Below are 62,714 nucleotides of genomic sequence, written 5' to 3'. Positions count from 1 at the left end.
GGATCCCGTCCGGGCGCGTTTGAATGTCTCCAGAGAAGGAGACTCCACACCCGCTCTGGGCAGCCTGGTCCAGGCTCTGGCACCTCGAAGTAAAGAAGTTTCTTCTCATGTTTAGATGGAACCTCCTGTGCCTCAGTCTGTGTCTCATCCGGCTGTTGGGCACCGCTGAAAAGAGTCTGGTCCATCCTCTTGACACCCACCCATGAGATGTTTATCAGCATAAACGAGATAAAGAACCTAAAAGTGTGTGCTGCAGTAAGTCTCTGTATATAAAGGTAATTTTAAACAGTTCCAGATAGGGATGTCTGTATTACAATTACCCACATTGAGATAGTCGAGCCCTAGCTGGTGCATCTTTCCTGACTTGCTGCCCATTTTACTCAGACCTTTCTCAGACTTTAGAGTAGTGGAGATAATGTGTATGAGGTAAATGTCACAAATTACCTTTAAAGGGTAGAAATCATAACAACTGAAGCACAACAAAAGAAACAGTTCATTTAGCTGCCCATACAGAGCTTCAGTCTGCAGAATGCAGTTGGCATAGCCACAGCTGTAGGACGCCAATGCCTGATGGCATCTTTTTTTACATCTTGGTGAGGTGGAACAGTGTGTTACCGATGGCAATGAGGCAGTCATAAGCTGTGGCTGCTGTGAGGAAGTACTCTCTGGTGACAAAGAGAGGAAACAACATCAGCTGGGCTAAACAACTGCCAGAGGAAATGACCTGCCTGTCAGCAAAGAAACAGTCCAAGGAATGACAGTGGCAGAGGGGTGACAGAGGTCCCAGATGGAAATGTTCTTGAGGAAGTATTAATAATACGCTGTTGTTTGGTAATAGATGAGTGTTTATGTGAGTGGTAACAGACATGGCATTCTTTCCCAAGAGCCTGGTGACATACAACAATAGGAAGGCCATGAAAGAAAGATCTGCAGTTCCAGCTGATTTTGAATCCCATCAGTGTGGCCTCAGTCACCATGCACCAATTTTCCATGACAGGTGCCTGATGAGGAACAAAAGTGAAAAGAATAAAGTTGAGTTCATGTTGGAGTTCTGCTTTCTATCTCAAATGAGAGGTAAAACTGATGTGAGATTACGTTTGTTAACTTAGAAAACTAGGTGATAATTTGACTCCCCACTTAAACATACTGAATGTTTCAAACAGAAAGCTGAATGAATCAAAGATCTTCAGTAGAGCCACAGTCTCAGACACTGATGTTGTACACCCAGAGAGTAGTTAAAGAGTGGCAAATATACAAGTGCAGAAAGATCCTTGCATTAGTTCTGAAATTATCAATAAACCCCAAAAGTTATTGTTCCACCCTTGGAAAAACAAAGCAGTGGAATATTTGTGTGCTGTCATGTAGAGAAATGGTAGATACAGCCACCCTCAAAAAAACCCACCTGTTGCTTGTAGCTGTTGTTGATTTGTCTTTCCATGAAAACAACTGAAGTTCAGCTGTTTTCTCTTCTGCTCACCTCCCTTTTTGTCTGTCTTCTCCTGCACCCACAGCCACCATATTAGGTGCCATAAAAGAGGTATGGAGGGATGTAGCAGAAGTTGCCCCCTTCTCCCATGTTTCCACACTGAATGAACTGACAGAAACTGTAGCCTTATGTCTCTTTAGGCTCCAACCTTCCCAAAATCATCTGTTCATGACAAAGTATCAACAACCTTTTAATTGTACTGAAATGTGTAGTAGTGGCTAAACTTACTTTAGTTTCAGGACTCAATTCAAGAAAACATGTAGCATTATTTGCACACTTAATTTTGAGGAATATATGCTTGAAATTACAAGGAAAATTTTCAAAAAGATCAACAGAGAATTTGAGTTTTGATAATAAAAATCCATTGGGACTTTGTTTTGTTCCTCTTTGCTTCTGGCTTCTTCTGAAAATGCTTACTTTGAGAGTATGTGAATTAATAGGTGTAATTCCTCAGAATTTCCTTTCTAGTGTTTTCTTCAGAAAATACCTTCACGTTTTATTCCTCAGGCTAGACATTATGGGTTTTAACATGAAGATGAAAAGACAGTACAACATGGACACTAATTTGACATGGTCTGGTAAAGAGCAGTCAGAAGGAATGGCATATATTTTGAATGTTTTGCCAAAATACAGTACTACTGCCATAAAGTGGGAAGCACAGGTACCGAAGGCTTTTCTTCTGCCTGTATGAGAAGTGATCCTCAGGACGGCAGAGATAATACTGCAGTAGAACACTAGGATCGCACAGCATATAGTGATAATAAAGGAAGAGGAGAAGGAGAAGAGCACAATCTTGTTGACATTTCACTGCAGGAGAGCTATAAGAATGGTAGGAACTCACAAAAGTATCGATCAATCTGACTGGACCCATAGAAGTTCAGCTGAAAGATTAAACTGCTGTGTTTAAAGAGCCAGAAAGGTAGGAAACCAGAATCAGTGGGTAACACTCCCTGAGCTGTGGTAGTCTGGTAGAGCAGAGGATTGCAGATGGAGGTGCAGCCGTCTTAAGACATTGTCGCAAGAAGAAAGCATTCAGTAGAAACAAAGAGTCCTCCAAAGAAAAACTGACTTGCACATCCATTATAGGAAATGCCTTTGTGCTCTCACCAGGACTTTGGGGGCAACACTGCTGGCATAACAGACATCTATGAAGGCAGTATTACCAAAAAAGTAGTACATAAGTGCAGTGTGGAGTTGTGAACTGATTGTAATCAGTCCCATATTCCCCACTCAGCTGCAGTATAGATTACCGAGATTTAAAAAAAAAAAAAAAAGGGAGAGAGAGAAGAGTGAGAACTTACATGCAGAGGTGATCCCAGGAGTACAAATTTGTCTGAGGAAGTATGATTGTCCACAGTGAGCTGAAATTATGGAGAAGTGAAAGTGTTACAGGCTGAAGGTGACGTGCAACTGTTCCAAATCCAATATGAGCCAGGGTGCAGAAACAAAAATAGATATGGAAAGCTGATTTGGTGGTCCTCCTCAGATATGGCCCTATACATCTGTATTTCTTGGAAAGGAGGACTTCTGGAAGTGCTTGCCAAGAAAAGCCTTAGGTCAGCAAGGCATTACACTACCTTTAAACCAAAGAGAAAAAAAGATTCCTTAGCTGTGGTGCATCTTCCTCTCAAGAAGAGAGTATAGCAATATCTGCTTCTCTTTTGATCAAATCATACTGTGGTTGGTGGTGGTGGGTTTTTTTGGGAGGGTGTTTGTTTGTTTTTTGAACAGAATGCACTGTATTCTTCCATTTACCTCCCTTTACATCAAAGAAGGGATTGCCTATGCCCAACCATTTTAGTTATCTTGATGACCTAAGACAAGAAACAAACACCTCCAGAATGTATTGAGGTTGGATTGGATCATCTCTAGAGATCCCTTCCAACTTCAATTTAAAGAGGGACATTGGAGAGATGGAAAAATAATTTGTAGAATCCCATTTGAAAACACCCACTTTCCCTTCTTAAATAGCAGAGGGAAGCAGTGTGCTAGACCCTTTACTAATGCAAGATGATTTTTGCTGCTAAAAATGGACATCACAATTCCCTTTGTCCCCCTGGACAGTTCAAGATCCTTCACCATGTTGTTATAGGGAAGAAATTACAGTAAAACTGGTACAAACAGAGCCTGGGGGGAAATGGCTCTTGCCATGAATGCAGGTGTCTAAGAACAGGTTAAAAATTTATCACCCTAAACAAAATATGGCAATGGCCTTAAAGAAGATGTTTGGAAGAGTCAAATTCTCTCATAGTACAATTTTCTATTTGATTCTAAGTTTAGACAGACAGACCAACAAAGAGAAAGATAGCTATCTAGTTAGAGAACTGGCTGGACTGTAGGCATGAATGTGTGAGGGAGAGATGTAGAAGACTAAATTTTAAACATAGAGAGATGATCCAGGATTATATCGTTACTGCAGTAAAAGCTAATCTAAGGTGTTCTTGAAGTGGAGGTTGCACATTAAGCGACACAGTATAACTAACTTGCCAGAATGAGTGAATGTCAACTTCCTGGAAGTTCCTTTGAGAACACAAATCCCTGGTTCAGTGTCACTCAAGAACATGCTGAATAATTACCTGCAAAGTTGAATCAAAGCAGTGTTAAAGATCCAGGGATGTTCTGGGGTGGAGGATGAAGACGTGGGGACTTTAGAGCTGATGTCTATCAGAATGTTATTTTCAACAGATTGATCTACCTTCTTCGCAGGAGAGAAGCAGGTACACTACTGAGCATGAATTATCTGACCTTTTGTAGAAGCCATTGTAGAATCAAATGAATGACCCTCAAATGCTGCCCATTTCTTATTCTAGATAACAAAACAAGATCTCAGTCTCAGCTGAGGATGTTCACATTGCAAACCACTGAGACTGGTGAGTCCCCCCACTAACCCCATGTCAATACGTATCTCAAATGCATGACAAGTGAACCAAATGATTATTTAGTCCATATGCTCCCACCTACAGAGTTTTTCTTTCCCTTCCACTCTTCCTTTGTCTTCTGTCCCTTAGCATCTTATTTCTCAATAATCTGAACAGTTACTGGATTGTTTCTTTTTGTATATTGTTTTGCTTGCTGGGTGAAGGGAACACTTCCACTTAGAAAGGAATAAACTAAAACAAATAAATATTTCTTGAAATGCTGTTTCTATATTTCCCAGGGATACAATTTTCAGGAAAGTCTTGGTGAATTCTGTCTCTGCTTTTAACTGAAAAGGACTCCCCTAAGTGCCCAGTTGTTAAAGACCCTACTAAGATAGGATAATAATAACAACAAATAAATATAATAAATAGTAAGCAGAGGCAGCACTCATACACCATACCAACATACACCAGAGAAACTGAGCAGGATACATGGAAAATGCCTTACGCAGTTGACTGCAGAGGCTTGTCATCCATCCCTTCACTGGGCACACTTATGTGAGAGGAAGGAAAAGGGTATATCTTGACCCTGGGAGACTAAGGCAAGACAGGATTCTTACTGAGCAGGTACTAGAAGAAAGAGGCATTGCCTAAGGACACCTCTTTCTTTGGAAATAAAAAATATTTTTCTATCTGTGTAACTATCATTGCTGGCGTACTTGAAAAGCTCTGGTCCCTACACCTTTCCCCCTGTAGCAAAAAGTGTTGGTTCTACTGCCTCTGTTTGCACCTTGGAGAAATTGACAAGTTGCCTCTGGAGGAGAAAACACACTTGTTACTTAAAGGTGTTCTCTCAGGGATGTACCTTCACAGGGAATACATGATCATGGTGTTTGCAGAGGCTCGCGTCGAAATGCAGGAAATTAAGAATGAGTTCAGGCTGGAGGGCTGAGACTGTATCAAAGCTTAGTCATTCCTACAGCAGTGTAGGCTCTGCCTACCACAACTTACTTTCACTGGGATGGAAACCATGAGCATCCTTATGTGACATCCAGAAGGTTGTCACAGGTTAAATCCTTCACAAGGATGTGGCTATCTCCTGAGGGCTGCAGCTGCAGAGACATCCTAGCTGTGGACTCAGAATTGGGTGTAAGCGGATGGGAGAAGGGAATTACATTGACCTAACTGACTTATAGAGACATTTGACAGTAAGGCACCTAACTTAACAAATCTGAGGATGGGACTTGCTCCAGTTACCTAAGCATAGGTTCTCAGTGATCTTTGAAGTACCTTGGATATCCTAGCAGGTCTCCATCTGTCATTGCGGAAAGGTACAAGACTCTATCAGTTCTGTTTCACATCCAGCAATGCCATCTTGATGTCCCACATTTCATAAGGCCTGCCAAAGTGAATGTGGCATCTATGTATGGAAGCTGTTCTGAGTACCTATCCTGTCACATCTAGTCTGTACGGTCATTTTAATTCAAGGTGAGCTGAATATTTATTTCATTGGGATAAATTGGATCCCTATTATTTGAAATGGCTCTCTTGATATTTATATAGCATGTAGATAAGTACATTTCTTTTTCTTAATTCAGTTATCTTAATCTTACACAAATTTATTCTCCGTCTTTTTAAATGTTAGTTTTCTAGTCTAAACTCATAATTGAGCTTCTTTTAATAGGCAATGAAAAAGGCAATGATCAAAGATATTGAGAATGTGCCCCCTGAGGAAATACTGAAGGAGTTATATCTTTTCTTCCTGGAGAAGAGAAGGCTCAGGGAGGACCTCATCACAGTATTTCAAAGGTTACAAAAAGGATGGAGACTCTGTCTTCACGAGCAGATCAGGGGCAGTGGGCACAAGTTGCACTGAGAGAGGTTTAATCTTGGCATTAGAAAGAAATTTTTTACAGTAAGGACAATTGTTTACTGGAATAACCTCCCCAGAGATGTGGTAGCGTCCCTATTGTTGGAGGTTTTCAAGATGCAATTGGACAGGATGCTAAATAACCTAATTTGGGCTCCCTTTCCCCTGAAAAGCTGGACCAGATCTTTTGAAGTGCCTTCCAACTTAGGCTGTTCTACTATTCTACAAGTACCTTCACAGGAGAATTCAACTCCTCAGAAAAGCTAACTGTTTAAATTGTGTGTTACTGTTGTAGTTTAACTCCAGCTAGCCACTCGCTCGCCTCCAACACCAAGTGGGATGGGAGAGAAAATTGGAAAGGAAAAAAACTAATGGGCTGAGACCAGAACAGTTTAACAGGGCAGCAAAGGAAGAGATGACGATGATGATGATGATAATAATAAAGATAATATAGAAAACAAATGATACACAATGCAGTTGCTCACCACCTGCAACCTAGTAGCCCATTCACTCCTGAGCAGTGGTGTTTGCCCCTCAGCCAACTCCAGTTTATACAGTGAGCACAATGTCATATGGTATAAAGAATATCCCTTTGGCCAGCTTTAGAGTTTGGGTCAGGTGTCCTGACTTTGCTCTCTCCTAGCTTCTTGTGTACCTGGCTAAGCATGAGAAGCTGAAAAGTCCTTGACTATCTGGCAACAACTAAAACATCAGTGTGTTTTCAACATTCTTCTCATACTATATCCAAAACACATCTGCTAGAAAGAGAATTAACTCTATCCCAGTCAAAACCAGGACAGTATCCACTCCTTATTTCACCCTTATTCCATACCATTTATGTCATGTTCAGGTCTTACACTACCCAATTACACTACGTCATTACCCACCAGTACCCTTCACATCCTTTGATATAATACACAGCTATCATTCCCTTGGTCTATGGACTATACCCATGAAATGTCTATAAAATGTCCACAAATGCCCACAAAATGTCCGTTGAGTTAATTTAGTCCATGACTTTGGCTCCATCTGGTATGGTGTTTACTCAGGACATGAGAGGTGGCATCTTACTGGGCACCAAAGCCAGCTCAGGCCAGGTCATTGCTGCATCCGAAGTTGGTAGCTGGTGTGTCCGGTGTGGTCCATGTGCACGGTCTGTGGATTGAAGATGTCGATCTCAAGGAAGTTGCCGGACGCTAGTTGCTGAAGCCAGTTCTAGTTCCATCATTACTGCACTTTGCTTGGTTTTGTCAAAGATCATTCTTCATTAATCTGGATGGTTCTTACTATAATACTGTTGATATGGCATATGCCCTGTTTCCCCAAAAGCAAGACAGGTTCTTATGTTAATTTTTGCTCCAAAATATGCCTTTTTTTACATGTGTAGCTGCCTGGACACTATTTAAATTGACTTTTTAAACGAACTGTAACAAGGGCCTATTTTTGGAGTAGGACTTATATTTCAAGCATCCTCAAAAATCCTGAAAATCATGGTAGTGCTTATTTTCAGGGTAGGTCTTATTTTTGGGGAAACAGAGTAGCAACCATAGTAGTGATGACATACAGTATCATATAACAGTTAACATAATATAATTCAAATTATTGGCTATTCTCACCCCAAATCAAATCCCCTTGAGTTCCACATCAGACTTCCCCATCCTTCTGCATTACTCACCAAGTGCACTCAGGTCCTTGAGCAAGACCAGTCCCGCAGGTGGGTTTGCCTTTGCCCAAGGCAGGAGTAACCCAGAATTCCTTCCCTAACATATTCTTCATGTGCACTACAGGGACTATATCTCCTTCTACAATTATGTGGAAACTTTAATTAGGCAGGGCCAACTCAATTGGAAGATCCCTTAGTGTTGACTAGCCAGATAGCTTTTGTAAAATGTGTATCCCAATATTTGAATGTCGCACCACCCGTTGCTCTCAGTTTAGTTTTCAACACTCCGTTGCTCAATTGTCCTGGAAGCTGGTGCATGATAAAAGATGTTATATACTCACTCAGTTCCATGCTCTTTGAAATAAGTGACAATGAGTTTTTTTCAGAAATTAGTCCCATTGTCTGGCTCAGTTTTTTCTGAGGTGCCATGTCAGCATAGGACTTGATTTTCAAGGCCCGGGGTAGTATTCCAGGTGGTCGTGTGGGGCACGGGATATGTTTCAAGCCTTGGCTGCCCAGTAACAACCAAAACATCAGTGTGTTATCAACATTCTTCTCATACTAAATCCAAAACACAGCACTATACCTGCTATTAGAAAGAAAATTCATATATCATTTAGATAACTACAGCTAGAAGAGCTGTTTCATGACTACATAGGAGGAACCTGACTTTGCCAAGCAGACTTCTGATAGATCAACAGGTGAAGGCCTTCTGAGTCTTAGTGGCATAATCCATGAAGTTTCTTTGATATATGACTCCCTTTTAGAGAAATCTCCCTGGTGCGTATAATTGTAATATGCATCAGGTTAAACTCCATCATTTAGGTGCACAAAGCCCCCTTAAGAGTTTTAACTGCCCTTTTCTTCTGACATTTCAATATATATATTTCCCAGCTAATAGCCTACATCCTCATCAGCATCCTTCTCCTTCACAGCACTATGATTTGAAATGGATTAGATACTGTTAAACACTGTTCAGTGTGATGGCCATAGTATGCACCTTGTTATGCCTTAAACAATCGGTTTTGCAGCTTCTGGCAGAGAGGAAGAGATAAGTGCTGTGGAGGCAGGACAGTATCTCTTCCTTGAGGTCTCCCTACTGTTTGCAAAACAAAGGCACCAACCTTTGAGATAAAGGCATTAACCATTTTTGCACAAAAGCAGGGTCATTCATTGATCACGACTAGCAAGGGGAATTGTGAATCACCAGCTACCCCTAGACTAACTTCTGGAACAATTTCCTTAATCAGCATGAGGAGCAAACAGAGGGAGGAGATGAGTCACCCTCTCCTATGTTGCATGCAAATGAACTAAAAAAACCAAACCAAACCAAACCAAAACCAAACAAAAATCAACTTCCCACTTGGGACACTAGTTGCTCGTGTTGTGTGGCCTCTTCCTGCCACCCTGGGAACTACAGAGAGCCTCACTGGATCGACCGACCTTCAGAGTAGTAAAATCTTACTTCTCTTCTGATGTCAATCTCTCTTTTTTTTCTCTCTCTCTCTATTTCTGACTTTATTCTGGGCTCAAAAGGGTGAGTTGCTGAGTTTTGCTGTTGAAATCTTGTTAAGTTTTATGATATAGCTTTTGCCAAGTCACTATTCACTGTAGTTCCACTGAGTTTTAAGTAAATTCATGATTTAATTGAACCTCTTGAGTAATTGTTTTTACTCGCAGTTACTGCACAGAGTATTTAAAAGTTAACCTTGCCCTCATCCTGCTTAGTGGGACGGGACATTCAGTTTAGACCAAACACCTTAGTATTTGGCTGAGGATCAGCCAAAAATTTCTGAAAATACCAGCCTCATACTTTTGACTAAAGTGGCATTTAAGATTTGTGTCTACAGGCTCTATCTGTGTTACTAAATTAGCGTCAGGAGTGTTTCTGGTGCCTGGGTCAAATAGCATAAAATGTGCATACCACTTAATGTTTTTTAACTACCTAATGTAGTGGTAACTAGAAAGGACCTCTGGATGAGGCTTGTCTATAGCAGGGTGAGCCAAATAGCTTGCTAGAAAATACTAACCTTCAGATGCAGAGACCACCATTGTACCTGAACATAGATATCTGAAAGTGGAGCTGCATTCCATCCCAATGTCTTTAAATAGACAGTTTACATATGTTTTCTACTAGTTTAGATCCTTTGGAAGACTAGTGGGCACTGAAGTTATGATAGTGCCCAGTAGAAAATGTTCATAGAAATACCTATGGTACATGGTCTACACAGAGGGATATTCCTCTGGTATTTTCCCCATCAGTTTAGGATGGTTCTGTATGCATGGGAATATTGGTATCTGCATTTGAGTTTATAGTATAGATTCCTTTTATATCAGAACAGAGAAAGACGTAACTATGGTTCATTTTATTCTTTCATTTATTTTAAAGAGATCTTACTTCTTTTGAGTAGGAAGTGAACAAATACTACATTTGAAGAACTACTTTATCAGAAAGGTAATTTTTGATTTCTAATCAGCCCTATCATTTATCTTATGTTGCAACATAATGAGAACGGAGCAGTCTTCTGGTAGGATAGTGCTTACATGGTGATTCTTCATACTATGTCAGATTGTGTTTTTACAGGCTTATCTATCACAGAGAAATAACTCCTGTCCTGTTACAAACTACAAACGCTCATGCAATCATGCGCATGTAATATATTACTTATATTAGGTTTTTTGGTGTTTTTGTTTTTTGAGTTGGTTGGTTGGTTTGTTTGTTTCTTCCCAGGGATCACTTCAGACACAAGATTTCAATTGCCTATCGTTTGATGATTGGAACCTGAATTTCAGTGGTTCCATTAGTTTCTAATAGAAATGATTAAACACAAAGTAGAGAAAAAGTAGCTTAAAAAAGGAGGTGGCACAGTCAAATAAATCATTCAGTTCACTCTTGATTGACCTAATTTATCTTTGGATGTTTACAGTGAGAATGTCTCCACCTGAACTGGCTGTGTTCCAAAGCATAGAAATAAGGCACTGCCAGAGTCTAAGTTTTATGTTGTATTTAAGATGTCTAATACACACTTTGGATTAATTATGGCTTTAAAATTCTTGTACCTTTTGAATGGCTATAAAAGGACTGTGTATTACATCTCGGGCAGATTGTAAATGTCTAATATGAATCCATACCTTCCTCTGGTCTAATTGTCTTAGATTTCTTTTATACCTCCCGCTTTCATCCAGGACACTGACCATCAATAATCACAAAAGACTCTCAAAAGTAAGCCCTGATGTCCCTTGATGTCCCTTGTTTTACATTCTAAACACCCATCTGTAGCTAATTGGACACTGTGGTCATTCTCATCCTTAGAAAAGGTACTAAAAAAACCCTTTCCTTTTTAACTTCTTTTTCAGAGACTCTTTTACCTCCTTGTTTCGGAGAGTGTAGATAAAAGGGTTTAGCATAGGAATAACAATAGTATAGAGGATAGAGATGGTTTTGCTTTTGTTAGGTGAAGATGTAGACCCAGGCTGAGCATACATGAAGAAAACAGTCCCAAAGAACAAGCAGACGGACAGCATGTGAGAAGAGCAAGTAGAGAATGCTTTGAGCCTGCTCTCAGCTGAAGGCATTTGAACAATAGTAATGATTATATAACCATAGGAGATAAAAACCACCAAGGCAGTGCCCACAATAATTGATCCACATAGAGCCAGCATTACTATTTCATTGACAAGTGTGTCTGAACAGGATGTATGCATCACTGCAGGAACATCACAGAAGAAGTGGTTTATTTCTTTGGACCCACAAAAGGACAAACTGAATGTAAAGCCTGTCTGGATGGTGCAATTGATGCAGCCTGACAGATAAGAGCCCACCACCATGAAAACACAAAGTCTTTTATTCATAATGATTTTGTACAGTAGTGGATTGCAGACAGCAGTGAAGCGATCATAAGCCATCACAGCAAAGAAGAAGGCTTCTGTTGTGCCAAAGAGAGAGAAGAAGAACATTTGAGATGCACAATCATTGTAGGAAATTATTCTTCTGCCCAGTGAGAATGTCAGTGCTGCTTTGGGAGTGATGACAGAGGAATAGCAGATGTCCAAGATGGACAAGTTCTCTAGGAAAAAGTACATGGGAGTGTGTAGCTTGGAGTCCGTTCTAATGATAAAGATCATGCAGGCATTTCCTACCACAGTGACAGCATACATTGTTGAGAAGAGAACAGAGAGAAGGAGTTGTGATCCTGGATGAGATTGGAACCCAACCAAAATGAACTCATTTACCTTGGTCTGGTTTTCCATGTTTCCTTTAAGATGATGTTCAAGTAAGTAATTAGGATGCAGTGGAATTCAGACACTTTGCCTGGAGAAACAATTAGATGAATAAGACAAACAATAAGATATATGAAATGTAAGAAATATGAAAAATAGAGAGACAGATGGAAAACAATGGAAAATGGATTTACCTATCATATCTGAAGATTTTTCTAATATATTAATTTACAGATGAACCAATTACCCTATTACACTCTCTTCAGTGTAAAGAAATATTCTGCAAGCAGCACATCCAATCTAGTTTTAAGGTCTACTTTACAAACAATCAAGAAAAAGCATTTCATTCTAAAGTTAGTCTAAACAACTATTTCTGATGTAACTGGGCAGAAAAATCTCACCCTAAGATTGCATCTAATGCAAAAAGGTTTCAATCCCCTCAGCAACAGAATAAATGAATATGCTTCTTCTGCTGATGCAAAACAATTTAAAAAATGTGAGCCAAGAAATGCATTAAAAAAGTGTGGATAATTTTTTTTAAAAAAGAAAAAAAATATTATTAAGAAAAAAGGAAACACTTCTTTATGTAAGAAAGTTACTTCTTTTTCTTTTCTTAAAATACTTGTAACAAAACCTTCAAAAGTTGAGATTTCTTAAATATCTTTTCTATTACAATGTTTACTTCACACAGAATATTCAAAATAATATTGATTAACAGAATATTTCAAGTGACTCCTAATTATGTTTAGTCATTTTGTTTTCATAAATTAGGTATCATTTCAGTTAGTCTTGGATATATACAGTGAGTTAATGCCTGCATTAGAATTAATACTTAGGTTACCTTTAAATTCAGTGGATAGAAATAAACACTCCCACTTTAGAATATTTACCTCAGAAGGTACGAATTATGTACTAGGATTTCATGTTTCTCTCCATTGACTTAAAGGGAAGTCCTGCTCAGTCATACCTATCTATTCTGTATGTATAAAGATGTATATAGATGTATAAACTTGCATGATATTAATACCCATCCAATTACTGGTACTTTCTTTGCTCTGTTGTCATTTGCATCAGATGCATTATCATAACCCTCATGTACCTGATCTTTTTGAAACACTGAATTAATTTTTGGTACATTACATCAGCCATGTCTTTATAATCCTTGAAATATACCCTCAGTTCTGGGTACCCTCAGAAGCCCTATTTACTTCTTTGTCCTTTTTTTGTTCATGTTTCTTAGAAAAGGAAATAACTTCGGAGAAATATCTTCTCTTTGCATAACCTTGCTCATCAAATATTTTGTCTAGTTTCCTTTGGGATTTTTGTGTACTGAGAACCTAAGTTTAGACAGTCAAAATTAAGCACCCAGTCTATGTTAGAGAATAGACTGCCTTAGCTTATTGAATTATTTGGTATACTACTTCTTGTAGAACTTGATTAGAAACTGCTAATATAAAATTCACTTAGCATAATTAAGTTTGTTTAGTATAACCTCTGCAAGCTGTGAAGCCTTGAATCTTTCTACTTTGTAATGTACAAAAGGCCACAGAGTCTACAAGTTATAGAAGATAATGGAAGCTGTGTCCTTGGAGATAAGTAAAGGGACAGAACAGCACCTAACAGAAGACAAAACAGAAGAATGTTTTGGCTGTTGTCAAGACTTCTTTTCTCCAGCTGTGAGTGCAAAATAGCAAATGAAAGTCAAGACTTTTCATTGGCAGCCCACCTGAAGAAAGTGGAGAGATCCAATAAAGAATGGGGAGACCCCAGACCCTAATTTTGCAGTTTGCCTGGAATGATGCACAGGGAGTGGGGGCTTGGATTGCAGGGGTATAATTGTCCAATTTTTTTTCTGCTGGGAGTTCCTCTTCAGGAGGCACCCATCTTGAGCTGCTCTATGCTATACCGTGCAAATAAATTCTTTATTTTAGAAGAATTTCTGGAATCCATGCCTGAGTCTCTGCTACAGAAAACCTAGGGAGAAGGAACTTCTGTAACACTATAGCTTCTTCTATTGCCAAAGTTTCTTCTATTGTTAAAAGAGAGAAATAGCTACATCTGCAGTGTGATTCTTCTTGTCCTAACATACCTCTTTAAAATACAGGGGAAAAACAGTGCCTTAGAAGCATATTTCTTCATTAGGAAAGGAATCAAGCTAGCAAGAAAATTAGAAGAGATGCCTTTATCTGTAACAATATAAAGGAAAATGTCAAAATTGTCTGTTAGTATGGTCAACCATTTCATGGATATGTAGTGTTGTCTGTCCTAATTGTCCTTATTTTTAAATATTTATATTTATTCTGGTTTTATGTGTAACCATCAATGATTTAAATGTAACAGATACAAACTTATGAAAAAATTTGATACTAGTAAAACATCTTTTCAATTGAAAGATATCCTATATTCTATTTTTTTAAAATAATAGTTATTACTGCTTTTAGTAGACGTGTCTTTTTAAACAGGCTATGAGAAATCTAAGCTAAGAATGAAAATGCTGGAGATGCTTTTATAGCCAGTGAGAGGGGCACTTCAGGAAGAGTTTTGATTCACCTGAGATCCCAAGAAAACTCTGGAATTGTCTGTCTCTTTATTGATCAAACAGAAAGTCTAGGATGACTAATGCAGACCCATCAAATACTGGCTTCTTGCTGATGGACTTACTTTCCAGAAGAAATAATTGCATTCATAAGCCCTGTTTACTGTAAGTGCTATGGAATCAGAATAAAAACACAACTTTTTTTTTAATCCAGTTCTGTCACTAAACTTAGCAAAGCAAAGCTCAGACTTCACAAACCACAACACACATACCTTGTGATATCGAGATTAAAGCCAGGTGTGTTTTTTGGAATTCAGATTTCTTGAAGACACTGCTAAAAACATTGAGTATTTTTTCTACTCAGTTGATTGTTCAATAGTCTCTTGGCAATCAGCAGTTCACTGGCCTTTCATCTTGCTGGTTGTGAGGGCATTCCCCTTAGCATGTTGCTCATGTATACTTGAATAGGTGTGCATAAATACACTAGGGAATCAGCTTCTAGAGCCTTAGATCTTCACAGCAGACATCTAAATCTCCAAAGAGATATTTTTCCCTTGTGCCATTTGTCTTTGCCTGGAAAAGAAGAGAAACCAAGAAGAAAACCCAAACAATAAAGTATAATGCTGCCTCTGTGTGTCTTTTATCTGTACTTTTTTCGCTTATGCTCCTTTTAGATTTATTTCCAATAAGAAAAACACTGTGAACCTAAACAAACCCTGCTAGCCATTAGAATCTGCTTCCTTCCAGAATACCAAACCAGAACAGACACCAGTGCATTTTTCCCAACCAGTGTGCTTCCGTTCCCTAAACAAAAACAAGTCTTCCCTGACTGGCAGGGAGAGAGTGCTCGCCTCCTAAAACTTAGACATGATTCAGATGGCTGAAACTGAGGCTAAGCCTCAACGGGAAACTGACCTGGATTCCAGCAACCTCTCCAGGAAGAAAAAAGCATCTCACAACTTCTCTGTGGGTATCTCAGACATACTAGGACATGCTGTTATTTTTCAGCAAGCAAACTTGCCTTCTTTTCAGCATAGGAGCATTGCATTAAGTTACAGTAGACTACATTATCTATGTTTTGGAGAGTGTTTTAAAATAAATCTACATGAAATAGTTGTTTCTCCTCTTCTCTTCTCTTCTTCTCTTCTCTTCCCCAATTTTATGACTCATGATAGATCTACACCTTCTACAGCCATAGTATTTTACTTTTGCATATATTCTCACCAGCTCCCAAAGGTAGATGATAAGACTAAGAGAGATAGTAAGGTTCTCAAGAGCTAAGATTGGACTCACAGTCTTACCAACATTACTTGTGGGAGGCGATTTATTTACAATACTTTAAAGGCACCGAACCTTCAATATGCAAAAGTGTTCATTATGAATACTTCCAGAAATAAACTTTTAGATGCAAGAGAGAATTTGCATACTCACAAGGTTTATGTTTGTATAATACTTGTTTGTGTTCTCTCCTGCCCAAAGAACACTTAGGGACTCCTGTAGAATAGGTAATCAATTATTTGTTTCTGGTTATCTAACTACATCTTTAAAAAACACATAACAATTGGACAATAATCTTCTTCACAGTATATTTGAAGGATTTTCTTCACATAATTTCATAGCAATCATCTTCAGATCAATACTTTAAAACTAGTCAATGTGTGTAGCCAAATCATGGTATCAGAGGAGCCACACACCTTTAAAATTTAATATTTCAATGGAAATCTCACTAAGGAGTACTGAAACTTTATATATGAAAAACTGAAATAAGGGGAGAAACAGATTAGATGATCATTGGTGTATAAATGCTTTAATTTACTGTAATCAGAATAAAAGTGGGCTTGACGCTATACTGATTTTGTCTGCAACAGAGTTCAATTTTGTATTCCAGCTTTTGTGGGGCCATGTTTTGGATTTGTGCTGAAACAGTGTTGATAACACAGGAACGTTTTGATTATTGCTGAACAGTACTTGCACAGCATCAAAGCCTTTTCTTCTTTTCACACCACCTCACCAGTGACTGCCAAAGGGATATTTCATACCATAAGGTGCCATGCTCAGCAATAAAAGCTGGGGGAAAGAAGGAGGGAAGGGGGATACTTGGAGTGATGTTTGCCTTCCCAAGTAATCATTATGCATGATGGAACCCTGTTTTCTTGGAGATGGCTGAACACCTGCCTGCTGATGGGAAGTACTGAATGAATTCCTTGTGTTGCTTTGCTTGCACGCAGCTTTTGCTTTACCTATTAAACTGTCTTTATCTCAAGCCATGAATTTTATCACTTTTACCTTCCTGATTCTCGCCTCTATTCCAACTGAGAGGGGAGTGAGCAAGTGGGTATTTGGGGCTTAGCTGCCTGCTGGGGTTAAACCACAAGTGACACACAAGTCTGATGTAGGCATTACAAGCTGTCTTTCAAATCTATGAGAGAAATAGACACCTTTCGAGAATGATTCATAACATCTTTACATTAAAGGCATATGTTAAAGATAAATAGAATAAATATCCTCTGGGGGGTGATAAGACATGTCCATGAATAGTAAAGGAGCCTAGGTTAGTTAGCTTAGATGTCTAATTAGGCATTAGATTTAGATATCTATTTCTTAGGTAGCTTTGGAGGAATCCCTGCTTATATATCTAACTATCTCTGTGGCTCTTGATCTGCTGGATTTATTTTGTTAGTTTGTTTGGCTCCTTTCCCACACTATGGTTCATACTGTATTTTATTTTTACAATGCATTGATTACTTTTTTTTTCTCATAGCAGATTTTCTGTGAATATCTGGAAAATACAGTCAGCACCTTACATTTCTGGTGAGTTTCCCAGTATGGTTAACTTGAAGCTGTTCTTGACACCTCTCCCTAAAACTGTGCTCAAGTCTTCAGAAAGTCTTGTTTGAATCGGTTGTATCCATGGCAACAGAATGCACAGAATAAGTTATTCCAGCAAGTGTCTTAAGGTTTCCTCCCTGGAAAACTAGATGCTTCATCAACTGCAAAGTCTGAAAAGGCAGCCTGCTAGTACAGAGCATAGAATGTCAAAAACTGTGGTCTTAATTATAAACTCAAACTCACATTTAACATGATCACGTAGTTATGCACTCAGCTGACAGTTTTTAATATTTTTTTTATTTGTTTTTTACAGAGTATTACACATTTTGAATCACTGTGATATTCTGAGCATGGAGTAAATTTCTTAGAGACTTCTAACTGATAATCAGATTTTTCTCACAGATAATCAGTATTTAACTCAGATGTATCAGATCTGTCTCCAGACTCCTCCATATTCAATGGGAAGACGTAGAATCATAGAATGTCCTGAGTTGGAAGGGACACACAAGCATCATCGAGTCCACCTCCTGTCCCTGCACAGGGCAACCCCACAGTTCACACCATGTGTCTGAGGGTGTTGTCCAGTCTTTTCTTGAACACTGTCGGGCTTGAGGACTCTGACTGTAGTCTGTGAGTCAGAGCTTAAGGTCATGACTCCTGCTGGAATACTGCTGGATCCAAGGCTCATGCAGCCTGAAGGAAACATTTAAGTGTTCTATTGTCGCAGGGGAGTAATTTAAGGTTCTGCTTACTGCAGAATAATGTTTAGATTTCTTAAAGAGAAGTGTGACTTAAAAGAGTTCTGTGGCGTGTTCACTCTGTTATTTACTGCATGGGGGAAATATGCCAAGCCAAATGCTGCTGACCTTCTCTCCAGGAGCCTATACCTGTTCACAAAGCAAACGTTCAGGCGTCTTCCCTCCCTGATAACTGTTCACTCTGGAGTCTGTGCCTAGGAGCTCTGGAGGCAAACTTTCAGGCGAGGCCTGTATCTGTCATGGTGCAAACTTTCTGGATCCTTCTCTCCCTGATAACCGTTCACTCTGGAGTCTGTATTTTAAAGCTCCGAAGGCAAACTTCCAGGGGAAGCCTGTACCTGTTCGCAAAAGGCATTCCCTCCCTGATAACTGTCCACTCTGGAGTTTATGTTTAAAACTCCAGCAGCAAACTTTCAGGTGAGGCCTGATAATCATATGCAGAGCAGACTTTCAGGAAACAAATTTCTCAGGGGAAAAAAAAAAATAATAATGGAGTAGACTAGCAGGAGGGCTGACTTGAGCTGGTACCTGCGCAGAGGTCCAGCCTGAGCATAGGAGACCATAGACTTTTATATCTTTACAGACTATTCATACCATGATTCAGTCCAATAACAATATTTCACTTTGGATCTTCTTGCTTCTCACTGAATCTTTTCCGCCAATTCCACGTGGGCCTTTGTTTTGTTCAGCTGTAGACATCGTTTATGGTCCATAGCCTGGCAGGTACTGTTTTGTCTAAATAAATCCTTCCTTCTCAGCGAAGTGCAAAATAGGCCCCGTTTTTCAGATGTCTGTGATGTCTCCATGTTAGCCTTTGATCGTTATTTTTCCCACTCAGTTCTGTTTTTCTCAGCAAAGTGCAAACTAGATCTTATCTTGCAAGTGTTCGGTGTAGTTTGCAGTTGCTTTTGGTAAATATGAGCAGAACTTTACAGCTTAAAATTTTAGCAAATCCAGCTTACCAAGTAACATGAAGCAAATAGCATATTAAAAATCATACAACCTTATATCTCTAAATAATTCATTATATTTAGTGTGCATCTCCTTAAGCTAAATGATTAATATTGAACTTGAATTGGGCTCATCCACTGACCTCTGAGTAGTAAAACCATTGCCATACAGCTCACTTATTTAGCAGGGAGAGCTCAAAGTGGCTCATCCAGGCTGTTGTATTTATAAAATGAAGTGGCTGACTTGTAGTCGAACTGCACACAGTAGGAAAAGTCTGCACGAGACTCCCTGTGCCCACAAGCCACCGGTGTTCAGTTGCCGTTCTGCTTCCCTGTGGGTCTCCTGGAAGGAGTTCTTGGCTTGGCTGCAGCTCAGGCCCTTCCCTCCTCTGGAGCCTGGACCAAACTGCTTTGGGTTTGGCTGGGGGGGTGGGCTGGCGCGGTCGAGTGTATCCGCCACATCTATTCTGTCAGTTGTGTCTGAATTTCTTCTTGAAGTGATTTATTTCAAATGCCCTGGGTACAATAAGGTTATTCAGGTTACCAGGGAGCTGGTGTGAACCAGATGCTGAATCCAAGTGACACTGTAGCTATGCCACAGCATGAGCTACTCACATTATACTCCCTCTGTTGCTATACTAAAAAAGTTTTCTCCTTCAGAGGATGTTTCATTTTATCTTAAACCAGGTATTTAAGAAAGTTAAGATTACTCATCCTTTTCTACTGCGTCTTTTTTCGAGGGACAATAACAGAATCTCAGGGTAAAAAAAATGAGATGTAGATATCTGCATTTTACATGCCTATTACAATCCCACAAAATGTTTTCTGGACCTAGTAAACTATCTAGGGCAAACAAAATCTGACGTTCAGTTTCTAGCATTGCCAAACCTATTTAAAACTGGAGCAGTCATTCAGCTAAGACCTCTAGGAGAGGTAGGCAGAATAGAATCATAGCGGGTAACAAACAAGCAAAAAACCTCCCAACCCCAAATCATATTATGTATATAGATCAAACTTAGGTTTATGAAAGTCTAGTTCAATAAATATGGTTACTGGGTGCATGGATAGGAGTGTTTCAGTTTAGCATGGTTTAAGGTCTGGACCTCGTGATTTTAGTTCATCAGCGCTGCCAGGCGATCTTCATGAGCAAAACCCCTTCTCCAGATGTTTTTAGTTGATTTCTTAGGTATATCTTGTGCAAGTAAAAGTCTTCCTCAGGGCAAACCTGACTTCTTTGTTTCTAAGACAATATATGAGAGGATTCAGAAGCGGCACAACTACCGTGTACAAGACCGATACCAACTTGTTAGCACTGTAGGTATACATGACCTTAGGGTGGGCATAAGTGAAAAGAGTGGTGGAATAGAACAATATCACTACAGTCAAATGGGAGCTGCAGGTGGAAAAGGCCTTTTGCCTCCCCTGAGAAGAAGGGATCTTCAGCATGGTGAATATGATGCAAATATAGGAGGTAACCACAGTACACAGAGGCACCATGATGACAATCAGAGCCAAGATGAAGTCCACTAGCTCAGCCAAAGAGGAATCACTGCAGGAGATATTCAGTAGGGGTGAAATATCACAGAAATAGTGATTGATTTGGTCTACACCACAGAACGAGAACTGGGCTATAAAGCTCAGCTTGATGGAAGAAGTGACCAAACCACACATCCAACAGGCAGCTGTCAGCTGAGCACAGAACTGATGGTTCATGATGAGAGAATATTGGAGAGGTTTGCATATAGCCAAGAAACGGTCATAGGCCATAACAGCTAACAGAATATACTCAGTACAAACAAAAGTAACAAAGAAATATAACTGTGTCATGCACCCATGGAATGAGATATTTTTTTCCTGAGAGAGGAAATCTATCAGCATCTTTGGCTCAATGACAGAAACATACCAGATCTCTAAGAAAGACAGATTTCCTAGGAAGAAATACATGGGTTTTTGCAGACTGTGGTTAGTTCGGATTATGAGAATGATAACGAAGTTTTCCAACACAGTTAATAAATAAGCCAGAAGTACAGCAGAGAAGAGGAGCACCTGCAGTTCAGCAGTGGTGGGAAAACCCAGGAGAATGAAATACATGACACTGGTTTCATTTCTCCCACCCATTCTGCAGGGGAAAGATGAACCTTATCCACCTGTAATAAATTAATACAATGAAACCTAAGCAGACAGGCTTAAATTCATAACAGTATGTTATGCCACCACCCAAAACACTGTAAAGTTTGAATATTTTGTTGCTGGATTTCTAGAAATTAGTTGTGTGAAATTCATCTACTCAATCCAGAATTATTCATTGTAAAAATGTAAGCATGTTTTTTACTTTATACTTCATGGAAATAAACAGGCACTACCAGTCCTATCTCATCTAAGACATGGGTCTAAAATAATGCAGATGAATCATGCTATCATGGTGTCCATCCAGTATAAAAAAATGTTAGGTTATGAGCTTATAGATAGACATTTACATTGTCAAATTTTTAATTCATTCATCTATACATTTCTGAAGTTATACCATGTCTGAACTGTGAGGGAAAGGTGAAGTACCACAAGGACGTATACAACCTGATTTAAAAACCAGAAGGACCCCATTACAAGTTTCTATTGCTAGCTGTTTCTATTGCTATTGCTAACTGTTTCTATTGCTAGCTATTGCTAGCTACATAAACCTTATTGAGATACAAAGGTACACATAACATCCCAGATACAGCATAATGGCAAGATAATTGTAGTTCCGGGTCTGTTTCATTTGCAGCTAAGTCAGATCATTTCTTCAAAAAGAAGAATACCTCAGCCTGTGCTATTAAAACAAAACTGTTCTCAACCTTCTGTAATGGGAATTCAGAGTGGAATACACCACCTCAGTTGCTCCTGAAGAATAGTATCAGTAGGGAACAGATGTAGTGTAGACTGTTGTGTCAGTTGCATGATTTATACCAACACAGATAAATCGACCACTTTATTTACCTTCAGTGCCTCATGAGATTTGACCTAGAAATTACAGATAACCTCCCAATGGAAGCAATCAGAGAAAGAGGAGAGATGCTATTGTTTCCCCTGTGATTCTATACAGGGTGGAATTAAAAAACTCTGAAAATGTCTAAGATTTTGTCTGAGACACTGAACAATGAAATACCACAAGCTGATATCTACTGATTTTTATAGGGCAGAGGAAGAAAATCCCACCCAAAAAACAAAAGCAAAAAGCCCTGAAGCAGAGGATATGGCATCATGGATACCTTCCTCACATGGTTTTGATTTACCAGCAATTTGAAATGATTTCTCATAGCAATTAATCAGTAGCTGATTCATGAAGTGATTTAAAGCAATTTGATGGGATTTGTTATAATTAAAACAGCAACTTAATTACAGAACTGAGAATGACAAGGGTCACACTATATTACAAAGAGATAAATCAGATCACATAGACGTAATCATGCACACAGATATATAGACAAAAACTCAGACACACATGAGTATTAATTCATGTATACTAAAATATATGTGGATACACATACACTCATCAGTGAAAATCAGACAAAATTTCCCTCTTGAGTTTAGCAAATTACTTACTTTCAATGCACCAGCGTTCTCAACAGGTGATTGTTGAGCCTCAAGAAATCTATCTTCGCCCACAGCTTTGCAGCATCCATTTGTCATGAGGTGACACTGAGAAGGCGCCTCCCCTCAGAGCGAGATGTGAAGTTGCAGCCCATGGTGACCCTGGAGAGCTCAACAGGTCACACTTTGAATTCGCTTTTTATAGGGTCATAAGATTATAGGCTTTAGTCAGTAGTTTTCCACCCTAGCAACACATAGGGCCAGGTAATATTCTGGTGTTTTCCACCATTTGTCTATGTTCAGAACTTTTCAGATCATATAGTTTTTGTACCATCTTGCTTGGGCTACAGTTGAGGTAGCAGGGGAGCCACATGTGCACTAGGCTGTCAGAATTGATTGACCATTGCTACCTTTCCTAGGCAGAAGGGGTATCTTTTCCTACATGACAGGAGCCCCAAGGCTGTGGAGGGAGTGCCTCAGTGCTCTGGCTCACTGTCCCTGGCAGCCAAGAGGGACCCGTGTCCTGGTGCATCCAGCACAGCACGGTCCAGGGAGGGGATTGCCCCACTCCGCCCTGTGCGGGGGCAGCCTCACCTGGAGCGTTCACTGTGTGCAGGGCTGGGCACCACAAGATAAAAAGGGTATAAAGCTACTGGAGAGTATCCAGAGGAGGCCATGAAGTTGGTGAAGGGTTTAGAGGGGAAGCTATATGAGGAGTGGCTAAAGTCACTTGGTTTGTTCAGCTTGGAGAAGAAGAGACTCAGGGTAGAGCTCATAGTGGCTACAGCTTCCTCACAAGGGAAGGAGGAAGGGTAGGTACTGATCTCTTCTCTCTGTTGACCAATGATATGACCCACAGGAACGGCAGGAAGATGTGCCAGGGGAGGGTCAGGTTGGACATTAGGAAAAGGTTCTTCACCCAGAGGATGGTGGAGCACTGGAACAGGCTCCCCAGGGAGGCAGTCACAGCTCCAAGCCTGACAGTGTTCAAGAAGCATTTGAACAATGCCCCCACATACATGGTATGAATGCTGGGGTTGTCGTATGCAGGGACAGCATTTGGATTCGATGATCCTTGTGGGTTCTTTCCAGCTCAGGACATTCTGTAATTCTATGATTCTACTTTTACAACCTTCAGGTCTATAAATAGCCATGCTATATATTTTCTGAATAGCACAGTACAATAAAAATATTATGTTGAAATTATTCCTCCAATAGTGTGAAATACCTCTATTAGATAGACTGGACCAGTTTCTCAAGCTGCCAGATCTATCTATCTATCTATCTATGTACAACTGTTCAGTACCTGTATGCCTCATTTAAGTAGTCACAGTCATGTACAATAATTACCAGCTGAAACCTCAGCTTCAAAATGGAGTTTTATACAGATATTTACATTTAGGTTTATATTAGATATAAGATTCATTGATCTTGATTTAAACAACTAATATATAAATGTTTAAGACTGAGTTCATCTCCCTAAACACATCAGTCTAGTGTCGTTGGGGATGTTCTCAGTTCTTACTGGCTTTCACTTTAGAGTCCCAAACAGTAGAGGCAAAGGACTCCATAAAGCAATTTTGGTAGGCTGTTCATTTCTTTGCTCAGCTGAATAGCTATTTGGACACTCTTCAATGTACTGAGTTGGACTGTACTCATGCAACAGCAACCAAAACCCTCAGCACACACAGAAACATGCTCATTACCTGTATCTGTATCTACACTGTAGACCCCTCAAATTATGTTAAACTAATCCTGCTCTTAGCATCTAAGGTACAGTGAAAGCCCTGGATCAGTATATGTTGCTGTCTGTTGGCATTCTGGATGCCCTGTTATATGCAAATCACTCCTAATGGTCCAGCAAATACTCTTCAAGACCTACAGAATACCAATGCCTTTTTGGAGCAGCAGCTGGAAATGAAAAATAATGCTATACAGCATGTAGCAGATATGCAGGACTGGGGCAAAGGAAACCTTGTGGGTTAAAACAGCTGTAGAACAGCTACAAGGGAGGTGAGATTAAGATTAGAAAACAAATGAACAACCTTAGCAGTGGAAATATCTGAGTGCGGTCTTCCCAGGGAGTTACTGAATTATAATACCCAATGTCTGTTGATTTCACTCATAATTTAGTGCCTAACTGCTCTCTTGAAAATCCTTGACAAACGTACTCATTCAGAAGGAATTAACCTCCAGCTGGCATCATGGATCTTGAACAGCTCGATGTTGCCTGCTGACTGATTCCATCTGGTGAAAGACACTTGGCAAAAAGCTTCATTAATAAAAAATCATGATAGTACTGAGAAGATACTGCTTTTTGAAAAACTTGTGAGAGTTTTGTATAAATACGCATGTGACTGCTATCATCCTACAGAAGGAATGAGACCAGATCACAGTATGTTTGCATTTTGAATTTCAAATCCCACCAGGAAGTGTCTTCACTTCTTAAGATTTCAATCAGAAATTTGACATATGATCCAGAGACTAAAAGGGGACATGAAACAGACAGTCTCTAATTCTAATCACAACTCTAGTGTGGGCTCCATTGATGGACTTCTGTGTACATTACAGCCCTCATAGTTTTCTCACCTCGGACTGATCCGATGGCTAGTATTTACAGATTTCTTTGATCTGGAAATATAGGATGAAATAAGAAATTACTTCCATGTGAAAAATTATGGTTACTGATAAAATCTGTGCTTTTCAGAGGAGTCTTAGGATGACTGATTCAAAGAGCCTAATGACAGTTTAAATATTCTATGCATTTCAAAGCTCTGCACAGGACTGAAGGATCTGGTACAGGACTTCAGGGATTTCCTTCTTAAATTTTATCTGGAGGCCAGGTGAGATAGCCTGCAACACCCAAAATAACAAAATAACATTACTTGCCAACATACCTGAATGCTACTCAAATATGACAAAACATGCCCTGGAAATTATAGCATTAACAGAAAATACGGGGAGAGAAAGGATAAATGTAGCACCGAGAAGCCACATTTACAATGCCCAGTAGAAATGGAGACTGTGATACTCTGCTGTATATAATCTGTTACTCCCCATAATGCAAGAAAAACATGTCGGAGTGGATCCTCAGGACGATCCTCGTTGGACGGAAAGAATCGGCCAGAGTAACGACAGCATCCCAATGTGGGTTAAATCGTTCTCCTTTATTATGCCTAACAACAGAGTATATACAAAACTTTGTCCTAAGCACGCGCTAAACATACGATAATGATTGGTTACAATGCACTGATCACGCATCCCACCCCGCTTTGCTATTGGCGACCAGCTGCTGTCCACGCGCTGTGACATTCCATGTCTCCTCCTTGTGCCTCCGTTTAAGTTCCGCATTTCCCTCTTTCACCACCAACTTAATTCCACATTTCTGCCGGTCAAGGACACTTAGAGGACAACAAGCAACAGGCCCAAGCCTAAACCGTGGTTACGTCAAGCCCTGGATTGTTCATCGCATATATGTTATGCCCTCTCTCTTCTAAAAAGCTATCCGCAATTCCCCCTTTTTCTTTTTGAACAATCCAGGCATGACGAACTATGCGTTCTAAACCCCTCTTAATACAGCTTAGTACTATGCAAAAACAAATCACAAAGTCAAAATAATCAGAAAGTGCATACCTTCAACTAGCAAGCCCTTTAGCCATCTTGTAATTCCCCAACTGTTCAACCATGTACTTAGACCCCAATCATCATAAGCTAGCTTTTGAGTCAGCTTATCTAGTCTCTTAATTGCCTTATGAATCGGTTCCAAGTGATCAGATAGGTTCATGCAACACATTCCATCAAAATCTTCACACCCATGACCTTGAACTAGTAACAAAAAATCTATAGCAGCACGATTTTGAAGCGTGGTGTGTCTAATTGAATCAGCATCTGCTAAAAGCCCAGATAATGCTAAAGAAGTAGCGTTACTTTGTTTTGCCAACCAATATCCTAATTTTTCAAGCGTCCTCAACGCTTGCACAGTCACTACTCCAGGTGCTAGGAGGGATGATACTATGGTTTCACCAGGTCCCCAGAAGTTTACATTATCTTCTCAATCTTTACCAAAGGCATGGAGGATCCTCTTGCCTCTCTTATGCATCAAAACGGTTGATGTATTTGGAGTCAGCAGAGTTAATCTTCCCAGAGAACAGGGTCCCCCCTTTATATGAGAAGGAATTCCTTGCCAGGCTCTATCACCACAGATTACAAATACACCTGGGGGCAACCGCAAGGGAACGTTTGTGGACTTAGATATGTTTGGGCTTGTGTAGTTGCACCAGAAACTATCATTCTGATAGAGAGTCACAGATGAAGTAACTACAACAGACAAAGATTGATTTTTCCCTGAATAGTTAAAGTGCAAACAGTAATCCATCTTTACTGATCCCAATAGTTTGATTTCTTGAGGTTCTAAACCCTCTTGTGGCAGGTCTACGACCCAACTGTCCCAATTATTTGTCACATTTGAACCACCACCTAGAGATTTCTTGGTTTCAGGAACAGGCCAGGTGTCTACTGGAACACCAACTAAACATGTTGAGAAAGGATTACTCAGAGATGCAGTAGCTAAACAGATAGAGTCCTGCCCTGTGACATTGGCTAATGTCACCCAGACATTTGTCTTTGGCTGAGAAGTGAACCAAAATGTATTACACTTATTCAGAGTCATTACTGTTATCACCATAATTACACGAAGGAGATTCTGGAGCCACATGTTGCTTCTTCAGTTCCGGCTTCACTGAACAACTGGGAACCCACAGTGGTCCTTGATCTGTGGAAAGACACATGTAACCTCGACCATTAAAAATTACTGATACAGGACCTTTCCAAATACCAGTTACAGGATCGCGATATCTTACTAACAACTCTGGTAAGGTATTTGTTCTTCCTAACTTAATTTGATGATGATGTATAATAACTGGAGGCTCTTCATAATCTCCTGTGAGACACAAGTAGTTTAGAGTGAACAACACCTTGCTTAACCGTGATTGACAATCTAATTCTTCACCTTTTTACTTGGTCAAATACCCTTTTATCATCTGGTGCACTCGTTCAATGATTGCCTGTCCTGTGGGTGAATGTGGTACACCTGTCACATGCTTGATTCCCCACTGCATTAAAAAAGACCTCAGTTTCTGATTAACATATGCAGGTCCATTATCTGTTTTGATTTGTTCTGGAACACCCATTACTGCAAAACACACTGTTAGATGTTTACACACATGCTGTGCTTTTTCTCCTGGCAATGCCATGGACCAAATCATTTTCGAAAAGGTGTCTACTGTGACATGCACATACTCGAGCCTCCCGAACTCAGGAACATGTATTACATCCATTTGCCATACTTCTAATGCCTTAAGACCTCTAGGGTTAACCCCACTGCCGATTCCTAAAGTTTGAGTTCCACATTGTGGACAAGCTTGGACAATAGTACGGGCTTCATTCTGAGTCAAACCGAATTGTCTTTGCAAACCTTTGGCATTCTGATGAAAGTTCTCATGACTCTGTCTGGCCTGCTGGAATTTATCTGTGGGCGGCATGTACTGCACTGGGCTAACTAAATCATCGGCTCTCTGATTTCCTTCCCCCAATCCAAGATTCCACTGATGGCTACGAATGTGAAGCGCACAACAAGATTCTGTTGGTTGGCCTAAAACTGATCTTAACTGAATAAACAGTTTTCCCACAGTATATACTGTCAAACCTTTTACCGGTTGTCTCTGAACCTTGCTACACTCTATCCACTGATTATTCTTAAGAAACTGCCATAATTTACCTTTTGGTTGCTGTGAATGCACCAACCCAGAAAACCCTAATAACACCTCCTGAATCGGAATGGAATGTCTAAGCCACCATTCTAAATCTACACTAGAAATTGGTAGACTAATGTCCGCAGGTTCTTGGCCACTTATCTCCACTATTCTGGATCTCCCTTTTCTTATCAACTCTCCTATTGCCTCTGGCCTTGTCTGTATATGAAACTTTGGCTGAACTCCTAAAAACACCCATTCCAAAATCCTAAAATCGTCCGACTCACTGACTTTAGCAGTTTTGGCAGTGGCACAAGTAAGAGTATAAGAAGTACAAAGAGAAGAGGGAGAATCTTCCCTGCTTTTGTTTTGCCACTGAAAAATGATTGCTAAAGGAGATTCTTAATTACTGATCAATAATAATACAGGCTGATTGGCAATACAATGTCTTGTCCAATTTTGCTTCAATTTTTCAAGAATATTCGACAAGGCTGTTTGATGTTGAGGTTCTAAGGTAATTGCTGTAGTTGGATCTTTGCCTTTCAATAAACTAGTAAGTGGTGCTATGTCTGTATTTGAAATACCAGCACAAGTTCTGATCCATTGGATGTCACCTAACAACTTTTGAACATCGTTCAAAGTGCGCAACTCTGTATGTAGCTCAATTTTTTGAGGTCGTATCTGAGATGCAGAGATTGTCCATCCCAATATTTCCACGGAGCACTTCGCTGTACTTTTTCAGGAGCAATTACTAGGCCTATCTTTTTAAGCTCAATATGTAGTATGTGAACAGCTTATTCGGAAAACTCTGTTTCCTGACAGCAAAGAATGTCATCCATATAATGACAGATAATGGCTTTTTGCCATAAGTCACGAACTGGCTGCAATGCCCACGCTACATACATTTGACATAATGTAGGTGAGTTTTTCATACCTTGTGGTAATACTACCCACTCATACCATTTGGCTGGTTCTGCTTTTTTTTACGGACAGCACAGTGAAGGCAAATCGTTGAGTATCTTGAGAATGCAAAGGAATAGTAAAAAAGCAATCTTTTAGATCAACTATAAGAATATGCCAATTTTCAGGTAGCATTTCAGGAGACGGGAGACCAGGTTGCAGAGCTCCCGTTGACTGCATTTGCTCATTTACTTTCCGCAAATCGTGTAGTAAACGCCTTTTACCACTTTTCTTAGGAATTACAAAAATAGGAGTGTTCCAAGGACTAGTTGATGGTTTTATATGCCCAGCTGCTAATTGCTCATCTACTAATTCCTTTGCTTTTTGCAGTCACTCTTCTGTTAATGGCCACTGGTCAACCCACACTGGGTCATCTGTTAGCCAGGTCAATGGAGGGTTGGGCAACTGCTTTCCAGTGACCACTAGTGAAAAGGTGAAGTTGTTAGAACAACACCCAATTGTCCCAATACATCTCGCCCAGTTAAAGCTTCAAGACTCTCTGGTAGCGCCATAACATAGACTTTCAGCGAAACACACTGCCCTTCTGGAAAATGCAATGATACTGGTTTAACACTCGTGTGGAACAATTTGACCTCCTACTCCTGCTACTGAAGCAGAGAGTGAGGACTCTACTGGCCACACATTGGGCCACTTTGTTTGGTTTACAATAGTAACATCTGCTCCAGTATCTAACGTAGCTGTGATGGAAACAGTGCAATTGCCCTGAGACAGCTGTATTTTCATCATTGGTTGTTGCGACATAGTAGTGGTGAAGCATATAGCAGGTCCCGTGGAACCAAAACCTTTATCACCTCGTAGGTTCATGGGAGGATTAGGTACTTCTGGTAACTGCTTTTCTAATGCTACTATTTGAGCAACTTTGCTTCCAGCTGGTATGAAGATAGGAGGATTTAAAGTATATATAATTGCATAAATCACTCCAGTGTAGTCTGCATCGATGATCCCTGGTATGACGATGATACTCTTAATTCCTGCTGAAGAGCACCCCACTAGCAGTCCTCATGTTAGACTAGTCTGGTGAATCAACGGACCTTTGGCATTAGTTGGAACTTTGTGCACCTTGGTGTCTGACAAGGTAATGTCTATTGCTGTTTCCACGTCAACTCTGAGGCTTCCCCTGGTGCTGGGTTTGTGGAGTTGTAAAAAACCTGGGTCTTGGTTGAAGATGGCTCTGAATTGTTGTTTGGAGTAGGCTTTTGTGTCATCGCACGTACTCCCTTCGTGCTCGTTGACTAGTTTCCCGATCGTCGACATGCTACAGTTGCATGCGTATTCGACTGACATTTTTCACACCATACTGTTTTCGAGCAACGTTGCCTGGCATGACCATCTTCCTCACATTGATAACACTTTCCTGAAAATTGTGCTCGAGGCCCCAATGATAGTCTACCGATGACTGCGACTATTGGCTGTACAACTTCCTTGACTGCTCCTTGGACTGCAGCAGCTACAGCGTTGGCTTGATGTTGCTCCTCCACTCTTGCTACTCAGGATAGCATCTCTTCTACTGGAGCTCCTGAGGGTAATGTAGCTAAAATCTGCTTGGTTTTAGCATTTGCATTATCAAAGGCTAAAAGACGGAACATTCGAGCCTTCATCGTTTCATCCATATGTGGATTTTGCATAATTGACTCATACAAATGATCAATAAAATTTGAATAACCTTTAGTGGTGCCTTGTCGTATTCCACTAAATGAGGGAGCATGTGCTCCTGGTAAAGGAAAAAAGGCATCTAGTGCAAGTTGTGCAGCTCGTTGATGCATCGCCGCTAAAAAGGCTAGTCGCGTTTCAAGCTTGCTATAAATCCCTCATCAGTGTACATGTCAGCTGACATTCCATACAATGGATCATCTAGTTTGCACACAATTGTGGCTTCTTGTTGGGCTCTTTGGTACCACGCAGAATCCCATAACAAATATTGTGCAGGAGTTAATAGTAGTCTCATTAAATTCTGGAAGTCTTGTGGACACATTAGATCAGCAGAGAAAATCCACGTTACAATTTGTCTTGTAGCCTCCGACTGTATTCCATAGTTAGTCACTGTAGCTTTTGCTTGCTGTAAGATTTTCCAATCATGAGACTCCCACTGAGCCCTTCCATTTTGTAGATATTGTTGCACTGGACAAGCTAAAGAAGTTGAAGACCAATTGCCTTCTAAGATAGCATCTCTAATTACGCCTGACTAACGGCAAGATGCAGCAGCTGATGTCGGCTGAGGGAGCTCTCTCTGTTCAACTGCGGACTCAGCAACAACTCCGGATTTCCCTTGCTCTCGAAACACCACGGTTTTTGTCTTTTTAATGTCTTTTACTTCCGCATCTAGTTCTTCTAATTTTTGGACAACTACTTTTAACAATTCCTCCATGGCTTGGGAGGGTCATGGCATAGCAGTTGTCTCTATGGTTTGTTCACTAGATGTCTCCACACACTCAGCCGGTGGAGAAGGAGGAAGAGGAGGGTATAATGTCGTGGTTGGGTCAGGCGGAGCTGTAGGTGGAGGACGGCACTTGGCACCGCCTACATTTTGATAGTCATTGTCTTGTACTTCCGCTTTCTGATTAGTGGCGCTTGGGGACTCTGCACAGTTAGCTTCCACTTTTTGCTCCCCAGCAGCAGCTCCTTCCGCTAAACGTCTTATCTCAAGAGTGGATTGAAGCGTAGTCCCTGACATTCCACACACCGCTGGTAGACCCCAAAACTGAGACCATCAGCTTCTCCGCGATTTTAACTGTCCATCACTACACTCGGAACTTTCTGGGGCTAGGGCTTTTGCTGCAGCCATTGCCACTTGTTGTTCTGCTTTCATAGCTTTTAAAGTCTCCAATATCGACCGTGACAACATTCTTAACGGCTTAATCTCTTTCTCCTCCTCTCCTTCAATTGTCTTTTCCCACATAGTATCCCTCACCGCTCTCCATTCCATCAGTGAGAAAAGCAATATCCTTAAAATGTCCCCATTTTTGAGCCAAAGTAATCAATTTGATTAACTGTTTCTGCGACGACTTGATTCCTCTCTTAGAGAGAATACTCGCCAGCAGTGCCGCTGCTGCCTCAAGCTCCATGATAGCAAACGCGGTCTTCCCTTTTCCCGTGGAAGGCAAGGAGCGACCTTGACCGGTGTCTGCCCTGGGCTATTACTGCTCTCCGGCAGCACGCTCTTCCACCCCTGACTCAGTCCCAGCCCTTGCTGCTTACCGCAGTCTCAGCTCACGATGTCCCCAGAGTTACTTGGTCCCGTGAAACCATCCTCTGCTACCAGATGTCGGAGTGGATCCTTAGGACAAGCCTCGTTGGACGGAAAGAATCGGCCAGAGTAACGACAGCATCCCAATGTGGGTTAAATCGTTCTCCTTTATTATGCCTAACAACAGAGTATATATAAAACTTTGTCCTAAGCATGCGCTAAACATACGTTAATGATTGGTTACAATGCACTGATCACGCATCCCACCCCGCTTTGCTATTGGCGACCAGCTGCTGTCCACGCGCTGTGACATTCCATGTCTCCTCCTTGTGCCTCCGTTTAAGTTCCGCATTTCCCTCTTTCACCACCAACTTAATTCCGCATTTCTGCCGGTCAAGGACACTTAGAGGACAACAAGCAGCAGGCCCAAGCCTAAACCATGGTTACGTCAAGCCCTGGATTGTTCATCGCATATATGTTATGCCCTCTCTCTTCTAAAAAGCTATGCACAAAAACAGATATAGCATATGCTTCCCTGAAACTGCCTTCCCTTCATTGATACTTGATACCACAAATAAAGATGCATGTATAGGTGTACTCATTCTGTTAGCACTCCTAACATGGGACTCAACAGAATGATTCTGTTGATAAGCAAAACCTGATGGGATGAGTCCTGTGACTGATGGGCCATGATGGACAGTTATAAGCTCTTCAGGAGGGATAGACAGGACATGCAAGGCACAAGGGTGGCACTGTGTGTAAGTGAGCAACTGGATTGTATGGCGCTTACAGTTGGTGATGATACGGTCGTGAGCCTCTGGGTAAGGATGAAGGGGAAAGCAAATAAAGCAAATGTTGTGGGAGGTTACTAACAACCAGCCAGCTAGGATGATGACACCAATGAATTGTTCTACAAGGAATTAAGGGATATCTCTAGATGATGTGCTGTTGTTATTATGGGTGATTTTGACTTCCCAGACAAATGGAAATATCATACAGTGAACACGAAGAGGTCCAGGAAATTCCTGAAGTTGAAGATAACTTCTCAGTGCAGGTACTAAGGGAACCAACTAGGAAAGGTGCCCTCCTAAACAGTGAGTGACTCATGGATGAAGTCATGATTGGTCCCTGTCTTGGTCACAATGATCATGAAGTAGCTGAGTTTCAAATGGTTGGCAACAGGAGAAAAATGGCCAGCAAAACTTTGTCCCTGGATATAGAGACAGTAGACTTTGTGCTGCTGAAGGAGTGAGTTAGTAAGGTGCCCTGGGAATCTGCTTTTGAAGGTATCGGGGTCCAGGAATCCTGGTCACTTTTTAAGACCTATTTCTTAAGAGCACAGGAGCAGGCAATTCCAAAGTGTCAGAAGTCAAGCAAACAGGGCAGGAGGCCAGCTTGGACGAGCAGGGATCTTCTATTATAACAAAGCCTCCACTGGGAGAGATTGATCCAAGAACACACCAACACTCACTGTTTCCCTCAAGTTGAGCATCAACACCACTGCCAACATGCTGGCTATCGGTTCATTTGAGCATATGGTCAGTAAAGAATCTCTCTCCAGAAAGTCCAGTAAGGCCATGTGAAACATTGCAGAATCTATGCACTTCATCATGGACCCAGCGTTCAAAATCAGATTATGCACATTGCTCCTCCAGTTTGCCTGTGGTGCTTAATCTGGCTGATGTTTCCTCAGTAAGACCGGATGGGTAAACCACTGCTCCAAGTATGTACAACTTCATCTTTCAGATAGTTTACATGGTCCTCCACATTACTAACATAGGGTCAGCTCTGCTCTCACCACTAACAAGGCACTTGCTTGGGACCTTTTTATCTTTTTCTACCCCTTCAATTTCCTCCTTTCCCATATCTATAGATTATAGAACCCATCTGCTCCAAGCTGGGGTGCTAATTCCCTAATGGAAACCCGAGCAATGTAAATGATGCTATATGAGTCCAGATATAACAGAACAATCTTTGGTCTTCTGAACATAAAATAGCACTGCCTGCACCAGTCTGGGGAGGCTTGCAGTACTGAAGCAGTAAGAGTGGTCTTTGGGGCATGGCATATACTCTGATGCTTGCGTATAATTTCTGTGTACTCCAAGGTCTGAAGTGGCAGGAAGGCTTCATTAATCTCCTCAAGAACCAGGTAAAACCAAGATTTAATAGAAAAAGATCCCCAAAACAAATCCTGTGGCTGGAAGAGGCACTCCAAAGAGGAAGTCAGGCAGAGAATTCTCTCAGGAGCTTGTTTGATAGTTAATAGCCAAACATAGATTGTATGTCTACAGTCAGGAGAATACTGCCCCAGTTCTCCTCCAAACTCTGAAGATAGTGATATTTTTACATTTTTACCTGAATGTGATTAGTTCAAAGTGTTTTAAAAAATGTGAGGGCTTTGCTGCAATGTTCCAGGATGGTGTTTTGTGATATGAAATTGAGAGCATGTCGTACTCAGGAACTCATGAAAAACTCTGCAGTTGTTCCACAGATGAAGGAGCCAAAATTAAAACAGTTTTATCTGTAATATGAGGAACAGACCCTAATGAGTTTTGGCTGAGAGAGAATTATTTATTTCCAAAAGAGAGCCTGCTAATGGATTTATATTCTTAAGGTATGTGTGATACAGGAAGGAGCCCAGGTTATTTGACAGAATAAGCTTCATAAGCAGTATAAATTATTAATATATAAGCATTATAATGCTTATAATACTTCTTAAGCACTTTGCGACCTGTCATGGGGATTAATCTCTATTTCCTTGAACAAATGGACTAGAATGGTGTATATCCACATAACTTACAGTGGATGACTCCTTTAGATTAAACTCACATCCTAAGTACTTAAAAAGTTATTATAGTCAATGAAGCTCTGGACAATACAGTCTCCGTGAACTGTAGCCAAGGTGAGACACACAAATTCTACGGAATTGGTTCCAGATGGCCATCTTTAGGAAACTGGTCCCGCCTTTAAACTTACTCATCTTAACAGATCTCTAGACACTCTTTATATATACATATATATATATATACCTATTCAGTGTCCAGTACAGATATCTAACAATAATTTTGAGCACCCCAGAGTATTCATGGCACATTATAGCAGTGATAGATATGACACAGGTTCCATGTAAGGCCAGTATCATTCTAGAACAACTAGAGGACATCCAGGGTATACAAGGTAATTTCAAGAGGCACTAAGTACCCATGACTGTGCAACCGATTCAAGTCCTAGAGCTTCCTTGATAATGCTGAAATCTGAGACATCTGTTCCCACTAATGTGTTTAAACCTGGAGTCAAATTCCATTCACAAAGTTAGGTTAGATAAATACCAACCAGCTGTACTGAGTTGCAGCCCTATTATTTATCTGTATAATTATTTTTTTCCAGCCCAGTAAAGGGCCAAAGGAAGGCAATAGCATCCCAGGACCTTGTCTTTGGAAATGCAGGAATCTTGCTTCTAACTGATTGAGACATCAATGTAATTGCATCTGAAGTGTTTTAACCACAGTACCATTCTAAATAAATAAATAAATACACAAGTAAATTAAAAAGAGCCCTTAAACCAGCATATGGATCTTGAAGAAGAGGTAGGTGAGGATATGGTGCAAGGCCTGCCTATGAGTTCACATAGGAAGAGGCAGTTGTCTCCACACCTCAAGACTGCCTCCGATAAGAAAGAAAGAAGGGTAATTGTAGTAGGCAATTCCCTTCTGAGAGAGACAGAGGGCCCAATATGCAGAGTTGACCTTCATCATAGGGAAGTGTGCAGTCTACCTGGAGCCTGGATCAGGGACATCACCAGGGCACTCCCCAACCTGGTGCACCCAACAGACTACTACCCACTGCTGAACTTCCAGACAGATGGGGAGGAAGCTGCATCCCGTAGTCTGAGGAGAATGAAGAAAGATTTCAGGGCCTTGGGACGGATGGTGAAAGAATCCGGGGCTCAAGTGATTTTCTCTTCACTCCTTCCATTTTCAGGTGATGACATGAGATGGAATAGAAAAATTCAGTCCGTAAATGATTGCCTACAAGACGGGTGCTACAGGCAGGGCTTTGGATTCTTTGATAACAGCTGGTTTTATAAGACACCAGTCCAGACAGTGATACATGGGAAAGGTTTATCTCACAGGGGCAAAAGGATGCTGGGACAGGAATTAGCAGGGCTCATTTGGAGAGCTTTAAACTAGATTTGAAGGGGGATGGGGTTGTAGCTGGGCTTGCATCAGTGGGGCAGCACTCTAGAGTTGATGAAGACTGGGAGGCCTCCCACCCCTCTAGGGTGAAATCAGTGTGCTCAGCTCGCTCCCTGAAATGCCTGTACACCAATACGCGCAGCATGGGGAATAAGCAGGAGGAGTTAGAAACCTGTGTTCAGTCAGGAGTTTATGATCTGGTGGCAATTACAGAGACATGGTGGGACAGCTCACATGACTGGAATGTGGTCATGGATGGCTATGTCCTTTTCAGGAAAGACAGGCCAGCCAGGCGTGGTGGTGGAGTTGCTCTTTACGTGAGAGAGCAACTACAATGTATAGAGTACTGTCCAGGTGCGGTTGAGGAGCGAGTTGAGAGTCTGTGGGTGAGAATTAAGGGGCAGGCTGGCAGGGGTGACACTGTTGTGGGTGTCTATTACAGGCCAGCAGATCAGAGTGAGGATGTTGATGAGGCCTCTACAGGCAGCTGAGAGCAGCCTCGCAATTACAGGCCCTGGTTGTCGTGGGGGATTTTAACTACCCTGATGTTTGCTGGAAGGACTACTCAGCCAGCCAGCCTCAGTCCAGGAGGTTCCTCCAGTGCATTGATGACAACTTTCTGATGCAAATGGTGGAGGAGCTGACTGGGAGAGGTGCGCTGCTGGATCTCGTCCTCGCTAACAAGGAGGGTCTGGTTGAAGCAGTAGAGGTTGAGGGCTGCCTTGGTTGCAGTGACCATGAAGTGGTGGAGTTCAGGATCTCGTGTGGCTGGAACAGAATACCAAGCAGAATTGCAACCCTGGACTTCAGCAGGGCAAACTTTGGCCTTTTCAAACAATTGCTGGAGGAAATCCCATGGGCAAGGCTGCTTGAAGGTAAAGGGGCCCAAGATAGCTGGTTAGCATTCAGGGGCGGCTTCTACCAAGCTCAAGATGAGAGCATCCTGAGATGTAGGAACTCAACTAAGGCAGCCAGGAGGCCTGCGTGGTTAACAGGGAACTGCTGGGCAAACTCAAGTGGAAGAGGAGAGTTTACAAATCATGGAAGGAGGGGCTGGCCACTTGGGGAGAATATAAGGCTGTTGTCAGAAGATGTAGGGAGGCAACTAGGAAAGCTAAGGCCTCCTTAGAATTAAACCTGGTGAGAGGGGTCAAGGACAACAGAAAGAGCTTCTTCAAATACCTGGCAGATAAAACTAACACCAGAGGCAATGTAGGCCCACTGATGAATGAGGTGGGTGCCCTGGTGAGAGAAGATACAGAGAAGGCAGAGTTACTGAATGCCTTCTTTGTCTCTGTCTACTCTGCCGGAGTCTGTCCTGAGGAGCCCTGTCCCCCTGAGGCCCCAGAGGAAGTCAGGGCAATGGAGGAGTTTGCCTTAGTTGATGAGGACTGGGTTAAGGAGCAATTAAGCGATCTGGACATCCATAAATCCATGGATCCAGATGGGATGCACCCGCAGGTGCTGAGGGAGCTGGCTGAAGTCATTGCTGGACCGCTCTCCATCATCTTTGCCAAGCCTTGGGAAACAGGAGAGGTGCTGGAGGACTGGAGGAAAGCAAATGTCACTCCAGTCTTCAAAAAGGGCAAGAAGATGGACCTGGGTAACCATAGACCAGTCAGCCTCATCTCTATCTCTGGGAAAGTGATGGAACAACTTATCCTTGGTGCCATCTTAAGGCATATCAAGGATAAGAGGGTCATTAAGGGCAGTGAACATGGCTTCACCAAGGGGAAGTCGTGCTTGACCAACCTCATAGCCTTTTATGAAGACATAAAAAGGTGGATAGATGATGGCAGAGTGGTGGATTTGGTCTACCTTGACTTCAGTAAAGCATCTGACACGGTCTCCCACAGCATCCTCACAGCAAAACTGAGGAAGTGTGGTCTGGACGATCAGGTAGTGAGGTGGACCGCAAACTGGCTGAAGGAAAGAAGCCAGAGAATCATGGTCAATGGGGCAGAGTGTAGTTGGAGGTCTGTATCTAGTGGAGTTCCTCAAGGGTTGGTACTGAGACCACTACTATTCAATATATTCATCAATGACTTGGATGAGGGAATAGAGTATACTATCAGCAAGTTTGCTGATGACACCCAACTGGGAGGGGTGGCTGACACGCCAGAAGGCTGTGCTGCCATCCAGTGAGATCTGGACAGACTGGAGAGTTGGGCGGGGAAAAATTTAATGAAATATAACAAGGGCAAGTGTAGAGTTTTGCATCTGGGCAGGAACAACCCCAGGTTCCAGTATCAGTTGGGGAACGAGCTGTTGGAGAGGAGTGTAGGGGAAAGGGACCTGGGGCTCCTGGTGGACAGCAGGATGACCATGAGCCAGCACTGTGCCCTTGTGGCCAAGAAGGCCAATGGCATCCTGGGGTGTATTAGAAGGGAGGTGGTTAGTAGGTCGAGAGAGGTTCTCCTTCCCCTCTACTTTGCCCTGGTGAGACCACATCTGGAATATTCTGTCCAGTTCTGCGCCCCTCAGTTCAAAAAGGACAGGGAACTGCTTCAGAGAGTCCAGCGCAGGGCAACAAAGATGATGCAGGGAGTGGAGCATCTCCCTTATGAGGAAAGGCTGAGGGAGCTGGGTCTCTTTAGCTTGGAGAAGAGGAGACTGAGGGGCGACTTCATTAATGTTTATAAATATATAAAGGTTGAGTGTCAGGAGGATGGAGCCAGGCTCTTCTCAGTGACAACCAACGATAAGACAAGGGATAATGGGTTCAAGCTGGAACACAAGAGGTTCCACTTAAATTTGAGAAGAAACTTCTCAGTGAGGGTTACAGAACACTGGAACAGGCTGCCCAGGGGGGTTGTACAGTCTCCTTCTCTGGAGACATTCAAAACCCACCTGGACACATTCCTGTGTAGCTTCATCTAGGTGTTCCTGCTCCAGCGGGGGAGTTGGACTAGATGATCTTTTGAGGTCCCTTCCAATCCCTAACATTCTGTGATTCTGTGATATATTAAGATTCATGAGGTTAACTGAGGAGGTCACATTGCTGTCGTGGAACAGAGAAGTGGCAATGAATAGTACGTAGAACACACTGGCAGAAGATCTGAGTTGGAGTAGGTCACAATCAAGGGATTGCTCATGGGCATGGCCAGCGTGGTCAAAAGGACCTAGCCATAACAGTATCTGCGTCTGACACTGTGACATGTTTAGCAAAATGGCCATAGATCACTCCCTAGGGTAAATTAATTTAGTGGTGCAGATGTTGACAAAGGCAGCAGAGATGCAGCCACTCCTAAAATACATAAAATTCATATTTTGGTCATTCATATTCAAACTAATACACAGTGACTTCAGGAGAGTTTATAAGAACACAAATTAATGAAAATGTCGTACTAAATGGGGAAAAAAAAGTTATTTTATTTACAGTTACCAGGATTTAAAGTCTTAAATTTATTTGAAGTATTTGTTCCAACCTTGTTTAAGACGTTGGGCTTCTCCCATTCTACTGTGAACACTTTCCTTTGGCTGTTACTCTTTTCCAGGAGGATTGATTCAGGTCCCTAAGTACAGACTTCTCATAGAATGTTAAATACCTTGGAGTGCCTGAGACCTCCCCTTTTGGATAGGCAGATATGATACAAGAACTGCAGAAGAAACTCTTCCTTTTAGCATCACATTTGTAGATTGAGCAGAATACCCAAGGTCTTTAAAACATTAGGCATATGCCTATAGTTAGGCACATCCACCTCACCTTATCTGTCAGATATTGCCCAGAATTGGATCACATGTTTTTAACAGAACATTTAAATTGTGTTCACAAAGCCATTGATGTATGATATCCTAGACATGTTCAGTGTTTTGTTGTTGTTGTTCCCTGATGTACCTGTGTATTGAATCAGTAACTTCATTGTGCATAAGCCTTTATCAGAGAGGAAAGCTCATTTGAAGGTAATAGATAGAAAGATGATTTCTTGTTGAGGATAAGTGGCCATATGTATACCTCAGTTTCCTTTGTTATCAGCATTATGATGGTTGCATTTCTGACTAAGTACAACATAAATCTTAAAATATTTCCTTCTAACTCTCACACTGTCTGTAAGGAACTATCTTAATGGTGGACAGCAATAGACTGAGAGACCTTGGGGTCAGTCTGTCTGACACTGAAGGTTTTTTTCAAAGCCCCTTTAACCTCCTGGTTCCTCAGACAGTAAACAAAGGGATTGAGCATGGGAGTTACAATAGTGTACACAAGTGACACCAGCTTGTTTAAGTCAAAAGGGTGGATTCTCTTGGGCCGGGCATACATGAACATAGTGGCTGAAAAGAAGATAATGACTACAGTGAGGTGAGAAACACAGGTGGAGAAAGCTTTCTTCCTGCCCTGTGCTGTGGGCATATGCAGGATCGTGCTGATGATGCATATATAGGACATAATTGTGACAGAGAGAGGAACCAGCAAGATAAGCAAGGCCAGCGTGAAATCCACTATTTCAGCCATTGTCATGTCAGCACATGATATGTTCAGCAAGGGGCTGATGTCACAGAAGAAGTGGTTGATGACATTGGATCCACAAAAAGACAGTTGAGAGATGAAAAATACTTTCAGCATAGAGGCCAAGAAGCCAATGAGCCAGGAGCATGTGGCTAGTTGCATGCAGAGCCAGTGGTTCATGATGACTGGATATCGCAGGGGAATGCAGATGGCCACGTAACGATCATAAGCCATGACTGCAAGGAGGACACACTCAGTACAAATAAGGGAGCTGAAGAAGTAAAGCTGGGTCATACAACCTCCAAAAGGTATACTCTTGCTTTCAACAAGAAAATTTGCTAGCAGTTTGGGGACAGTGACTGAGATATACCAAGCCTCCAGGAAGGAGAGATTGCTGAGAAAGAAATACATGGGCTTGTGAAGCTGAAGGTTCATCTTTATCAAAATAATTATGAGTATATTTTCTAAGATGGTCAGCATGTAGGCCACCAGGAACATCACAAAAAGCAACATCTTAAGTTCCATGATAGCTGGAAATCCCAAGAGGATAAATTCCTGGAACTTCGTGCTGTTTCCCTGCTTCATGGCAGAGGGCATAACATCAAGCTTCAAAGAAAAAAACAATAAAAGAGGATAAAATATGAAATAGTTTTAAAATCAAAGAAGTGGTGAGAAGAACCACAGAGGAAGAAAAGAAAAAATGGCAAGTTGAAAAGAAAAAAGGAAAAATGATAATGATAAAAAAGGCAAAATATGAGGAGAGGTAGAAAAGGAAGAGCATTATTACATTCAGATTGTGTACTATTTTGAAGATACAAGAACAAATTCAATAAGATATTTTGATATCTGGTTCATATTTAGTGGCCTAGATTATTACTGAAATCCATTGGTGTTGAAGGACCATATAACAGCTGGATGCCAAGTTTTTTTTAACTTGCAGAGGATACTGAATATTCAGGCTGCCTCTGCATAACTTAGGCAACTGGACTTAGTTCTGCTAAGACGCATCATTCCTGTCCTGTCTGTGGAGTACAGCTTGGTACCCACTATATTTTCCCAACGTAGAAATTCTCATGATATTCACCAAGTGAAACAGGTATTCCAGAGGGCAATATGTATTATTCTAAATAAAGCTCTCAGGGAAGATGGATCAAGTTTTGGAGGAATGTGTTTCTCTGTATCTCTTCCCCTCCCATTCCCCGTTTTTCCATTTCTCCATCTATCCACCTTTCTAAAAAATTTGATGACCCTAATTTTCCTATAGAGTTCTCAATTTCCACAGGTTGAAACTGAAAAGAAAAAAAACCCTTTCAAACTGGAAAATGATGCACACCTCTCTTCTTTAACCTCACCATACTCTAAGCTAAGATAGGAAATGCTTTTTCATCTTGTTTTTAAGTTCTGTTAGTGTAATACTTTATTTCATGTTAAAAGCAAATAAACAAACCACCTCTTCCCACCTCCCCAGAATTATTAAAGCATATAATAAACTAGGTTTTCAGTGACGGAAAAACATTCATCTTCATGAAACAATTATTTGACACTGAAACACCAGTCCAGATACTCTTCATTTAAAACCTTTTGTAGCTTCAGAAGCAGTAATATAAACCATGACTGAAGACTTGTAACATGCAAACTCATACAGCTTCATAACTGTATTAGTGTTGGTTTTTACTACCGTGAGAAATTCCACAGGTCTAAGAAGAAGCAGAAAAGTAATTACGGGATTTCCCCCTGAAAAACACAAGTGTTGGTAAAACCAAACATGAACTGCAAAGTTTTGTCTTTTTTTCGTAGCGCAAAATACATTGTTAACCAATTTGTCTCCATAATATATGTATTCAGTAGTTCCTGACCTGACCAGTATTAGTGCTGCCTAGAAAACTGAGGATATCTGAGTGTTTCCAATTTCAAATTGTCCATCTTTCACATCAGTTGAATCTCTAAATAAGCAATTACAAGAGAGTGATAGTGCTTCTCCTAAGTCAAATACAATGCTTATATTTCTCTGTCCCTTGAACTGGAGTTAATACCTGAGCTATCATAATATCAGAAGACCATACTGAGAAGCTGGAATTCTGTTGAAATTTAGACAGCCATCAGTTTAGTTTTGTAATATACAAGATACTCAGCTTGTCTTGTTTCTTGGGAATATAGATATACAGGCATATCCAGGTAATAGTGCTTTCATTGAGAGGAAAAACTCTAAACCAGGTCAGATGGATCATTCCATAGCAATGTCTACTTCTCTCTTCCTTCACTCTAGAAGTGCATGTCAACAAGCAGCTCAGAAGCCTAGATGTGTTGCTCAGTGTAGTTCGTATGTATGCTGTAGATGTTGAAATGTCGAAGGATTAATTCCTCCTTGGAGGAAGGTGATTACCCAACAAAAATTCTTGAAGAATAACAGTGAAAAACTTCCCTCTCTTCTTACCTTCACACCACTTCAGCCACTGTGGAAGTTCTGCAAAACATACTGACACGATTGCTTCTTATGTGTTCACAAAAAAGCCATTCCGTATAAGACTACATAAGCTGTAAGTAATTACTCACGGGATTTCAGTGTTTACTCTGGCTTTGTGTAACTGCGGTACCCAAGAAGAAAGCTCATGAAGATTAATTGTATATTTCTGAGAGTCTTTCTTCAGCATTTACAGTTAATGAAACAAAACAATAACCCAACTTAGCTGCTGTGAAACATTTTCTGGAGGTGACTGTTCCTCAGTTACCTACTAGTGATTGTTCCTATGAACAAGCTCCTGACAGAGGTTCCTCAGGAAGCTACCCAAAACTCTATAATATGAATATGTACTTGAGTAATTATCTGTTACTGTGCCTACATGATCAACTGTGTTTTCACAAAGCATATCACCCTGCAAATGGAACTAATTTGTGTACACATTAGTGTTTTGTGGCCATTTCAGAAACATGTATTGGTCTGGTAGATCTCACTCAAGACCTTCTGCAAGACCATAAGCTTTCTGGAGAGAAAGCAAGCTACCTTACCACATCTGAAACATAAATAGGCATCTCTATTCGTGTAAGGGAACATCTTTGCATAAGAGCCTACTTTTCTGTTAGTTCATAACTTCTTTGTCTTTTAGCTGTAGCAGAGCCAACTAGCTCCCCTTTAGACCAGATCAAAATATAATTCCATAGTTAGTTTCTCCTAATTGCTCTTTGCAATAGATAGTACAGGCAAGTACACGTCTGTCAGTATTTGGGTTTTTCAATTCAAACACTGCAGAAAATAAATTCCTCAGAATCACAAGGAGTCCATATAGCCTGGGGCACCATGTAATGTGAGTGTAACCTGGCTAGAGCTATGCAGGATGGATGTCAAAGAAGGATCACAGGAGACAATAGACTTAGAGAAGTCTGGATAAAATATAATAATCAATGGAGCTGGAGGCTCTCTCTATATACTACAGTTAGTAGACAGTCCAGAAATATTTCTCGAAACTAAAATTTAAATTCCTGAGATTCACTTAAAATTACATAGATATTTATTAGATATATTCTTTGAATTGGAAGTGAAGATCTATTTTGCTTACTGAGAGATATTGATTGTGGAAAAGTATGGGTTTTGATGTGTTTTGTGTTTGTGTGTATGACTGCAGATATCACTGGAATTAATCTAGACCATTACCTTATATTAGTTGCTCAGTTTTATGATGCCTACATTAGGTGACATGACTGCTATCCTTAGCAGAAATCTAATAACTCTTAGATTGCTGCTATACCTCTGTTGATTACAAGGGAATGTCTTATCAAAGACCAGATTCAACAATAGATCTGGGTCTCCTCCATTGTGCCAAGTGGAAGGAGTCCCTGGAATGAGCTACTTGTAAAGCCACTTGGGAGTTGATCTGTGTGAATACCATTTCGTATCAGAAATGCTGTTAGATGCCTATGTTTAGACAATTGATTCTTCTCTTAGTGCTTATATCTAGTCATGTAATATAGAAGGAGTACAGGAAAATTACACTTGAAAATCAGGAGGCTCATTTAGCATTTAAAATGGAAATTAGACTAAGTTAATCTTATTCCCCAAAATGAAAGTTTGTTCTGTAAATCTCAGCTACTTACCAAAATTCTGTTTGAAGTTAATGAAGAGAAGAAGGAAATTCTCAATGCTGGTGGTGGTTCATGTTCTTGTATGACACCTGTCTAAAATGACTGATACTATCTGAATTACTGAAATGCCCATCCTAATCCTTATGAAGAAAGTTGACATAACTGTTTATTTGGCGCCTCAAGTTCTTTGAATCCCAGTTTCATATTAAGTTGGATCAAGGTCAGAATGCAATTGCGTTCTTTGATGTAGACCAAAAAAATACATTAAGAGAAGGCAATGATGTTTATTGCCTTTTCTACTGGTCAGGAATGATATGTGTTGTGTTCAGTAGAAACACAGTGTTAGCATTAATTGATTTTAGGTTAACATGCAGGTCGACTCAGGAAAATAAATCCTTAACCACTGATGTCTAAAGAAAACCATAATCTTAATTTCTGTGAAAGTAAAATTCTTACTAGACGTTCATAGGATTCAGACAAATTCAACTGTAAGATTATCTTCAAGTATTATATTAGTGACCAGCCCCAGAAACCCTAGAGACAACACCCATGCCACACAAGAGCTTCCATAAAGTGTCTTATACTTCCTGGTTCCTCAAGCAGTAAATGAATGCATTTAGCATTGGAGTGACTACAGTATGAATTATGGAAACCAGTTTGTTGAGATCCAAGGAGTCTATACATGAAGAGGGTGGCTGAAAAGATGATGATTACAGTCAGGTGAAAAATACAGGTGGAGAAAGCTTTATTCTTGTTCTAGGCCATGGGAATGACACTGTTTCCCACAGCATTTTCCTGGAGAAACTGGCCACTCATGGCTTGGATGGGCATACTCTTTACTGGGTAGCTGTGTTCAGTTTTGGGCCACTCACTACAAGAAAGACATTGAGGTACTGGAGAGAATTCAGAAAAAGGCAACAAAGCTGGTGAAGAGTGTAGAGAACAAGTCTTACGAGTAGTGGCTGAGGGAACTGGGGCTGTTTAGCTTTAGCTTGGCTGAGGGAAGACCTTCTTGATCTGAAAGGAGGTTGTAGCATGGAGGAGGTTGCTCTCTTCTCCCAAGTTACAGGCTATAGGATGGGAGGAAATGGCCTCAAGTTGTGCCAGGGGAGATTATTAGATATTAGGAAAAAATTCTTCCTGGAAAGGGTTGGAACAGGCTGCCCAAGGAAGTGGTTGAGCCACCATCCCTGGAGGTGTTTGAAAGATGTGTAGATGAAGTTCTTAAGGACATGGTTTAGCATCAGTGTTAGGTTAACGGTTGGACTTGATGATCTTGAGGGTCTATTCCAACCAAAGTGGTTCTATGAATGCACAAAATGGTGTTGATTATGCACATGTAAGAAATTGTGATGATGGAGAGAGGGATTAACAGAATAAACAAGGGAAGGACAAAGTCCACCATCTCTGCAACTGACAACTCAGTGCAAGAGAGGTTGAGCAAAGGGCTGATGTCACAGTAAAAGTGATTGACAACTTTGGGGACACAGAAAGAGAGCTGGGAAATGAAGACCTTTAGCACAGATGTCAGAAAGCCAACTAGCCAAAAGCCCACGGCCAGCTGCATATAGACTCTTTAGTTTATGATGACTGGGTAGCACAGGGGGTTGCAGATGGCCACATAGCAGTCATAGGCCATGACAGCCAGGAGGGCACATTTGGTACAGACCAAGGCAATGAAGAAGTATAACTGGGCCATACAAACTGTGAAGGAGATGCTCTTATTCTTCACCAGAAAGCTAACCAGCAATTTGGGAACAGTGACTGAGATGTATCAGGCCTCTAGGAAAGATCGATGGTTGAGAAGTACATAGGCTTGTGCAGTTGATGATTTCTTCTGATTAAAGTGATGATGACTAAGTTTTTAAGGACAGACAACAAATACAAAATGAGGAAAATTATAAACAACAGAGCCTACATCTGGATGGCAGGGAATACAAAGCTGATGAATGCATGGTGGTGGGGATCATTTTTCTGTATCATGATGAGCTTGAAGACCTAGAACATATAAGGAGGAATAAGTAAGAAAATAAGGAACATATTGTTTCATGTCCTCCAAGCATCTTTTCCATACTGCAAATATACAAGTTAAGTAGACATTCCACAGAAGTTATTTATTTGACATTCTTTATTATTTAACCACTCCTGAAAATTTTTGAGTCCTACAGCATTATAGGACTGGTGATCTTGGCTCCAAGAAAGTATTTAAGCTGTACTGATTTCCTCACAGGCCTTCTTACCCCTTTCTTTACCTAGAAGACAGTCAAAGAGAAAGGGAAAGATTACTAAACATGCTTTTCATCTAAGTTCTGAGCTACACCTCAGACGGCCACACAGGCAGTGGCCAAAAGATATCTAGATAAAAGCACAGTCTTGATAAATGGCTGAGCTTATGTAAGGGAAATGTGGCTTGAGCTGGTTTTGTCTCTCCCTTTCTTTTGATTATAGGCAGAAGAAAGTGCTTGTTCTCTCTTAGTACTTTAGTCAAGTTTGCTAGGATTCTGGAATATATGTGTATTTTTTTTCTTTCAGAATTGGGACAGAACGGTTGTCCTGGTTTTGGTTGGAACAGGACCAATCCTCTTTCAGTGATTTTTCCTTTCAGTTAAGTTTCTTCTATGTAATTGCACTTTTCTGAAGGTGGCTACATGTTTTTCAGACAGTGTCTGTATCGCAGATGCACTCTCTCCACCACGACGCCCAAGAACACAGAAACACCTAGGTTGATGGACAGCAATGGTCATGTATACATCCCTTGGTCAACAGACAGGACGTTTGACCAATGAGACAGCTTGGTTGAGAGAAGCTTCTGGACAACTACCGTAAATGACCACAGCTCAGATTCAACTCAGGTATAAATGGAGTCTGCTGTAGTGTCTATTGGGTTGGTTTTCCTCAGAGCAGGGGGTTGCAGTTGAAGGCTCTCCTCCTTAGACTGACTGTCTAGGAAGTGTTCCCCAGAGACTGAGACACTTTACCAATCTGGTAAGTGATCATCTGGGTACCGTTGAGAGTCCTCACTTTGACACAGAGTGGGAAGATGCACATTTTGAACCATCCCTCTAGAGTTTTGTGATCTGATCCCTTTGAGTTTGAGTCTGTTGTGCAGTAACTGAACTCCTAACTGGTATCTGAACTTTTGTTGTGTAATGTTACCAGAGTGCTGAATAATTTTGGATTAAACCCCATTTGCAGTTGGTTTCTGTTAAGCAGCTCTGGTTAGAATAATGTCTCTTCAGAGTTTGTTGCCTGCCTAAATTTTCTTTTGGGGTGTCTCTGTGACAGTCTGCTTCAAAGAACTGATAATACCTCGTATTTACAGTTTTATTGAGCTAACGGTAGGAATGGTATACAGAAAAGACCCATGTTTATACTTATTACTATAGCAGCCCAGGTGACTGATAGATCTCTTATGTTCCACAAGTGAGAGGTCGTAAAAGGCCTGTACTAGTATGGAAGGGTGGACAGAACACGTGACCCAAATTGGTCAACAAGGCATTCCACGTATCACACTCAGTTTAGAGCTGAGGCATTATGAGGCTCTTCCTCTCTTTGTTCATGGCCAGCATCTGAAGAGGACCCTGCCTGTTCTGCCTGCAGTCCTGATCCAAATTCCAGTCCATGCATTCCTGAATCCAGTTCCTGTCTACTGTGGCGTCCAGTCCAGGACTTCCTGACGTCTGTCGTGGAACTACATGCATGATGCCAGTGAGTGCGTGGGATTCTGTGACCATCCAGAACACTCAATATTGGCTTTGCATATTTTGCATTATTTCTTTTATTATTAGTATTATCACTAAAACTGTTTTAATTTTCCAACCTGTAAGTGTCTCTCGCTTTCTCTTCCGGAAGAAGGAGAAAATATTTTTCATATAAAACATTAAGAAAAAAATCATTAATGTTATGGAATGTTACAAAAATTTCCACACAAAAAGAAATGTGTGTTTTACTGATTTAATTATTTATGAGACATCAAGAAAGGCTTCTTCAAGTACATCAGCAGCAAAAGGCAGGTTAGGGAAGATGTAAGTACACATCTCTGGAGACATTCAAAACCTGCCTGGACGCATTCCTGTCCAGTCTACTCTAGGTGTACCTGCTTTAGCAGGTGGGTTGGACTAGATGATCTCCAGAGGTCACTTGACCCCTAACCATTCTATGATTCTGTGATTATCTTCCGTATTTGATATATGTATTTCTAATTGGACTTTTTTTTTTTGCATATGGATTCTTTATGTAGAATTAGTCTAATTCCATAACTTACATGTTTCATTACATGTACATAACTGCTGCCAAATAATAAAATGAAAGAATGTAAAATCCGATTTTATCTCTAAGGGTGACTTCCACATTTCCTAGCTTGCACTCTGTGTGAGGCTCCTCAACTGTATTTTAGCAAATTGTTGTAAGCATCTTCCATGATATTTGTGGCATTTAATTTAATTTAAGCTGTGGTAAATGCTGAACAGCAGATAGATTGTTTTCTAGTATAGCAAATGGAGATCTAAGCAGTACAAGAGAAAAACCTAGCTTGTGTGATTTTAGCATTCTATAGAATACAAACTATAATTGAAAAGTGGATGAATGAAAAGGATGTCAAAAAGAGGAAATGAAAGTGATTCCAATAAAGGTTTTAAAAATCCCCAAACTACCTCATAGTACCTTAGAATATTGACTGAAAATAATCTAATTTTAAAAAGATGATTAATTAGAGTATTTCAAGATCACTCACAGGTCATATATAAGTATAATGTCCATGCTTAGGTTTGAGAATTGTTAATGTCACGTGAAGTTTCTCAAGGTAAAAATTATGCTGAATGTCTTTTACATTCTAGTCCACTGAAGGTGGAACACAAGTACCAGTTTTTACTACATAAATATCTTCACTAACTTCAGAAGAGCTGCTGTTGCATATAATACAGAGAAGGGGTGAGGGTAAGGTAACTCAAAATAGAATACTCCTTAAAGTCAAGGAGAAAACCAATTAATATTATATATATAAATTATTATTATTATATATTATATAACCAAGTAATATTAATGTCAAAATGCATTGGAATATAGGAATGCTGCTGCTATTGTCACCCTCATTTAATGTGCTAACCAGTTATTTGAAAACTACTGATAGTTATTTTTCTTTCTCCGAAGTCAGTGCTGTCTATGTGTTAAGACACTGGACTGGAACTCAGGGCATTTCTGCTCTGCTGTTGGCTCATAATCACATGATGGGTAGTTTTGACTTATCAGTGCCTTAGTTTCACCATATGTAAAAAGTGATTATGCTGGCCTTGAAAATGACTTGAGGTTCCACAGAAAAAGTGATGCTCAAGCATGAAGTATTGATAACTACAGTTAATGGGTAGAGAATCAATAGAAGAGTCTGAACAGTGCTTCACCTCATTCAAAATTAGCCATATTCCTTGGGATTAATTTTCCAAAATGTGTGACTTTTCAAATATTATTGGATATTCTTCTTAGCCTTCAGCTGCTGCTCTGTATTTTCTGAGTTGTGTCTGCCAGACCCATGTAGATGTCTTGGATATCCAAGGCACTATCTGTTCCCTTCTTCGATAGCAAAAGTAAAGTAGATGTATCCTAGACACCTATGTGTGTCTACACATTCACTTCAGATTTGTGCTGCTGGAAAACCAGCCAGTTTGAGAAGTTCAGTCTTAATTTCTGGAAATCTGGTTCCCATTAGAAGTAGAGTGCAAGTAAGTCTAAGCCAGGCAGACAGTCAGAAAATTTGGGCCTGGGTAGGAACTGAATTTTGAAGGTGCCACAAAGAAATTTTTTAAATGGGATAAAGTTCCTTTAGAGACCAGAATTCTCAGTGTAGCCCAACTTTTATTTCAAAGTATGGGCAAATATATAGACACAAGGAAGGGTGGTAAAACACTGGAACAGGTTGCCCAGAGGGGTGGTAGATACCCCATGACTGGAGACATTCCAGGCCGGGCTGGAGGGGTCTCTGAGCAACCAGATCTGGTTGAAAATGTCCCTGTTCATGGCAGGGAGGTGGACTAGATGAGCTTTGAAAATCTCTTCAACTCAAACTTTTCTATGATTCTATGAGAAGTAATAAAGGAACAGTGAAGCACTCAGGCAGGCCTGTATCTACATTGGCAAGTAATTTCAATTTCTGACATAGTCCAAAGAAACCTTGGTTTGTCCATTAAACACACCTGTATGCTTCATGCTGAGTTACAGGATACAGAACTCACACACTTTGCTTCATGCAAGTGAAACACCACTTTTCTGGACTTTAACACAACTTGTAGTTACTTCAAATAGAAATCTCAAAGAGCCACAAGAACAACAGGCTGAGCCTAGGGAAGACTTAGGTGAAAAGCTATGATGTGACATGTATGTGGCAATCAAATTTATATGCATTTAATCCTGTCCAATGCAGAGCCAAGTAACTTTGTACTACTTGATCTGCAGGACCGTGGATCACTTAGGGTAGGATGTCACTAGTAGTGTACTTGTAGACAGGCACTGTGTGTGCTGTGTTCGGTGATGCAGTGATGGCATATATGCCCATAGCTGGAATGATGGATAGACATTTATATTTGCACCAAACAGAATTATAGTCGTAAATAATCAACTTTGGACACAGTATTTTTGGATGCCTGGAGACCAAAACAGGAGGATGAAATTCAGGAGAGGTGGATATTAGTGAGTCTGATTTTGACCTGCTAGTTCTCATCCCCTCTTCCTGTACAAAGAACAGTGTTCTCTTTAATTAATGCTCCTTCAGGGACATAAATAATAACAATCCAGTTGCAAGAGAACTCTGCAAGACAGTAATTTTGAAACTGAATAGACTGGCACCAACAGAACAGATTAATCTTATGTAGGACTTGAATTATTCTTTGTAGACAACTATATATTCTTCCAGCAAATGAAGATAAAGACTCAGACAATGGGTCTACTGTCTTAGGCATCCATTAGCTCTGGTGAATCTAGGTTACTGTCTCTAAAGGTCTCCCTTAAGTTTAAGTGAATTATGTCCTGAAAATGCTTATTTCTCTCCTGTGACTGCAAAAAGTAAGTTCAGTGCAGTTGGAAGTGTCGGAATTATAGATATTTGCAGCTAGGACAAATAACTCTTAACAAAAATGCCCACATGCTAAGAAAAAAAATCTCAATATCAGAAGTCTGAGCAATCACCTTCTTGCTCATCAGAAATCTCAGTGTTGCAGTAATAGGAAATAACTGGTTGTTGAAAGCTTCCTGTTTTTTCCTCATTACTAAGTGTGGTGCATGCACTCCCCCCAGACAAACCAGCAGTAGTTTGGTCCAGGCTCCAGAGGAGGTGAGGGCTAAAAAACTCTAGGAAACCCACAGGAGACAGAGCGGCACACTGAACATTGATAAGTTGTGGGTGCAGGGAGTCTCATGCAGACCTTTCCCGCTGTGTGCAATTTGACTACAAGCCACACACTTTATTCTATAAATATGACAGCCTGAGTGAGTCTGTTTTGAGCTCTCCCTGCTAAATAAGCTGGCTGTATGGCAATGGTTTTACTACTCACAGGTCAGTGGATGAGCCAAATTTAAGTTTCATATCAATCATTTAGCTTAAGTGCGTGCATGCTAAATGTAATGAATCATCTAGAAGTATAAAGCTGTGCGATTTTTTATATACTCTCTACTTAGCGTTGCTTAGTAAGCTGGATGGAATCTTAAGCTCTAAAGTTCTGCTCATATTTACCAAAAGCAACTACAAACCACACTGAACACCTACAAGATAACTTCTAGTTCACACTTTGCTGGGAAGAACAGAATTAACTGGGGAAGAATAATGACTTCAAGGTCAACACGAAGACATTACAGACATCTGCAAAACAGGGCCTGTTTTGCACTTTACTGAGACAAAAAGGATTTATTCAGACAAAACAGCACCTGCAAGGCTATGAGCTATAAACATTATCTACAGCTAAAAAAAGCCAAGTGCATATATGAGATCAGTGAAAAAGATCCAATGAGAAGCAAGAAGACCCTGAACTGAAATATTGCTATTGGACTGAATCATGGTATGAATGGTCTGTAAAGATGTATAAGTCTATGGTTTTCTGTGCTTGGGTTGGATCTCTGTGCAGGTACCCAGATTGAGCCAGCCCTTCTGCTATTCTACTCCATTATTTTTTTTTTTTAATTTCTTAGAATTTTGTTTCCTGAAAGCTTGATCCACGAAAGGTTACCAGGCCTCGCCTGAAAGTTCGCCTCCGGAGCTCTAAAATACAGACTCTGGAATGAATGGTTATTAGGGAGGGAAGATGCCTGAAATTTTGCTCTCTGAATGGCTATCAGGCTACTGGTCAGCAGCATTTGGCTTGGCATATTTCCTCCATGCAGTAAATAATGGAGTGAGACTGCCACCGAACTCTTTTAAGTTGTGCTTTTCTTTAAGAAATCTAAACATTGTTCTGCAGTAAGCAGAGCCCTAAATCACTCCCCCATGACACTCAGGAGGCAGCATTCCCCCATAAGGTAAAGAACTGGGTGGAGGCCCACCTTTTGGCCGTGAGCACAGCTTCAGACACATGGTTGACATACAGAAAGGATTTGCCGTGCTGATACTGGTTCAGCAGGTATGCAAGGAGGGATGTAGCAGAAGAGGAAGAGAACAGGAGCTGCTGAATTAGAGGGACTGAAAGCACCATAGGTGAGTTCTGTGGCTGAGGGATAATAGGTTGGGGCTAGAGCACAGTGGTTAACAAAGGTGGTTACAGGTGGAAGGGATGCTCAAGAACAGCTGAGAGTAGGGGAAAGTAATACAGACAGAGAAACAATGCTACAAAGAGTCTTTTCAAAAAGCTGGTACAAAGGAGCATTTGACTGAACCACAGTTGTGAACAGCCACAGAATGGATGGGAAAGAGAACCTGACATACAGAAAGGGATTGAGACTGTCAACTTAGAAAGACAGAGAACTGCACAGGTAAGAGACAGTAGAAAACCGAAGGAATCCAGGTCAAAAAGGAGAGATAGATAGACAGAAAGAAAGGATGAATGAGAGATTGGAACAAAGACGGTGAAGAGCAGAGTGGGCACAGGCCAAGAAAAGAAAAGAACCTGACCCAGAGAAAATCTGAACAGAGAATTATTTATTTGTACATTAATATAATGGTACACTGTACTACCATTAAAAATGAGAGCTCCGTCTGTGGAATATGTATTGTAAATACCTAGTGTATATTTTAACTACCTGGATGTAGAATTTTCCATCTAGAAAGAATATTTTTTCTCTGTATTATGTGCAGATGTACTGTCCAAAGCAGGAGACTTATCCAATACCTAAAAACTACAGGATTTTCTGTGGTGTGAGTTTTGTTTAGGTTGAGTTTGGTTTTCGCTTTACTGTCAATTCAGGGTTCAGTATCTTTTTTTCAACACCAACAACATGGGAATCAGAAAATTACAGGAACTGGCTATTCTAGTGGCAGCAGGAATCACTGGAACAATCTGGTGGGTATTTAACCTCTGATAATGATTCTTAACTAGCATATATTTCTGTTGGCCAGCTTGAGTGATGTTTCTTCTAGCTTTACTTAGGCAGCTTCAACATAAGAATTTACACAAAGCTAAATTCCTACTCATTTTTTTACATTAAAAAAATAAAAACAAGCAAGGGTGGACACTTTTCATCTCTTCTGTGAAATTCTAAAAATCTGATTAATTGGCTCTGTATATCCCTGTGTCTCCAAGTATCTATTTTCACATTTACATACCACGATAACACCTGTGGACTCCAGACCAACAGAAGGATCCTGGCATAGAGCTAGTACTCTGTGGAGTAGAATTAGCCATATTTATCCTGCCTAATGGTTAGTCTGGGTCTCCCTTGGTTTGTGTGACCCTATAGTAGCCTGCTACAGTGATGTTTTCACAGTATGTGCTCAGTGCCCTGGAGCCTGGTATGATATCAGTTGGCGACATTTGGGAACGAAGAGTTACCTGGAATAATACGCGAGGATTGTGGAGGAACCAGGACAAGCTTCTCATCCATATACTATGTCTGTAGCAGGGCATCCATTAGAAGTGCTTGTATTTTTGTTGATGGTACAATCTGGCTCACATCAGAGGAGATCCCACATACTGTCCAGACCAGAGCCAAACTGATGGTGTAGACACCTCACTCCCAAAGGGGACTACACAGTCAGTTTCTATCAGCAGCGGAGAACAAACTCTGCTATAAAGCAAACACATTTCGTTTGACATGAGTGGTCATGGGCCTCACAAAATGCAAATTAAATTCATCCACAGATCTTCAGCATTAATAGATCTACAGATAACACCAGGCTAGACAGATCTCTTGAAACAATGGAGCTTTGTACATCCTCATGACCAGTTTGGTCCCACAAATATGCAGTCTGTTAGCTTTGTTTTGCGGTTTCCATCATAAACGGGGTGGAGGAAGAGTTGTTTTATTGTTTACTTATTGCTTTCTTATTCTGTCCAAGGTACCATCGCCCTTTGTCTCCAACCAGTGACCAAGAACCCAGAGTCTCCTCTGAAAAGAGCATATCGATGTAAAGGGCTGAGTTTCATCCTGCATACCTGTGGGGTCCCGGTCAAATTTCAGACTCAGGAAGGTCCAAAAATGATTCCAAGGGTGAGATTAAGACACAAATGAGGTCAGATGCCACTAAACAATCTTATTTTATTTGTATGCCTAAAGACAGAGTAAATCTATTTCACTTTTGCACCTAAAGCTAGAGCATAAAAAAAAAAGGGGGGAGAAATTAGGAGGAAAGTTAAGCAAGCATGCAAGAAGATAAGCAAGAGAGATAGTCACCGCCAGGGATCCAAACATCTCCTGTGGGGCAGCTCTCAGGTTTCAGGCCTCTGTAGCACTGGCAGTTTGCACGTCTCAGGTCCTGGTAACACTGGCAGTTTGCAGGTCTCGGGTCGTGCCAGTATCAGACTCCAGGTTCTGGTAGCAGAGTCCAGGTCCCAGTAGGTGCTGGCAGTGCTCGGGTCTCAGGTCCACCAGTCCCAGGTGACAGGTTTTGGTCCTGGTGGTGGATGGCCACACTTGCAAGTTGTAACCTGGTCATTTTATGGCAGTTGGTGGCGGGCGTTGCCTGAGCACACTGCAGGCCTGGTCGCAGATGTTGGTGGCCGATATCGCTTGAGCTTCACTTGAGCTTACACAAGCTTCAAGCATTCTTTGAGTTTTAGCAGATCACAGTGATCATGCATTTTGCACTTTAATTCACTGTATTTAGGCCTTTACAGTGGACCCAATTAAGCAAGCAGCATGAGCAAGCGTTTTTCTGTAACAAGCAGGCGTTAAGCATATTATTTTAGCAAGCAAGCTTTGAGACAAATAATTCACATTATCTCAGCCTTCCACACTTATGCCATGTGTTAAGGACCACAATCTTTCACACACACTCAAACCGTATGCTAAGAGCCATTGTCTCTCACAATACCTTGCAAGATCCAGCATGTGCGTCGTCTAGACCACTAGAACAAGACTCATCGGATAAGACTAATTCTTAAGCAGAAGTGCTCATTTCCATTTTAGGATAGTTTATCATGTAGTGACAGACTAAGATGCAGACATCTCTACTCTGAACGCCTTGAGCTGGATGAACGGACTCAGGTTCCGGAGATTAAACATGGGAACTCTGAAGAGGGAAATACAAATAAATTTATCTAGCTCACATCTGAAAGTTGGTTATCTATTTCTAAGGAAATTATTTAGGCTTCCTCTATAATAATTAGAAAGCAGTGGGTCCTACCAAAGTTTATTAATCCCATACTTAGTTAGGGATCTAGAGGCAGTCTCTGTCTTGTTCTTACCCAAACAACATTCAAAACAACAACTTCTAGATCTGTGGTTGCTGTTATAATATAAACACAAAGACAAGACCACTAGAATCTTTAATTTTTCTATAATCCAGAAATAAATCCTTTAAAATCAATACAGCTGTATTTTCAATTATTTAAGATGTGTGTGTGCATGCACATGTGCATGTGTTAGGAATAACTTAAGTTAAAGGTTTTATACAATTAAAATCAGTTTGTGTTACAGCTGATAGAGAAAAAACTACTTTTGTTTGGTCAGATGTGCATCTTCAATGACCTTTACTGCAAGCTGTTGCCTTGAGAAGTGAAAGCTGGGTTGTACGCCACTATATAAGAAAGTAGGACCTGCCTTATGGCCCTGATATTCTTTTTATTAACCTGAAGTCCTTTTCTGTGTTCTGATTTGTTTTGGTTTTAGTATGAGCAACATGAGTCAGAGCTCGTGTCAGCTTTCATGGTAAGGACTTCTAATCTCTGCTTTCCCTCAGCTTTCACCTATGAATATATATGGATATCTTGCTAAACACCAGTCCTCTTCCTTTATACATGTTGCATAACACCTAGTACCAAAGCTGAGTCTTCTGTCCTGTAAGAACAGCTTTCTTGTCAAATAATTTAATTACTGAGTTTTATTCTTAATGACAATTTCTGATCGTCCACCACAAGAATATATTGAATCTGGGGTTGTCCTTTAATGGGAGACAAAATATGTGTTCAGCATGGCAGACACTTCACTGTTTTAACCCCTTCACGAATATGAGCCAGTAGTGTGCCCAGGTGGCCAAGAAGGCCAACTGCATCCTGACGTGTATCAGAAATAGTGTGGTCAGTAGGACCAGGGCAGTGACTGTCCTCCTGTACTGGGCACTGGTGAGGCTGCATCTCAAATCCTGGAGTCAGTTTTGGGGTCCTCACTACAGAAAAGACCTTGAGGTGCTGGAGTGAGTTCAGAGAAGGGCAATGGAACTGCTGAAGGGTCTGGAACACAAATCTAATGAGGAGTAGCTGAAAGAACTGGGGCTGTTTAGCCTGGAGAAAAGCAACCTGAGAGACCTTATTGCTCACTACAACTGCTTGAAAGGAGGTCACAAGCTTTGTGCATGTGTTTTGTCTTCAGCTCATGCCATTTTAGGCCCACAAATATTAATCATTTGGGATGTAATCTGACTCCAGATCCAGATACTTATTTGCAGGTGTGTACAAGGCCACTGGATGTCTGAATTCCCATCATCATCAAAAAAGAACAAATCCATAAAGTTAACGTAGTATGGAGACTGAATCTACTGAAAAAGTGTAGCCCAGCATTTGGATGTTCTGATGCCTAAAGAAAGATGTTTAGAAATCATGAGCAGTAATATATGTCTCAAATATGCTTTTACATTTTAAATCAGATATAAAATTTTAAAAGATAATGAACTGAATCTCTTACTGCCAGCTCATTTTCTGTTTTAATTAACTCTGAAAAAATTTTTTTCATTTTTTCTATTTTAATTAATAGTTTTTGTACAAATTAAGATGTCAATAAAACCAAACATTAATCTTCTGCAAAGAGGTGTGCCTTGTAATTCTTCCGTGGAACTTCAAGCTCTCAAGATAAAAATAAAACAGATGACACAGAATTAAGAGCGCTGTACAATTATGCTGTTAATATTTACAATTATTTCCAGGATGAAAGATTAATTTAAAGAGTCATTACTGTCCTTCTTTTCCAATTACATGTAAGTTTTGAGGATTTAATATGAAGAATTTGATTAACAGTTACAGAACATTACAGTGGCTATGTTCAATCAAATGACCTCTTTTGAAATTGTTGCAAAAATAACCAGACAAAAACCACAGTGGGTACATTTAAGTCAACCAGGGAATAACCTGTCTGATCAGAATTAGGTATCTATAGCATATATGTCGACATTTAAGAAAAGACCAGGTATGCTTCTTTACGATAAGGTCAATTACAACCTAGAATTTTTTTGTCGATAAAAGAGGTCCATACAGATTAGCAAAGATGCAGTAATCAGTATTGCAGTTATCTACAATTCGTAAGATGAATTTTATACAATTTCTGACATATAATGTGACTAGAATACTTGATTTTGTGGGGTTTGTTTGTTTGATTTTGGTTTTGTTTGTTTGTTTGTTTTCTGATTTCTCTTATTGTGTTTTTTCAAACTGCTGAATACAGAAGCAGCAAAGAAAATTAGCTTAGGTCTCAATAAACATATTTACAGGATTAGATGAAAGAAAACCCTCTTAGCCTTGCTTCTTTGTTATCGTTTCTCTCTTGACTTCAGATAATTTGACTGTAAGACCTCAAGGGTAACTGCTTGTTAGAAATCGCTCCAGAGAATACGATTAATTACATTAGTCCCAGTTCATCAACAACAGAATAGCTGAGGCTGGAAGGGACTGATAGAGTGCCCTTGGATGGACTGAAGGGCTACAGAAGAATCTTTTTAAAGTCACCCAGGGCTATGGATGTAGAACTGCAAGTTCTGGTTCTCAAGGGGAACTTTAACTGGCACAAATACTTCATCACTTTTGAGATATCTTTGGTTTTTTAAAGCTTTAGTACAACGATATAAATTTTTCCCTTCATAAGATATTTACAGAAGAAAGGCTGCAGAACACTAGATACATGTGTTGAAAAGAGGCCCCAAATTCATTAGTAGTAAAAGTGTGTTCTTTAAAAGAAAGAAGCTGCTGGTGACGCAAGCTGATGGGTTTATTGGTCCTATTCTAAGTTTTGCCTTTTCACTTATCTCAGGGCTTTTGGTAGAGCAATGATGGAATTTGTGGGAAAAAGTACCTGATGCCAGCAAATCAGCTGGAGTAGCTATGGGAGCAGCTGTGAGAGATGTTTGGTGTTTTGTCAAGGCAACTAACTTGCATTATCTTTAAATATACGGAAGACAGTCCTAATAACACTATTATAACAAACTGGAGTGGAAATATTACAGGCAAATCCATACATGAAAGTAACAAGAGATTTTGATCCAAATTCTTCACAGCAGAGACTGTTTCTCACCTATAAAAATAAGTCTAGATTTGCTCTAAAATGTTTAAAACAATGACTTGAAATTAAACAAAGATCTCTGTGGCAGGAATGCAATTTTGCATACCTTTTTTTTTTTTTTTTTTGGTCAATAACAATCTCAGAACTCATAATTGGTAATCAGTAATTTCCTGGACTTTTTATTGTAACTTGAATTATGTCCTCTCCTTTCCCCAGAGAAATTTACAAAACATTTACAGGAAGTTAATGCAACCTGATGAAAACTTATACTTCTCAGTTCTTTCAGTGAAGTCAGGCTCCTGAACATTACTATTTTGTTCAAAAAGCCAGAAATACATAAAACATGGTTTTAAGGCTTCTGAGAAATAGCAAGTGGGGGGGGGGGAAGTTTTGTTTATTTATTTAAGAATTCCTGAAGTATTTGGACAATGTTTCCTTTCAAAATCCTAACATAACTTTGCTAATACTGTCTCTTACGGTAAAAAAATCTCCACTCTTCTCCCTTTTCCTTCCCCAACTCTGAAATATTCTTGGGAATTATTTGGAAATCATTTTACTGAACAAGAATTTACAGTGAAAGATACCACTAAATCCACCTGAAAGAAGGGAAATATTCTATTTCATTTTCACACAAAATTAATTTTTCTCCATCTTTTTCTCAGGGCTGCTTTCACCTCCTCATTCCTCAAACTATAGATAATAGGATTCAATAAAGGAGTCACCACAGTATAAGAAAGCGAGAGCAACTTATCAACAGCTGCAGAGTAAGTAGATTTTGGCCGCAAATACATGGAGCTTGCTGTACCATAGAAAAGAGTCACAACTAAAATGTGTGAGGAGCAAGTAGAAAATGCTTTCTCCTGGCCTTCAGCTGATGACATCTTGAGAATTGTGGAAATGATACGAATATAGGAATAAATGATCATTAAAAAAGGACCCACAATAGCAAAGCCAGCCACAGCAATGACTTGAATTTCACTTGGGAAAGTGTTACCACAAAGCAGCTCCAAGAGGGGTTGAATCTCACAGAAGAAGTGGTTGATGGTGAGACCACAGAATGGTAAACTGAATGTTATGATGGTGTGTACTAAGCCTACAGCAATCCCGCACATGTAAGTTCCAGCAACCAGGCTTTTACAGACTCTACTGTTCATAGTGATAGTGTAATGCAAGGGGTAGCATATTGCCACATAACGGTCAAATGACATGGCAGCCAAGAGAAAACATTCTGCAACTCCAAAGAAAAGGAAGAAAAACATTTGCATTGCACATCCTGTCTTGGAAATACCTATTGTTCCCACCATTAGATTCTCAAGAATCTTTGGGACAATGACTGACAAATAGCAGATATCCAAACAGGACAGCTGAATGAGGAAGAAATACATGGGGGTATGAAGGGTGTTATCCCCATTTATTATCAGAGCAATCACTGTGTTAGCCATCAAGGTGAAGATGTAAAGAGAAAATAAGACTACACAGAGCAAAGGATGCAAGTGAGAGACTTCAGAAAAACCCAGGAGTCTGAATTCACTTACTTCACTGAGGTTCACAAGGATCATCCTTCTTTGGTATCTAGTACAACTATTCCCTCTTCATTTTACAGCTCAGTAGTTGATGAGGTTGTAAACAGCTAGGCAAATAGGCAATCAAAATACTATTGACTGAATAGGCAAATAGATGAGTAGCATTTAGAAATTATCCAGATTTTGAAAATGTCTTCTGAACATATTATAAAAGTCTCTAAAGAAAATCAGGCAGTCTTACCCACATAATTTTGTCTCTTTTTTTCTTCTTTCATAACATTACCTTTGAAATGTGCACATTTACTACTATCTTCAAACTCTCAGCTAAATTTTTTACCCTGTAGAATAAGAAAAAATATGTTTATCGCAGATATATTTTTATGGACTAATCACTTCAAGTTCCAACAGCATCAGTACATCAGCACCAGCATTTGAATATCACAAAGATAATTTCTCTATTATCTAAGTGATCTGCTCCAGGGGATAACTGCTGTTCCCAATGTCAATTGGTACAAAGTGTCTTACGACTATATTCATGGCTAGGATACACAGCATGAGAAGGGTTAAAAGGCCACTAAAGACAGGCTCTGCATGTGCAAGGATTTACTTGTGGGATACACAGCTGATGGCAGTCATGTTTTCTGAAGTTACCTTGTGGAGATGGTGGTTGAACAAGACGAAGAGAGAGAAACTAAATGATGAGGTCTCCAGAAAAGCATTCTGCTCTGAAGACTCTTTTCAGTGAAGCAGGAGAGATGATTTTCCCCAGCATTATATACTGTCCACTGGGACTTGCTTGTGCTGATTGGAGGAATAAGGTATAGTTATTGCACGTGGGTTTGTTGCTATGTTACTGTTACTTCCTAATGCACCCAAATTAATGAGTTATCACATAAGCTCATGAAGTTTATGCTTTCTAATCAAAATTTGAAGGGGAAGGTCTAGGGGTACAGTTCACATGCATTTTGGGATAGAAATAC

The 62,714-nt window shown here is 40.5% G+C and overlaps 4 protein-coding genes and 1 pseudogene across 4 annotated transcripts; all 5 read right to left on the bottom strand.

The window, feature by feature from the left end:
• Nucleotides 1-11,198: 11,198 nt before the first annotated feature.
• On the bottom strand, nucleotides 11,199-12,134 carry LOC135998280 (olfactory receptor 9S13-like). The gene has a single exon (XM_065651444.1). It carries the CDS (start codon nucleotides 12,126-12,128, stop codon nucleotides 11,199-11,201), a length of 930 nt encoding a protein of 309 aa, XP_065507516.1. The 5' UTR covers nucleotides 12,129-12,134.
• Nucleotides 12,135-20,353: 8,219 nt separating this feature from the next.
• Nucleotides 20,354-21,289, bottom strand: LOC135998279 (olfactory receptor 6Y1-like). Its single transcript, XM_065651443.1, has one exon. The coding sequence runs from the start codon at nucleotides 21,287-21,289 to the stop codon at nucleotides 20,354-20,356; it is 936 nt and encodes a 311-aa protein (XP_065507515.1).
• A 19,626-nt stretch (nucleotides 21,290-40,915) lies between these two features.
• On the bottom strand, nucleotides 40,916-41,884 carry LOC135998278 (olfactory receptor 6B1-like). The gene has a single exon (XM_065651441.1). It carries the CDS (start codon nucleotides 41,882-41,884, stop codon nucleotides 40,916-40,918), a length of 969 nt encoding a protein of 322 aa, XP_065507513.1.
• A 4,070-nt stretch (nucleotides 41,885-45,954) lies between these two features.
• On the bottom strand, nucleotides 45,955-47,015 carry LOC135998277 (olfactory receptor 226-like; annotated as a pseudogene).
• A 13,822-nt stretch (nucleotides 47,016-60,837) lies between these two features.
• Nucleotides 60,838-61,770, bottom strand: LOC135998276 (olfactory receptor 10C1-like). The gene has a single exon (XM_065651440.1). The coding sequence runs from the start codon at nucleotides 61,768-61,770 to the stop codon at nucleotides 60,838-60,840; it is 933 nt and encodes a 310-aa protein (XP_065507512.1).
• Nucleotides 61,771-62,714: the final 944 nt, after the last annotated feature.

Source organism: Caloenas nicobarica, chromosome 24, assembly GCF_036013445.1.
Source record: "Caloenas nicobarica isolate bCalNic1 chromosome 24, bCalNic1.hap1, whole genome shotgun sequence".
Classification (NCBI taxonomy): domain Eukaryota; kingdom Metazoa; phylum Chordata; class Aves; order Columbiformes; family Columbidae; genus Caloenas; species Caloenas nicobarica.
This window is presented reverse-complemented; position numbering and strand designations above follow the sequence as displayed.

Bases quoted from the DNA above. Each gene is read 5' to 3' on its own strand.
- LOC135998280 (XM_065651444.1), bottom strand. From the start codon at position 12,128: ATGGAAAACCAGACCAAGGTAAATGAGTTCATTTTGGTTGGGTTCCAA.
- LOC135998279 (XM_065651443.1), bottom strand. From the start codon at position 21,289: ATGGGTGGGAGAAATGAAACCAGTGTCATGTATTTCATTCTCCTGGGT.
- LOC135998278 (XM_065651441.1), bottom strand. From the start codon at position 41,884: ATGAAGCAGGGAAACAGCACGAAGTTCCAGGAATTTATCCTCTTGGGA.
- LOC135998276 (XM_065651440.1), bottom strand. From the start codon at position 61,770: ATGATCCTTGTGAACCTCAGTGAAGTAAGTGAATTCAGACTCCTGGGT.